The sequence below is a fragment of the Oryctolagus cuniculus genome, chromosome 6 (genome assembly GCF_964237555.1).
Source record: "Oryctolagus cuniculus chromosome 6, mOryCun1.1, whole genome shotgun sequence".
Lineage (NCBI taxonomy): Eukaryota > Metazoa > Chordata > Mammalia > Lagomorpha > Leporidae > Oryctolagus > Oryctolagus cuniculus.
Window position 1 is genome coordinate 82,290,434 of NC_091437.1, and position 72,089 is coordinate 82,362,522.

Here is a 72,089-nt window from a genome sequence, read left to right on the forward strand (position 1 = left end):
CTTGATCTGAATGGAATGGAAGAGGGAGCAGAAGATAGGAGGGTTGCGGGTGGGAGGGAAGTTGTGGGGGGGGAGCCATTGTAATCCATAGGCTGTACTTTGGAAATTCATATTTATTAAATAAAAGTGAAAAAAATTGTAAAAAAAAATGTTACCCTGAATCCTATAAATATGTACAATGATTTTTAATAAAAATGTTTAATGTTTAAAAGTAAAAAAATATTTTTTAAAATGGCCTTGATATGTACCATGATCTTCAATAAAAACTGTAGTGAGAAAAAAAAATTAGTCGTATGCTTCCTCCAGCATTCAAACAGGTCTTTTGTGCCTCTGTATGTACCAGCAGCCTAGAAAGGGAGGCTGTGTGTAGGAGTGCTAGTGAACTCCAGGCTAGCAACACACACACATTCCCAGCTGGCACAGGGATCCTCTCCCCATCCCACCACCTTCACACTCAGCTCTGTCAAGGGGCGAATGTCCATCTATAAAGCAGACAAATACTTTTTCTGGAAACACTGAGAAAATTTAACAGAATTGCAGAGAAACCATGTAGCCTCTGAAAAGATCAATTTATTTTGTGGCTTGAATATCTGTCCCCTGAATTCAAAGATTTAGCTCTCAACATCTTGAAGGGGTGGAAACTTAATCCAACTATCGTGTTGAGTTAGCACTGGGGCTTTTGCTAAGTGAGTAGATTGGATTGTTAGATTCCTGGTGGCCTTATGAGCCCACACAGCCATTCACACTGCCTGTCTCTTACTGTATAATGCTCTGTGCCACTTTGTGCCTCTTTGGAACTCTGACAGCAGGAGACTGAACCAATGGGACTGATGGGGCCTGCCTGGTCTTGGACTGTGCACCTCGGGAACCATAGATAAATAAACTTCTTTCCTTTATCCAGCCAGCCAGTCTCAGGTATTTCATTATAGTAATTAAAATTTAAGTAGGGAAACAGAAGAAAGATATTGTGGGCAACAAAGAGCAGTTGTCAACAGCAGTAGGGAGACAATTCATTTGCCAGTGTCAGAATGAAAGTGTCTTGCTATTCTGAAACTTGCTCTATTGATCCTCAGAGGAAACCAAAATAAAAACTATCTTGAGATTGTATGATGTCCATTATCTGCAAAACTTGATTATCATTCTCAGACATTTTATATTACTACCTCTCTACAATTTCTTTTCTTTTGCTCTCATTTCCCTATCTCCATCTTGCTTTTAGAAATCTAATAAAGGGCTCAAATAATAGTTGTACTATTTGTCATGTAGATATCTGTTCTCAGACTACTTATGTACATTGAGAAGCCCACAAAATTAAGAGTTCAAAGCAGATGCATCCACAGAGACACAACACAGGATACAGGGTACCAAGGGCTGGGAGTTGAGGAGAGAATGGGGAATCACTGTTTCAGATGTAGTTTCTGGGCTGGCATTGTGCCGTAGCAGGTAAATTTGCTGCCTGTGACATCAGCATCCTGTATTGGCACCAGTTCGAGTACTGGCTGCTCCACTTCTGATCCAGCTCCCTATGAAAGGCCTGGGAAAGCAGCAGAGAATAGCCCAAATGCCTGTATCCTTCTGAGAGACCTGGAGGGAGCTCGTGGCTCCTGGCTTCAGTCTGGTCCAGCCCTGGCCATTGCAGTTGTTTGAGTGAACTAGAGGATGGAAGATCCCTGTCTCTGGTCTCTTCCTCACTTTTTAACTCTGCCTTTCAAATACAATAAATCTTTTAGAAAAATAAATTTTAAAATGTTTCTTCTTGGAAAATGGGTAGTAGTAATGGTTATACATCATGAATGTACTTAATACCAGTGAATTGTACATTAGAAAATGTTTAGAATAGGGGATGCCATCATGGTGCAACAGGTTACACTCTGCTTCTTCTCTCCTTCCCACCCCCACTCCAGTGGCTCCGCTTACAATACAGCTTCCTGCTAACAATAACGTGCCTGGGAAGGCAGAAGATGGCCAAAATCCATGGGCCCTTGTCATCCATGTGGGAGACCAGGATGGAGTTCCCGGCTTCTGGCTTCCAACTGGCTCAACCTTGGCTGTTGCAGCTGTTTGGCAAGTGAACTGGAAACTGGATGATGTCTCTTGTCTTTCCCTCTCTGTTGTTCTGCCTTTCAAGTATAACTTTAAAAAAGAAAATGGTTATAGTAGTAATTTTTTGTGTCTTAACATAATAAAAGGAACAGGGAAAAAAACAGATGCAGCACACCACCTCTCTCAGACATGACCAATTTATTCATAGAATTCAAATTTCATTTGGCAAAGTTTAACCAGGGTAGAGTTCGGGACAATTATGTTATTGTAAGCAATCACAATTTCTACAGTTAATTGACCAAGGGGTAGTACCTGAAGGAAAACAGAAATGTATCAAAAAAAAAAAAAAGTGTACATGGTGATAATCACAAGATAAATATTTGCAAATGAAACAAAAGAAACCACCAGCTCCTATAACTGAGGCATGAATCAGGACACTGCTAGTAGTCAACCTTCATGCAATTTAGTTCCACACACACTAAGCACCTAAGAAAACCCGGTCTAAGTAAGTATCGGGAACAGGAAGGCTCTAGTTCTATCACTTTAAATGTGTGAAAAATGTATCCTGATTTCAATTTCTCCCATCTTTGCTGGCCTAAGAAAAGAACTCATAGGAAGTAGGGATAAGTTTGAAGAGGAAGGGACACAGGAAACACAATTTCATAGTTTTCTTTTAGAGTTTTGTTTATATACACGTGGAGCTGCTCAACATTGCCATAGGGGAACAATGAGGCCACATAGCGCCAGTGTTCATCATGGCAGAATAGGGCTCTTCTGTTAGGCTAAAAATACTAGTTTTGACTACTGCCAGTAGAGGGCATTAAAGAGTGGTTGGAAATTAAAAGTTTATGAGTGCTCCTTTAATACTACATAAAGGATGAAGAAGGCTATAACAGCTAATCTAGGGAAATAAGAGAAAATAGTTTTTGTAGGTTAATTGGTCTAACGATGCACTGGGCTTTTTTCCTATTTAAAAGAACACAGGGGGTGGAATTTATTCCTAGAGAAAAATTTACTATGTGTATATATAATATACACCTCAAAAATAATTTTAATGGACATACTAACCAAAAATCATTTTCTTTTTTATAATTCACACAAATTACATGAATTCTACCACTTCAGGAAATCCTTACAAACACAATACATAAAAAGTTTTAATATTATTCATCATTAACTTATAAAAGTTTGGCTTACATTATCTCAAAGAAAAACTTACAAATCTCATTTTCCAACAAAATTATTTCACCACCCAACTTTAAAAAGAAAAAAAAGTTAACCAATGGTCAATTGGAATGCATATTATCTGCCAGGCTTTGATGAAACAAAAAGACACAACTTACAAAATCATCACATCATAAAACCCAAACTTCATTTTGAAATATATAGCTTGATCTCCTTGCCCTTCCACACCCAGAATCCTCTACCCTCTTAGAAACCGTTGTACACAACATATTGTATTTTTAACAGTAATAAATAATTCATATAGTCATGAATAAATACCAATTTTTAAAATCAAAATGACTCTACATGACTAGGGGAAAAGGTACAGCATCACATACTGAAATTATTTATTTAAAAGTAAAATTTGTAAAGATGTGATCAATCCTAGTTTTATTCATTGAAATTAACAATCATGATATGGAGTATCATTTCAGACCTATTTACATCAAGACGCCAGTTCTTATAAAAATGTACTTTAGTTGAAAATGCTAGATTATGCAAAAATAATTTCATATCAATTTTATTTAATATTAATGAATTCCCAACTCTAATATTAAAAACATTAAAACAACTTAAATTTTAATGGCAAAAAGTTCCTATTTTCCCCACCTATTAAAAAAAGGTTTTGTTTTCCCTTATTAACATACAATGCCCTATTGTTAAGGCACAACTTTTTTTAAGATAAAAACAGAAATCATAGATTATGTTTACTTTACACAAGGGTTACAAGACAAACTTTCTGTGGGCATATAAATAAATACATCTTAAATTCAACCAAGATCTAAAGTAAAAAATGAAAATTCATTGTTTCTATCTAGAAGCAATCAACACACAGCCAAGACAGGTGGCTGCAGTTAGGATAACGCAGAGAGTTCCTGTTTTAACCTGTAAGACTGTCTTGCAAAGGACATCTTCAAGGTCTAATCCAAGACAGGAAAACTGGAGTTTCTTTTCTGCAGTGGCACTCCACCTTCTGCACTTGGGTTAATCAGAGATATGTCATCTTCAAAGCCTGAGTAAAATCCAGATTTTGAATTTATACTGAGACAAGAGCAGGGTGCTGATGCTAAGGGTTAGGTCAGATGCTTCTTCTCATCCTCCCTGCCCCCCTGCACCCAAGCTCCTCCATCTTCCTTCCCAACTCTTTCTTAGCCTTGGCCCAAGCAACCTTCCTGGAGTGCAATTTACAAAATACTCAAGGAAAGGACTCAGCAAATGAGAATCTGCACAACTGCTACTTTACACATGTAAATCAAGATGCTTTTATAACTTCATTATGCATTATAGACAATTCACTAGAATATTACTGGTTTAAGATTAAGATGGACTAAAATTGGGGTAAGGATACAATCACATACCAAAGACAAGTATGACCATCTTGTAGGCCCTTGTAAACTTAACTAAAATGGGGGATATAAATATGAAAACAAAAGAAAAAAACAAATTTCCTCAAGCAGGCTTACCTATCCAACTCTAGTTTTTATATTTACATTCGTGAGAGATGCGTTGGAAAAAAAGCTTTGTAAAGACCAAAGTACTGGATTAAACTTGAAATGTAAAGGGTCATTACTCTGAAGCCTATCTCCCTTCACAAGCTTTGAGAAGACAGTCAACTAGCCATTTGCCAGGAGCTTCATCAAGGCCTCAGTTCTACTTCAACATTTCAGCAGCCAATCACAAAGAAATGGTTACATGAAAGAATCTGGGGGTGAGCATATGGGCTGAGAAAGAGAAGAAATAAAAGAATATTAATGAGCAAGGGAGATGTTTGGACCAGGGTAGGGGGGATGAAAAGGGACTAAAGATGGGGCACTCAATGGATACCAAGGTTACTGATGGCACTGCTTTTACGAAATGTGATGCAAAAAACTCAATTTCAAAGGAAAATTAATCTTCCAAATAAGAGCAAAGATGAATGAAAGGAAAAGGGAAGAGCAGAAATTGGGGTGGTGGAAGTTATTAGTAAACTGTACCTATTCTGCAGCTTTAGAAATAGTTTTATATAATTTCAGGAGGTATTATATGCCTCACTCATGAAGGTGCTTTACTGGTATGTTCTGTCATAATGTCTCATATAAATAAATATAAATACTGTTTCTTGTACTTGAAATAATTCTGTAATGTTTACTGGCTCTTACAAATAAACAAAAATTTAAAAATGAAGTTTCTATAAAAGCACGGATAAATCATTAATAACTAGATTATCCTAACAAATTGTAAAAATAAGTTATTTAACTCTCAGGCCAATAGCTTAATTTTTGCACACAACACACATCCTTCACATATTTAGTTATATAGATTAATGAAATTAAAAATAAAACCAAAGCAACCATGCTTGCTCATATGAACTATTTTTACCTCCACTAAATCATAAAATTTAAATATAATATTAAAAAAACCCTTCCAATTAAATTCCATTTCCAACTTGCCAGTCTCATTTCCCTTTGATTGAACTACAATTAAAACAAATGCTTACACCACAGGACTTGGATAATGGAATTTGTCTTTTGCTCTCTCTCCTGGGAAAAGGATTTCCTCATCTTGCTGCAAAGTAGAAATGAGATTCTTGATATTCTTTTCAAAAAACCCCATGTCTGTTTAGATATCAAGTGTTCTAACTACCCAAACTGAATGTTCAAAGGCCTATTGTAACAAAGCCTCTGCCAATAACAAATTTGTGATCCTTTGCTAGAGACCAGAGGAAACCTTGGCATCATACTAACTTTAGTTCAATAATGGGGAACTGAAGGGCATTGGACAGTGTAACACACAAACGTAAAGTATGCACATGCTACCAAGCTAGAATGTGCACTCTTCAATCAATTTTATTTCCACAATAGAAAAACAAACGGAAAGTCGTTTTAGGGTTCAAATAAAAAACAAACAAACAAACAAAAAAAAGAAATCATTAGAAATCCCTCTCCTTATCGGTGTATTAAGGAATATAAAGCCATTAAAGTCATAGAAAATAATGGCATTGATTTTATATGAAGCTTTCAGATATCATATTGAGAGAAACCACACATCTCAATCAAAGATAGCTCATCAAGATAAGTTCTCATCACGGCAACACAGGAATATTTCATCATCTTTTTTTCCAGATTCTTCAGGCTTCACAGAAAAAAATTTCACAAGAAAGTAACTTTAATTTTCATTACTATAATCTAAAGGAAAACTATGGAGTATCAAAAGTTACTACTTTGAGAGTTTCACTGGGTCCTAAACATTTATTAGTAGTAAAAGCAACCATGGCAAAAGCAACTATACTCACTCCTGATAGACAATCTTCCACATACAAACCTGGCAATTTTTTAAAAAATTACTACAACAAATTTTCTGAAAATAATAAAAGCTAGTTCAGTCCACATTGTGTCAAATAACTTTCAATTATAATAGAATCATTTATAATCTTACAGTGTCTTATAGCATTATTTTACTCCTAATGAGAAATGTACCAAAATTATAACCCTGAAACTTTAAACCAAACCTTCCAAGTTAAATATTAAATGCTGGTTAGGAGGGGAAGGATAGAACCATGCATCTTCCATAGGGAAAACAAAAACCTATAGCAAGATGGCAGAAATGTTGAGCCCATGGGTACAAACACATTTTTTTCTTTATAAAACAAAACACATACATACACACATACATAGAAATTATGATTACAATGGAAATCATGTCTATATTTTCTACAAGCTGGTGAATTTGTTATTAAAATTTCAAAGAAAAAATGATTTAAGCTTTTTCTATTTTAATCCATAGAAATATTCAGTAACAGATACAGCATTTGTTGTATATTAATGAATGTGTGGTTTCTTGTGCTTTCTATCCAAATTAGGAATAAAATTCCCCAATTACCTTATTGTCAATGAGATATAATTGTAAGTTATATTAAACATCTACACAAAATCAATCCTTCCTTCAGCCCAATTCTGTATGAAAATACTGACAGAGTGAAGAATCATGATGTTGTGTGAAAATGGTGACTCAGAACAACGTAGACTCAGCTATAGATTTTAATTCACAAATATATATATATTTATATATATATGCGCCTTGTGTATGACAACTGTACGAAAATAGTCTCAAAAATAAAGACAATACTTGAGACACGAAGCAACCCATTTTCCCTGATCTTTCATCCTATTATAGGGAAAATAAGTCTCTGATGCTTCATAAATACTTTAAAAAGTCCGAGATGGCCTTAACCATGCATAGTCTCCACATATCCCTTGATGCTTCCAGTGTGTTTCAGGCTAGCCTTTTCCACTCTGGAAGAGTTGTACCCTGTAATCAGTTATGCTTATTTATGTCCTGTCTTTTCTAGATCTGGTAGTTTTCTGATCAGAGCCTGGTGGTTCATTCTGATGCTAGCAAGCAGTCCCCCTTCAATGCCGTCTGAACCGGTGTAACTAATTTCTTCACCATTCAGAGTGGTCATATGCCCCCCAAGGGCTTTTAAGATGGCATTGCCAGCACATATATCCCACTTTTTGATGTATGTCACATGGATATATAGATCGGCTTTTTCTTGATTCTGGTCAGGCACATCCAACAGTGCTAAAACTTTATAACCTGAAAGATAAACATAGGACTTGGGTTATTGCTCAAAAGAGCAGGAGCTCACTGCAACTGCTCCCTAAGTTTAAAATTATTTCCATTTAAAAGCATTTTTTTTACAAGTAACTGTAGAAACACTAAATTCAAAGAACAAAAATGTACTGCAAACTAACTTATTTAAGCAAGTCTCAAGCATAAGCTACTATATGCCTATAATTTTATTTTAAAAATATGTTATGGTTATTTTATATGGAATGCCACATTCAGTATGTGCCATTTCCTATGGAATGACATCTTATACAGAACTATGGAATGACATGTTATACAAAAGCTAGACATCAGTAAGTTTCACTAAAACCTCTAAGCAGGTCTGAGTTGAAATACGAGAGTAAAAATTAGTACTATCACCCTAATTACTTTTTATAATGAGGTAGGATTTAAACTTTTCCTTTTTTTTTTAAAAAAAAATAAGGAAGGTAGATACATGCAATTAGCAATTTAAACTGCTGGGGCTAAAAGTTAATCATCATTACTGCTCCCTTTTTTTACTGTGCTGAAAGATGTTCTAGCACAAGTGTTTTCTGATCATAATTTGGTATTTTCATGCAGTAAAACGCTTCTGACCACTTGAGTCAAACCCAGACCTTAGGTTGTTTTTGTATGGGCAGATCTTCTCTAGTATTTGAGTATGGGAAATTACTGTTGTGAGATTGCTGAGTGTTTTTACCTCTTTTTTTTTTTTTTTTTTTTCTGAAAAGATAATCAGTGTCACTGAAATCCCACCCCAGAGATTACCTACTTTGAAGTACACTATTTCTTTTCACTTTCTCCCAAAGCATGGGAAAAACAGAAGAGTCCCCTGACATAGCCCTGACCATGCCGGGAATATCATCTGGGAATCACCATGCAGTAGGAACATACCAGCACCACCAGCAGCGATAATTGTAGTCTGGTTTCCAAAAGTCTGAAGAGCAACTTGCTTGACCATCCCTGCATGGGAGCGAGACACAGCAATCCTTGGCGTCTTCTCATTGTAGGAAGACCGGGCTTTTACATTTGAACCACCATCTACCATTGCCCAGGCTGAAAAGGAAATATCATAGCCATTAATAGTACTGAAGGTCTAAAATACAAGTTGTTCTCTTTGGAATTCAAAGTACCAAGTGACTGAAAACATGTCCTCATTTATGGAATTATTTTTTTCCAAAACAGAGAGTATTCCCAAATAAATATCCTGCACGATAACCTCTATCTCGAAGTCTGATCCTTGGGGAACCCAACATGTGGCATAAGCACAATGAACTTACCTGGATAATTCAAACTTGAAATTTGTTTTTTCTCCTTTACTACCTCTACTTCAGATACACTCATGGCTTCCATTATGTGCCTACTGGCTCAATCTAAGTGGCTTTATAAACAACAACAACAAAAAAAGTTATATTTACATATCTTTTTTATTAAGGAATAGAAAAGGAAAAATAGAACAAAATTTTGCAAGGAAGGAGACCCCAGAGATGGCTTGAGATGTTTTCCTGGATTTGGAAGTTTTCTTCCCTATCAAACTAGACAACAAAACAAACAACTTAGAATTATCCCAATTAGATTGTTCTGCTAGCAGTCACTCACTATGGGACATAATATAATCCACTAATACTAGTCATGAAAGCAGGCACATCACCAGCTTATTCCTGGCTGCTGAAAAAAAGCTACGCACCATCTGGGTTTCTAAGTTCCCCAAGGATGAATCTCCTAGTCTCCTCTCCTATCTCCTGAAAATCATGTACAGCAATAAGGAGAGCCAGTGTACACACCCATGATCCATACCTACAGAGAAAGCAGGAGACAGAGGAAAACTAAACACAAATAGGTGAGAAAGGAGGGCAGGAAATACCACACTCCAAGAGAAAAGAACAGTGCTGACCCAGTGTGCGGATTACAGCATGGGCTTCACAGAGGTGCCCAGAGGTTGGAGAACTCTTAGCGGTGGGAAAACTCAGACAATATCGACCACGATTTCTTCCCAGAAGGAAAAGGTCCCATCTAAAATGGGAACTACTGAAAGTAGGCCCAAAACCTGGCAAAGCATTCAGAGGCTTGGAGAAGACCTGGGATCAGTAGTGTGGGCTAAGATTCAGGTGATGATACAGGCCATCCTTTGGGGTAAGGCAGCAACCAGAGCTGAAGAGAAGAACGGTTTGAAGCTTTGAGCCTTAGTGAAATGAGATTTGATGAAAGACAGAAGAAATCCGAAAGCAAAACAGGATGCCTGATAATCAGATAAAGTCTTCCCCACACTAATAGAAAAGAAAGCTCCTGAAAGGCGAATTATCCAAATCCCCTTCTTGCTCCCATGTAACAACCAATCCCCCAGTAATTGGCCCAAACACGAAAAAGAAGTAAAAAGCTACAATGTCCACTGAAAAATATAAACATAAAATGCAGATTAAAACACTTCAGGATAGTCAAAAATTTCCACGAAGCCGAGAAAAACTATGAATTGCTCAAACAAATAAGCAGGGAGGATATTTGGTGTAGCAGTTAGGACATCTCTTGGGATGCCTGCATTCTATACCAAAAGCCTGGGTTTGAGTTCTGGCTCCACTCCTGATTCCAGCTTCCAACTAAGGAACACCCTGGAAAGCAGAGAGCTGTGGTTCAAGTGGCTGGCCTTCTGTGATCCATGTGGGAATTCTGGATTGCGTTTCTGACTTGGCCCAGCTCAGGCTGTTTTGTATATCTGAGGAGTAAACCAGCAGATTAAGGATACTTGTTTTTCTTTCTCCCTGTCTTCCTACCCCTTTCTCTCTCCTCTTATTCTCTCCTCTCTATGTCCCTGCCTTTCAAATAAAATAAAATTTTTAAATAAAAAAAAAAAAAACAAGCAATATGAAAGAAAGCAGCAAGACTTAGAAAAGTTGGCCAAATTTGATAGGAAGATGTGAAACAGGAATTGATATAACACACACACACACACACACACAAAAAAAGAATTAAAAAAAAAGGACAAAATCACTGTAGACTTAGCACTAAATTACAGGATAAATAAAGGACAAAAGACCTGTTCAGAAGTAAAGCAAAGAGAAAAGTAAAAAGTGAAACAATTAAGCAGATAAAAGAAATCAGACAGAAAGTGATGGATACGCAAGCCAGTGAAAGGGTCAACATATGTATGTAAGCAGTTCCTGAAAAAGAAAATGAAATTTATACACGGAACTAATCTTTACAATTACAGCTCCAGGAAATGTCCCTGTAATAAAAGAGGACCTAAATGTTTACACTGAGAGATGTACTGGGTATCTAGGAATCTGCCCAAAATGTCAATTCTTGTATTCTTGACAGAAAAATTCTGATGTATCTCATAGTTTTCGCTATTTAAATTCTTTGCCATTTTTTCTGTGCAAAAAAACTAGCCATTCAGGTTGATATTAGCCCTTTTGCCAACAAGATTCAACACACACCCATATATGCAAATGCACACACCAGCTCAACAGTTTCTACAAGTTAATTAAGATAAAGGAGTGTACAGTGGGTTGAAGAGTGTTCTACTGAAATTCATGTCCACAAAGGACCTTCGCAGTTGACCTCATTCAAAAATAGGGTTGTTGCATATGTAATTAGTTAAGTTGAAGTCACACTGAATTAGGGTGGACCCGAAATCCAATGACTGATATCCTTATAAAAACAGTATAAGAGATGAATATGTGAAGACAGAGGCACAAGAAACTGGAATAATGTGACTACAGACCAAGGAATGACAAGCATGTCTGGGGTGCTTTCTTTTCCTCTGTCTCCCTACCACTCTGCCTTCCAAATAAATAAATAGTCTAGAGCCACCACAAACTGAGAGGAAAGGTTCTTCCCCTAAGCCTACAGAAAGATCCTCTGGATACCAGATTAAAATTCTGTTGTTTATGTCACGCACTAAGACACTAATACATGCATGCCAAAGACTATGTAATGAGCCAAGTTGTCTTTCAAGACTCTCGAAAACAATTTTTAACATGTACTCAGGTAGTATTTATGCCCATAAGCTAGGTCTCCTGAAATGACTGATTAATCAGTTGGAGGGCAAGCTTTCGCTAACCAAGTGATAACTGAGAGAGCCTTAGTAAAAGCAGTTATTTACATTGAATAAATCTGTGGATCTAAATGGAAATCAAAGATGGGAACTAAATGGAAGAATGAAATGTGATGTCATCTCATGGTTGATTGCTATGAGCAAGAAGATACCATTTAATTGTTGCTTATAGTAAAGAATCAACAGATAATGTCAAAAGGAAAGGATTATACAACAGTATCAAAAGAAAGGATATAAAAAGTTAATGTGTTAATAAAAGTGAGCAATAAAAAGAACAAATTTAACTTCAAAATAATAACTGTATGCTGTTTGAATATATAAAAACCTTTAATTCATATGGATATTTTTAAAAAAAGTCTTCAGGGCTGGCGCTGTGGAGTAGCGGGTAAAGATGTCACCTGCAGTGCTGTACTCCATATGTGTGCTGATTCTAGTCCTGGCTGCTCCTCTTTCAATACAGCTCTCTGCTACGGCCTGTGAAAGCAGCAGAAGACAGCCCAAGTCTTTGGGCCCCTGCACCCGCGTGGGAGACTCAGAAGAAGCTCCTGGCTCCTGGCTTTGGATGGGCGCAGCTCTGGCCATTGCAGCCAATTGGTCAGTGAACCAGTGGATGGAAGACCTCTTTCTTTCTTTCTCTCTCTCTCTCTCTCTCTCTCCCTTTGCCTCTGCCTCTGCCTCTGCCTTCACATAAATAAATCTTAAAAAAAAAAAGGCAAACTCTTCTCTGAAAAAACATTTGTTTCCCCTAGAGGTGGTTTACACCCCATCTTCTTACTTTGAAAACTGGTAAATAATGGAAAAATTAAGCATTTATACTGCCTTTTTAGAAGAAATAACATTTCAAAATAAATTCATAACTCCATCTGATGCAGAAATTTTTCTACAGAACTTCATCTAATATACATAGAAAACACAACAGAATTAGAAAAATCTCATTATACAACATCTTTAATAGATATTAGCACTATCTCATGAAAGGTTTTATAGAAAAAAGACTTCAAATGACACCAAAATATTTCTCCAGATTGCCTGCTGATAACAAGAAATCAAACAACTTATTCACTTGAAAGATTTGGTCATGACCACATTAACCATCTGAGTACCATTAATGAATGGTGAGACAAAGATATTCTTGTATGTCACATAACACACTGCAGCAGGAAGTACATAATGCACACCTACAACGTATTCTTGACAGAAAAATTCATAAACTCAATCCAATCAAAGCTTCAAATCTAATTTGCATATTTTAGGAAAAAGAGGATATAAAACAAATTAAATGATACCCTGAGGAAACAATCACACAAATCTAAAAGGCAGAACATTCCACAGGAGAAACAACCTGTTCTCAAAACGTGAATCTCATGAGAGGAAAAGTGGTCCTGGAGGATGTTCTAGATTAAGAAATTTAAAATAATCAAACAACTATAAGAAATGTTTGTGTCTTGGCAGCTCATGACAAGAGCCTCGGGTGATTACTGACATCATAAATAAGTGTGTCAATTGTTAACAACAGGAATCACTGTGCATGTATTCCCCATGTACGATCTCTGTCCTTAATGTGTTGTACTATGCTAATTAATGGTAAATCTAGTCTTCAAACAGTACTTTATACTTTGTGTGTCTGTGTGGGTGTAAACTGTTCAAATCTTTACTTGATGTATACTAAGTTGATAACTAAAAATGAATCTTGATGTGAATGGGATGGGAGAAGAAGTAAGAGATGGGATGGTTTGCGGGTGGGAGGGTGGTTATGGGGGGGAAAACCACTATAATCCAAAAGTTGTAGTTTCAAAATTTATATGTATTAAATAAAAGTTCTTAAAAAAATAAATTCTCTTTTAAAAAAAAGGGGGGGGGGCCAGCGCTGTGGCTCACAAGGCTAATCCTCCACCTTGCGGCACAGGCACACGGGGTTCTAGTCCCGGTCGGGCGCCGGATTCTGTCCCGGTTGCCCCTCTTCCAGGCCAGCTCTCTGCTGTGGCCAGGGAGTGCAGTGGAGGATGGCCCAAGTCCTTGGGCCCTGCACCCCATGGGAGACCAGGAGAAGCACCTGGCTCCTGCCTTCGGATCAGTGTGGTACGCCAGCTGTAGCGCACTGACCGCGGCAGTCAGTGGAGGGTGAACCAAGGGCGAAGAAAGACCTTTCTCTCTGTCTCTCACTGCCCACTCTGCCTGTCAAAAAAAGGGGGGGCCGGCACCATGGCGCAGGTTAATCCTCCCCCTGCAGCGCCAGCATCCCATATGGGCGCTGGTTCTAGTTCCGGCTGCCCCTCTTCCAATCCAGCTCTCCGCTGTGGCCTGGGAAAGCAGTGGAAGATGGCCCGGGTGCTTGGGCCCCTGTTCCCGTGTAGGAGACCCGGAGGAAGCTCGCAGCTCCTGGCTTCGGATTGGCGCAGCTCCGGTTGTTGCGGCCCTTTGGGGAGTGAACCATTGGATGGAAGACCTTTCTGTCTCTCCCTCTCACTGTCTGTGGCTCTACCTCTCAAATAAATAAAATCTTTAAAAAAAAAAAAAGAAGAAATGTTTGTGTCTTAACTGAGTCTTAGTAGTAACTAACAGCTAAAAAATGCACTTTAGCAACAACTGGGAAATTCTGAGTATCAAGTGCCTTAGGGAATAATTTTTAATTCTTATGTTAACAATACTATTATTATGTAGAAATATTTCCTTAATTTTTAGAGATGAATATTCAGTATATAGGAATAAAATTTTATGAGCCTTGTTAATTGTCTTATAAGTACATGGGCATTTAAAAAAGCAGCACAAATATAAAAACATCATCATCTGTTACAGCTAAAGAAATGTGAGATTATTCGTAAAAGGTTTTTTTTTCTTTTGGAATGAGGAAGACAAAAAACCCAGAAACCCTAACATTGTTTATATATGTTCAAAATACAAGGTTTTACTAAGAAGTGAATTTACAATGCTTTATCTGTAGAGGTCAGTCTTGTGCAAGAAAATGAGTACTTAGATACTACTAGAATAATTTTTAGATAAGAATTACTAACTTAATGTTTTTGAAAATGTACTTCTTGTTATATAAATTCAATGCATTCATCTGTAACATCTGGATGGACAAAGTTATTTCAAGTGCCTAAAATAAAACTGCCAATAGTATGCACTTAAATGACTACTGATGATGAGGTAAAAGTGGTAAGGTCAACAGCAGCCATACAATGTGTTTATTTTATTGGTAAGATATGCTAAAAAAGCCAAGTGGAAAATAAAAAGTAGTTGGCACACTGCTGCACAGACTTGACACCATAATTTATTTTTAATAGCTATAAATTTCCACTAATACATTATACTTACTTTATACATTGTTTCTTAAACAGTACTGTTACTGTATAGAAAATGTCTTGAATTTATATACTACTTCATTAAAATACTAATTGAGTATCTCTTGCTTCCAAGAATTTTAACTCAAGCAATTCATTCTAATTAAGTCTGAAGAGAATTTTGATCAGCTTTACTCCAATCACTGCCAACAACAATACTATTTAGTTCCTATTGTAGTCAAGCATAGCTAAGTTCTGGTAAATATGCAATACTGTTCCACTGGTACTCTGCCAGCATCAATACAGAGTCTGAATCTGCAAACAGTCCAAAAGGAGGGCACAAGGCAAACAAGTCTTCGATTCAGGGATGGAAGGTCCACCCACACAAACATTTATGGACCTACTTACTCTTTTAGAATGTTTGCTGACTAGCAAGCATTTGTATGTTCCAGCATACTAAGCAAGCAAGCTGCATCATAGAAAAATGGGCACTTTATTACCAACTTGGAAAGACATTTTTGGAAACAACTTGTTCCTAAGTGCTTATTTTAAAGTGTGTAGCCTAGAGGTACTGGGCACATATTATTACAGAATAAGGTATTTTAAAAATGGGCATTTTATTATCCTTATTCTGCCCCCTTCATATGATTAGATGTGGAAAAAAAGACTTAAATGATGTGAAATCTATTTGCCTGCCTAATATCAATTTCTTCTTTATTTTCTTCATCAAGTTTCTCAATTACCTTTGGAGTAGCAGGCTCCATTTGCCACGTGACATCCAGTCAATGAGATGATATAGAGATTCAATGGGTGAGCTTAAACTTACTCTTTTACTTTGGGAAAAAGTCATGATGGCTCTCTACCACTCACATGGTAGACCAGGATATGAGTCCTTGGCTCCTGGCTGACACAGTCTTTTGGGAAGTAAACCAGTATATGGGAGGGCACACATTTGTTCTCTCTCTCTCTCTTTCAAATACTTAAATAAAGTTAAAAAAAAATTATCTGCTGGACCCATCTGCTGATCTAAAAAAAAAGGATAACATCTCTTCCTGTCATGTAGCTATCAAATTCAAATAAGAAAACATTAAATATTGCAAATTGTTGAATACGACACAAAAACTAAGAATTATGGAATTCTTAAGTAGTGTGATACACTAATCTGCATAAAAATCTTGGGGCTGATTCCGCCACTAATTTACCTGGATGACTTTGAGGAATGCACTAAGTTCTTCCGTATCATTTTCTCATCTGTAAAGTGGACGTACTAATTTTAAGTATGAGTTCCTCCCTCATAAGTGACACTGAGTTTACAAGCAAAGCCATACTTCAATATCAACTTTACCCATTTTTCTTGAGTGACAGAAATCCTGAAGTTTAGTCTGCATGAGCCACTATTTCAACAAAGTCTACATTTCCTAGTGTCACTTGTGACTGAGTTCTACCTATGTTTTGATCAATGGGATGTGAAGTGAAGTGATGCATATAAATTACAATTCGAATCCTTAGTGGACATGACCCCCATGTCTCCCTTTCTACCCTCTCAATTGGTGGAATACAGAGGATGTGCCGAGCCATCCTTAATAGTACAGAGAGGGAAGAAAGAGCACAGCAAAGAACCTGCATGCCCAGGGGTCAGGGAGCTGACCTGGGCGGCTCACATACAGGACAGAGAAATAAACCATTTTGTTCAACTTCTTATACATTGATATACATTACAATCAGCTTAAATTACCAGCCTAACCTGTACCCTAACCCTGTCAAGATCAAAGGAAAACATGTGAAAATCACCCATAAGTCATAAAAGGAATTATATGCATATAATTATTTTATTTTTTTAAAGATTTCATTTATTTATTTGAGAGATAGAGCTACAGACAGTGAGAGGGACAGACATAAAGGTCTTCCATCCGCTGCTTCACTCCCCAAATGGCTGCAATGGCCAGAGCTGCGCCTATTCAAAGCCAGGAGCCAGGAGCTTCTTCTGAGTCTCCCACGTGGGTGCAGGGGCCCAAGGACTTGGGCCATCTTCTACTGCTTTCCCAGGCCATAGCAGAGAGCTGGATCAGAAGTGGAGCAGCCAGGACTAGAACTGGCACACACCTACTGTGCCACAGCACTGGCCCCTACAATTAATCTTAGGGCACAGTATCATAGCAATGTTATAAGCCCTTCACAGCTTTATCAAACTGTCAGCTTCAGAAACTATCTGAGGGGCAGATGTTTGGCATGGTGGTTAAGATGCTTATATCCCACACTGGAGTGTCTGGGTTCCATTTCTGTTTCAGATTCCTGACTCAAGCCTCCTGCCAGTAGACCCTGGGAGGCAGTAATGATGGCTCAAGTAGTTGGGTCCCTACCATTCACACAGGAGATCAGAATTGGGTTCCTGACTTGCAGCTTCAGCCTTGGACACTCCCTGGTTGTCACAGGCATTTGGGGAATGAAACAGCAGATGGTATCTCTATTTGTCTCTCCATCTCTCTGCCTATCAAATAAATATTTTTTTTAAAAAACAGCCATCTGAATTATGAAAAGGAGATACAGGTCAATTAGCAGATATGAGTCTGAAATGCAGAGTCAATACTTAAGTATATATTTAGCCCATCTCAGAGCAGCCTGCATTTGGGATCCACAATTATTTGGCAGAGCAAATAATCTTACAGCATTCAAAACTTAACCTTGTCCCTCTGTTTCTTTCCAACTTGACCACTGGTCTTTTGGTGCAGTGTTGGTCACACCTGAGAAACAATGGGGATGGCTGGAATAAATGACAGCTGAACAGGATGCCAGGTGTGTTAGTTTCCTAGGGCTGCCACAGTAAGTTACCACAAATGTGGCAGCTAACAACAAGAGAAATTGTTTTCTCACAGTTCTGAAGGCCAGAAGTCTGAAAGCCAGGTGCTGGCAGGGTTGGTTCCTTCCAGAGGCTCTGAGAGAGAAGAAATTCTTTTTATTTATTTATTTATTTTATTTTTGACAGGCAGAGTGGACAGTGAGAGAGAGAGAGACAGAGAGAAAGGTCTTCCTTTTGCCATTGGTTCACCCTCCAATGGCTGCCGCACCACGCTGATCCGAAGCCAGGAGCCAGGTGCTTTTTCCTGGTCTCCCATAGGGTGCAGGGCCCAAGGACTTGGGCCATCCTCCACTGCACTCCCTGGCCACAGCAGAGAGCTGGCCTGGAAGAGGGGCAACTGGACAGAATCCGGCGCCCTGACCAGGACTAGAACCCGGTGTGCTGGAGCCGCTAGGCGGAGGATTAGCCTATTGAGCCGTGGCACCGGCCAAGAGAGAAGATATTCTAATACTTCATGCCTAGTTTCTGGAGGCTGCTAACAATCCTTGGTTTATTAAAGGCACTAATTCAATCCCTGCTTCTACCCTCATACTGTCTTATCCCACCTATGTATATCTGTGTTTTTCCTGTTTAAGAAACAGGACACTCATTGGTTTAAGGGCCTACTTAAATCCAGTGTGATTTCATTTTGAAACTTACCTAGCTTTCTGTGTTTTGTTCTACAGAAAGATACGCTGAAGTATTAACCCAGAACCTCGGAATCTGACATTAATTAGAAACAGGATCATCGCAGATGTAATTGGTTAAGATGAAGTTATACTGGAGTAGGGTGAACCCTTAATCCAAACATGACTGGTGTCATTATAGTGAGAGAAGAAACATAGATGAACAAAGACACACAACACAGAAAGAAAGCCATGTGGTAAAAGAGGCAGAGAAGCGATATGTTCAAAAGTCAAGGAACTCTATGGGCTGCTGGTCAATTAACAGATGCTAAAAGAAACACACAGAAGGATTATCCTTTAGAGTTTCAGAAAAAACATGGCTTGGCCAACACCTTGATTTTAGACACCTACCCTCCACTGTGAGAGCCTACACTACTGCAGTTAAAGATACAGAGTTGGGGCTGGCATTGTGGTACAGTGGGATTAAGCTGCTGACTGTGATGCCAGCATCCCAAATGAGCTATGATTCCAGTCCCATCTGCTCCACCTCCAATCCAGCTCCATACTAAAGTGTCTGAGGAAGCAGTGGAAGATGGCCCACATGTGGGAGTCCTGGATGGAGTTCCAGGCTCCTGGTTTTGGCCAAGCCCAGCTGTGGCAGCCATTTGAGGAGTGAACCAGGGATGGAAGATCTCTCTCTCTCACTAACTCTGCCTTTCAAATAAATAAATAAATCTTTAAAAAAGTGTAGTTTGAGGATTTTGTTTTTGATTTTTGGTTTTTGTTTTTTAAATTATGATGGCAGCCATAGGAAATCAATACAGGGATGGACGTGAATTTGGAGAGGCATTACTCAATCAACTATAACGGGTCTTTAGAGCTGTTTTCAACACTGGCAAAGTGGATATTATTATTTTGTCATCTCAGAAAAGAGTGGAGCCAAGGGCCACATAATCTTTACCCTCTATTACTGATGGGAGTTACCACTTAAAAGTATAACAATTCCCTTCAGATTGTCAGCAATGCTGCTTACACCGCTGTTTCCCTCTCCCTCACAATCCGAATGGAGTGAACTCTTGGCCAGAACTGATCCTATCACTGCTATCTGAAAACCATAGCTGTCCTCTCTGCCAAACTGCAATGTAACAGCTGCAGTGATACCAAAATGGTGTCCCTGTATCTGCTGACATGGGCAAGGCTGTGGGCAAAGCTGCTCCTGAGCTGAATGGGAAGCTCCTTGGCATGGCTTTCCATACCTTCACTCCCAGTGTGACCACCCTGGATCTGAAATGCTACCTGGAGAAAGCTATCGAACATAACTGCATCAAGGAGTCTGGAAAAAAGGGTCTGAAGAAGCTCTGGAGGACGTCTAGGCCTATCCGACGAGTAAGCAGACTCCTGAGGCTTTTTTAGTGAAACCCACTTCTCCAATTTTGATACTAACACCCTTAACTATAATAAAATCAAGCTCATTTCCCCATGACAACAATTTGGCTAGGGCAACTCAAGAGTGGCTCTCAGCAGCCACAAAGAATCCAAAGTACAAGAGCCCTGAACCTCATCCCCAGCAAAAACATTAGATAAACAGGAATTCAGCTATAGGGCAGTTTGTGCCCACTGGTGCCCTCCCACACACTACGAATGTCTCACTTCTTTCAACAATATCTGTTCCCTAAACAGAGTTCAGAAAGCTCTGCTTTGTCATGTATTATCAGTACACATCAGAAAATCTTCACTGTATCTTGGGAAGAGGTGGGGTTAAGGTAATGGAACGACTTCAATAATTAACAAGTTACGCATGTGACTCTGATATGATAGCAAATTGTATCAATAAAATTCAATAACATTAACTTCTGAACACTATTGCCTATGTCATACCTGTATATTCAGAAAAGGGTTTATGTATGACTCCTAGAACAGGTTTACCATTTACAGCTACGCACACCATAGTAGTGACATACTTTCGCAGATCCTCTGTAAGTAAAACAAAACAACACACAGACAAATGTCAAGTAATGTGCATAAATTCAAGATACAATGTTATACCTTATTTCATTCAAATTTTAAGTGCAGGAAGTTTCAGGAAAACAATATCCTCAAGCAAACAATGTTTAGGCATAATAGCCAGTTTAAGGGAGTAGCTAGCAGGTCTCATTCTATAGGCAGATTACCTACATTATTAGCAGCATGTCTTTGGGAAAATGACTTAAATTCAATTTCCTCATCTGTATAATATAAACAATAATTAAGTATTCATCTTTAGGTATAAATTAATTTTTAGTTTCAGTAGTAAGTTTAAAAATCAGATTAGGCAGCTAAAACAGTCCCACTTCACTAAATGTTATAATATGACCAGGCCAGTCTAATTTAGGGAAAAACTTTTTATAAACAAACTCCTTAATATTCCATATTTTTATTATACACTTCTGTAATGCATTACTTATAATTTCAGTTACTTTAAGATATATATCTCTTACATATATATACAAATATATTTCTTACAAATATATGTATATATGTACATACAAATACAAATGTATATATATCTTACATATATATGTATATACAAATACACACACACACACACACACATACTACTTGTGCCTTCTCCCTGATTTCCAGATAGTTGACTACTGATGAGTATTTATGATGGTTCAAGTTCAGTGCATAAACACTAGAAAGTAGGGAGCTTACCATACAGTAGAACAAACAAACAGGTAACTTTTACATATTTACCATGAGAAAAGAGAAAACACAAGAATTAGATATCTCAGGGTAAGTAACAACAACAGAGAACTCACAGAAATTAAAACTGAACTAGGACTAGCTAACAAGAATGGAGAGGGGAGGTAGAGAATGTAATACTATTTTCTACCTACTTGCTTTCTGAATACCCAGGATTTACTACTGTGAATTTCAAGGCCATACAGACATGCGATAACCTAAATTCTCCATACCTGAGGTAAATATTATATTCTGGCTGAATAAATTTTCTCAGTAACAGGTATCTAATAGAAAAACCATTTAGTTGCTACTAATAAAAATGTTCCTTCATTTAAGAATCAGTGAGCCAGAAATACCCACAGGAGTATGCCATAACAGAGTGGTCTGAGGCTTAAAAAGGTTGCATTTATCAAGGTTTCTGTCGCAAAAATCTAAGTGGAAAAATTTTCTGATACTTGCAAGTATCTACTACCATGTACATACTCTGCTTCAGTTCTAATTTTCTAACATGAAATGGCACTCTAAAGTCTGAGATTTCTTTTAAAATCACCTGTATATTCCTGTGTGGCATCCAGTGGGTCAATCCAGACAGTAACACTTTCTGCAGGTACCTCTTTAGAGGTAGTTATTTCCTTCAGTATATCCTCAGGAATCTTACGATCCCACAAGATAACCTCCTGATCAGTTGCATCCACATGTTCTTCAGTATTTATCTGCATCGAAAAAAAATCAGTACTTGATAAAACATTAAAGAGAAAACATTTCAGATAAAATCACATAAATGGAAAGTAATTTCTCATTTTTGTTTATTTAGAGGTACTTTATGGTCATCTAAATTCTACTTTTGTTCCATAAGGAAAAAGAAACCTGGAAACGACCAAACAGTAATCAACACTAGCAGATCATCAAATCTAAATACAGATGAAAGAAGAAATCAAAAGGGATGAAAGAAGAAATCAAAAAGTACACAATGTACTCAATCTTCTTTTTTCCTATACTCCAAAAATGTGTCACAGGATCAGGCGGTGAGGTCACATTGTCTACTTTTCACTTAGTAATGAACAAAATTAAAAGCATACACAATCTGACTTACCATAAAGATGAGTACTTTTTATTAGCATCCTGTCTACAAAAGAATAAACTGTATATTCCTTTAAACCAGAGATTTCTCAGCCTGGACACTAATGACAGCTTGGACAGTACAGGTCCTCATTGTAGGGCTGTTCTGTGCACTGCATGATGTTTAACAGTATCTTCAGCTACATGCCACTAGATGCTAGCAGCACCACTCTTTAGAAGTGACAACCACAAGCATCTAGACTGCCAAATATGCCCCTGCTCCATGGAAAATCACCACTTTAAACAGTAGGCTTCTTAATGCATACTTTAAAATGGCAGCTTTTACTTTGAAACCTCAGAAAAAAACAGCATATCTCAGAATGGACTTCAGTTTCTTTTTTTTTTTTTTAGATTTGATTTTTTTTTTAAAGATTTATTTATTTATTTGAAAGACAGAGTTACAGAGAGAGAGGAAAAAAAGAAAAATCTTCCATCCACTGGTTCACTCCCCAAATTGTCACAATGGCCAGAGCTGGGCCAATCTGAGGCCAGGAGCCAGAAGCCTCTTTCGTGCCTCCCACATGGGTGCAGGGGCCCAAGTACTCCGGCCATCTTCTGCTGCTTTCCCAAGGACTTTAGCAGGGAGCTAAGCAGCCAGGACTCAAACCAGTGCCCATACAGGATGCCAGCACTGCAAGTACCCACTATGCCACAGCTCTGGCTCCAGATTTTTTGATTTGAAAGGCTGAGAGAGAGATCTTCCAACTGCTGGTTCATTTCCCAAATGGCTTCAATAGCCAGAGCTAATCCAGGCCAAAATCAGAGGCCAGACCTCCATCTGGGTCTCACACATGGGTAGCAGGGGGCCCAAGTACTTGACCCATCCTCAATTGCTTTCCAAGGCACATAGCATGGAGCTGGACTGGAAGTGGAGCAGCCAAGCCTATGAGATGCCAGCACCACAAATGGCATCATAGTGCACTGCACCACAATACCAGTCCCGATGGCACTTTATTACCTTATTTGGACACTGCCTCATCAGAAAACTTCATTTATCAGATCACAACACATACACACAAGAAAAATGTCCCTGAAATGTAGGCTTCACTTAGGAACTGACAGCCTAAGCAGGACAAGCCTCCTTCCAGGACAAGTCATCATATCGTATGCCAAGTGATGCCATGCCTAGACCATATGATGCTGAGCCAGAGTAATCACTGCACTGACAGTGAATGAGGAAGCTGCCACCAACAGGACAAAACCCCTACAACTTACAGTAATCTCTGGAATGCTCCCTGAAACATCCCGAATTCTCACAGAGAAGGTTATATCAAACCATTTAAATCATAAACTATTTCTTAGCACAGAGCACAGTAAATACCCAATTCATCAAATGCTGCCTTTATTAATTCAACAAATGTTTATTGATTGCCTACTATATACAGACACAGTCCGAGGATCTGAAGTTTGAAACAAAAGTATCTGCTGTTGTGGAACTTAGATTCTGGTGGAGACAAACAATACACAAGATACCTAAGTAATACCCAGTATGCTGGATAGCAGTAGAGAGAAAAAATAAAGCAGGGAGGGACTTGGAAGTATATCACTGGAGAGGAGAGGAAGAGTAACTCTTTATGACACGTGGCTAGGATTATTCATAACAAAAAATTGCAAACTACCTAATATCCATCAATTGATGCATGGATTAAATATATTCTAGTACATCCATATGATGGAAAGTTACTCAGTCATAAATAGCACTGAAGTATCGATTCATGGTCGAGCATAGTTGAGGCCCTTGCTTTGTGAAATCAGTAAGACATGACATAAACAGTATGAGTCTATTAATGCACAATACCCAAATAGGCAAATCTATGGACACAAATTAATGGTTGCCTGGGTTAGGTGGTGGGGACGAGATGAATAGCAAGTAGGTAAAGGTATATCACCAGAGTGATGAAAATGTTCTAAGGAAAGCCATCACTGCAAAGGTGGTATCTGAGTGAAGACCTAAAAGAAGGGAACCTGGCAAGAATCTAGAAGAAGTGCCCTCCTACTCACCAATAAACAAATGCAAAGACTGAGGTGAGAGTATACCTGGTGTGTTAGAAGGCCTCAAGGACAGGATGAGCCAAGGTGAAAGGCACTGGAGGTGAGGACCTTGTAGGCCAACAGACAGGTGCCATCCATCATCACCTCTACTGACAATGTGCAGCGGTGCTAGTCATTGCAATAAGCTAAAGGGGAATGGAGGGTGTGTCTGAGGAATATGAAGATCTGAAAGGAAAAAACGAAGCCATAATATGCAAGTTGGTGGACTGAGCACTGAGAAAATCCAAAAGAACTCACAGATAAATCATAGAATTAAAAACAAAGTTGCTGGATAGAAGATAAATATTTATCAATCAACTGATTATAGATTAGCAACCAGTAGTTATTTAATTCTCTAAAAAATAGGAAACCATTTAAAGGGCGAGCATTGTGGCTCGAGGGTTAAGCTACCACTTGTGATACTAGCCATCTCATATCTTTCTCTCCCTCTCCCCTTCCCCCCTCTTTTTCTTTCTTTCTCTGTTGCTCTTTCAAATAAATCTTAAAAATAAAAGAAAACCATTTGAAATAACAGAAAGAAAGTACTTGGGAAAAGATTATGCAACATGTAATACATAGAGAAAAATTAAACTATTAATAGACACAGGGGCCAGAGCTGGAACAGAGTGGGTTAAGCCCATATCTGCAGCACCAGCATCCCATATGGGCACCAATTCAAGTCCTGGCTGCTCTATTTCTGATCCAGCACCCTGCTAATGTGCAAGAAAGCAGCACAAGATGGCCCCAGTGTTTGGGCCCCTGCCACCCACGTGGGAGACCCAGAAGAAGCTTCAGTCTCCTGGCTTCAGCCTGGCCCATCCCTGGCCATTGTGGTCATTTGGAGGGTGAACCAATGGATGGAAGATCTCTGTCTCCTTCTCTCTGTAACTCTGACTTTCCAAAAATAATTTTTTAAAGGTATGAACAAAAGCCTTAACAAAAATCCCATTTTAATGGATAGAAAGACAAAAAACAGTAAAGGGGTTGATGATGTGGCATATGTGCTTATTATAGTACTGATATCCTATATCAGAGTTCCAGTTAGAGTCCTGGTTGCTCTGCTTCTGATTTAGCTTCCTGGTAATGTGCCTGAGAAGGAAGCAGAATATAGTCCAAGTACTTGGAGTTCCTGACTTCCGGTTTTAGCCTGGCCTAAACCTGGCTCTTGCAGTTACCTGGAAAAGATTCTCAGTGCCTCTCGCTCCCTTCTCTCTGTCACTCTGCCTTTCAATAATAATAATAATAATCTTTTTAAAAAGTAAAAATGCCAGTTTTATGATCAATAAAAATGTCAATTTTATCATCAGTAAACTATATTTAATCCAAATCAACCTAAATTCTTAATTTTTTTTTCCTTTTTTTCGGAATTTGGACAAGCTATTTCTTGTGTTTTTTTTTTAACTATTTCTGAAATTTACATGGTAGAGTAAAAGCCAGAAGACCCATCTTTTGGAGGAAAGGAAAAAGGGAGAGAATATCATGGTGTGGTGATTATCTCTACCATATTATTAACACATTTTAAAATTTTTACTTATTTATTTGAGAAGCAGAGACAAGAACACAATCCAGGTCCTCCTGAATAGATGGCAGAGACTCAAGCACTTGAGCTGTCAACGTGTGCCTCCCAGGGTGAGCATTAGCAAGAAATTAGAACCTGGAGAGGAACTGAGACTTGAACCTAGGCACTCTCATATAGGATGCAGGCATTCCAAAGGCAGCCTGCTTATCCAAACATCCTCCTCTAGTGTGACTTATTTTAATATAGAATAATTAAAACCATGGCACTGATGAAGCATTTTGGCTTCAGAGGTCACACTTTCAGTGATAACACTAGACTACCTCTGAAAAATGAAAGAAGCCGTGAACCTGCAGATGGAAGACCTTTCTGTCTCTCCCTCTCCTTGCAATTCTACCTCTCAAATAAATAAATAAATCTTTAAAAAAAAAAAAAAGAATCTCAGAAAGACAATACAGTTCATGTTGGGCCTTGATAACTTCATTTTACAAAAATGATAGTGCCAAGTCTGACTGGCAACTACTGAGCCTTATTATTAGATTTTTGCTTATAATTCAAATCAACTTCACCATTTACTCTCAAGTGAAAAATAACTAACATGTTATAAACTTATTATTTGAAAAATATGCACTGGGAATGAGGTGAGGGAGAAACAAACAAACAAACAAGAACATTACATAAATACTCAGTCTGCTTTTGCATACTGCTAGTTACAACCTGCCACTACCAAAAGACATCTGTAAATTTAATAAATCCACTACCCACCAATGTAAATGCCCCTCCACCAGCTGCTGAGGTCAAAACTAGGGTATCTTTCTCAGTCCTTTTCCATATTCCACATCAGACCAATAAGTCCTGGATTCTACCTCCAAGTTTTAAATATGCATCTATCAGGGCCTGCACTGTGGCATAGCAGATAAAGCCGTCACCTGTAGTGCCAGCATCCTATATGGACACTGGTTTGAGTCCCAAACGCTCCACTTCCAATCCAGCTCTCTGCTATGGCTGGGAAAGCAGTAGAAGATGGCCCAAGTCCTTGGGCCCCTGTACCTGCATGGGAGACCTGGAAGAAACTCCTGGCTCCTGGCTTCAGATTGGCGCAGCTTCAGCTGTTGTAGCCATCTGGGAAGTAAAACAGCAGATGGAAGACCTCTCTTTCTCTCTCTGCCTCTCCTTCTCTCTCTGTGTAATTCTGACTTTCAAATAAATAAATATTTTAAATAAATAAATATGTATCTTCCAAGAAAATCCTACTTTAAGCCTCCATCTCTCACTTGGGTTTCTACATAAAACCTCAGATTTTTCTTGCCTTCTATAGGGCACTCACCCATTCAACAACTATTGGATTACTACATACTTCATAAACAGCTTTGTGGACCTGCTTCAACAATGAACAAAACAGACAATATCACTACCCTTACTAAAGCTTCCCTTCTCAACTCAGTAAACTGTCATCTTTGTAAATCAGATCAGTTTAAAACTCCCAGTTTAAAACCTTCCCATAGTTTTTCATTATACAAAGACAAAATCCACATTCCTTACCATCACCATCATCTACAAGGCCAATCCTAAAAGATCTGACCCCAGGAACTGTTATCCAGGGAACTCTATTTATTTCTTCAAAAAAAAGAAGAAAAAAAAAAGGATATATTTACATTACTTGAAAGGTAGAAAGAGGGCAAGAATGAGAGCAAGAAAGAGAGAGAGTTCTTCCATCTGCTGGTTCACTCCACAAATGGCCATATTGAAGCCAAGATCTTTAACTAGGTCTCCCACGTTAGCAAGGGCCTAGGAACTTGGGCTATCTTCTGTTGCTTTCCCAGGCACATTGGCAGGGAGCTGGATCAGAAACAGAGCAGCTGGGACCCTAACAGGTGTCTATATGGAATGCTGGCATCACAGGCTGCAGCTTTACCTGCTGCACCACAATGCTAGCCCCTATTTGTTTCCTTTACTCTGCATCCTGGACTTAGTAGTTTTCTTATGGTTCCTTGGCCTGTCTAGCTGTACATTTGCCCAGATCTCTACATTTTAACCTGTTTCTTATCATTCAGGTCTCAGCTCAAATGTCATAGCCTCAGTGTGGCCTTTTCTGTTTACTACAGATAAACCAAGATCATAGTTACTTTCTCCACATGATTCTTTTTGGCTTCTTCAAATCCCTGATCAGTATTTGAACCACCTTCTGTTACATGTTTGCTGTCTATCTTGACTACCTAGAACACCAGCTCTGTGAGAGTACAAGGACACAGACACAGTTTTTTTTTTTTTTTCTTTCATTTTTGTAGCTCCAGCCCCATAAAGGGGTGGGGAACATTTGGCCCACAGGCTGTAAAAGGACCACCCAATCATTTGGTCTGGACCCTGCCAAGGCAACCACAGGCAGGACTAAAGTTAGTAAATCTACAGCAGGCTAATTTTAAGTTGGTAATTTTGTATGGCCCACAAATGAGGTTATAAATATCCAAATGGCCCTTGGCAGAAAAAAGGTTGACCACCCCTGGAAGTAGGTGCTCAATAAATTCTTCTAGAGTGAAATACTATTTTTAGCCAGTGCAGTTTTCCATTTCTTCCACCATAATCACGTTCCACTCAATCTACCACCCTCCCTGCTCTCATCCCTCATCCCGACTGCCTGTTACAGACCTCAATAGGGAATTTAAGAATAACAAATGAGCTTCCAGCTCACATAGAGCCCATACCTATCCAAATAGCCTCAGTCAACCAATCCTCCTGAAGAAGCCCTCTGTGGTATAAATGGGGGGAAAAATACAGCTTTTTTTTTTTTTTAAAAGAAAAAAGCATTTATTTTAAAGGCAGAGTTAGAGAGAAAGAAAGAGATCTTCCATCCGCTGGCTTACTCCCCAAATGGCCGCCAAGAGCTGGGGCTAGGAGCTTCATCTGTGTCTGTCTTGTGGATGCAGGGCCCCAAGGACTTGGGCCATCCTCTGCTGCTTTCCCATCAGCAAGGAACTGGATTGGGGGTAGAACAGCCAAGACTCGAACTAGTGCCCATATGGAGGCTGGCATCGAAGGCGGTGGCTTAACCCATCATACCATGATGCCAGCCCAAAAATGCAGCTTTCAGAGAACCTATGATTTTAGCAGGATAAGCCTAGAAGGTTTCTGGAAATCTGAAAACAGACCTTGGGCTATGGTCTGACCTTAGGCTATGGTCACGCTTAATAACTCATCTTGCAGTTTTAACACATACCTAGCAACTATCTAAACATTCTCATATTCTGTGTTAGCCTGTATATGTAGCAAATATGGATTTCTTTATGTTAATTTGCCTCCTAAGCATTTCTACTGCTCACTTTCCAGTTATCATTAGTCTTTTCCTGGGTATATGGAAGACTTTACGTCCCATTTCCCTTGCAGTCAGAGGCACATGGCAGAGTTCTGGCCAATGAAATATGGACAAAGATGTAGACATATGAAACATGGACAAAAATGTGGCTGCATATCACTTCCTGGCTGAGCATGAAACCAGCGACCCTGCTCAGGTCTCCAATTTCTTCTCCTCCTCTTCCATGTTGACAGTAAGAACCACACATCAACAAACACAAATGGGTCACAGAGTGACTACATGGAAGACAACAGCGTGGGAGAACCAGGCTTCTGAGATTTGGGGTTGTTACCATAGCACTGCCTACTCAGTTCTTCCCAACTAATGCTTTTTCTCTTTTATAGCAAAGTAAATATTCCCAAGCAGTATAAGAGGCAGAAAAAATTTACATGTTTGATTCAATTTAGTTGATTCTCTTTCTCTATACTTGAACCTTGCACCAGCAACTCTGAGGAATAAAAATTATAACAGGGAGGGAGTTAGGGGAAACACAAGCAATAATTTGCAGCATAAAACAGTAGGAATGATACATACATATCTGAAGGGGAAGCACAGCTTAAAGGCGGTATTAGCAATGAGAACAGAATCTAGAATAAGAGGGATGGTCCATAATTCAAAAGCATAAATTGTTCAGTCTCTATGTCAAATAATGCCTGATTTAGCATAGTCATGTTAGGACTCATACTTTGCAAATTCAAATATTTTTAGAACAAGCCTGTCTATTTAAAGATTATATTTGATTATATTTATATAATATATGTACATATAAGCATATACATGTATTGGGGCTCACTTGTACCTCAGGCAAAAGAAAGGGGAAAGAAACTATTTTTCATCGGTATTGTCCAAACTCAAGGTCCCAAAACATAACTACTGGTTTTAGTATGGTAGCTCAGCTACTTTAGGGTTTGAAGGGATTTTGGGTTAACTCATTAAGGAGGAATCAAACATTTACTGAATCTCTCCATAAATCATTATGTACTAGTAAGTTTTTGAATATAATATCTCAAATAGTGCCAACCTCACACTAAGGGTGATGGTTAATTTTATGTCAACTTGACTGGATCAAGAGGTACCTAGATATTTAGCTAAACATCATTTCTAGGTGTGTTCATGGCACTGTTTCTGGTGAGTTTTGTGTTTGAACCAGTGGACACAGTAAAGTAGACTGCCCTCCTAAATGTGCATGGGCATCACATAATCCTTTTAGGGCCTGATTAGAACAAAATGGGGAGGGAGAGAGAGAACTCATCCCTTCTTCTGCCTCACCGACACATCAGTCTTCTCCTGCCACTGGACTGAGACTTCACATCACTGGCTCCCTGGTTCTTATGACTTTAGACCTGGACAAAATCATTGCACTAGCTTTCCTGGGTCTCAGCCTCCATAATCAAGAGAGAAATTCTTTGTTAGAAATCCCTATCGGTTGCTTCTCTGGATTATCCTGACCAATACAGTAGGCATGCAATCACTACTTTCCAAAGGTACAAAGAAGCATCCCTCGGGGCTGGCCTTGGGGCATAATGGGTTAGGCTATCTCCTGTGATGCTGGCATCTCATATAGGCACCAGTTCGAGATCTGGCCACTCCACTTCCCATCCAGGTCTCTGTTAATGCACCCGAGGAAGCAGCAGAACATGGTCCAAGTCCTTGATAGCCGGTATTGATGTGGGAAACTGAAAAGAAGATCCTGGCTTTGGTCTGGCCCATCTCTAGCTATTGCAGCCAGTTGGGGAGTGAACCAGCAGATGGAAAGTATCTGTATCTCTCTCTCTCTCCCCCTCCCTCCCTCCACTTCTCTCTCTGTATAACCCTTTCAAATTAAAGAAAAAAAGGCACTAAAATGTTTAATTCAGTGTCTGCTACTAGTTAGAAGCAAAGCAAAATAAGCTGAGCATAAATGTCCCAATGCCTGAGTTTCTAGTCCTCATTTTCACATGCCCTATTCTAACACTCTCCTAACTAATCTCATTTACCTCCAAATGCCAAAAACCCAAACTAGGTCATATCACAGACCTCAAGAAAAGTCAGTTAAGTTTGGCCACCTTTGGGTACTCCAGTATTAGCCTTAAGATGAGGTCCAAACTCTTCTGAGCTTGGAATATAATCTTGCCCATGCCTACCTTTTTTTTGTTGTTTACATTTTTATTTAATGAATGCATTTTTTCATAGATACAACTTTAGGAATATGGCAATTCTTTCCCCCATACTCACCCTTCCACCCCTACTCCCATCCCATCTTCTTCTCCCTTTCCCATCTCCTTCTTCATTATGGTTCATTTTTAGTTCGATTTTATATACAAAGGACCAACTCCATGTTAAGCACAGATTTCAAGTTTGCACCCACATGCCTACCTTTCTAATCTTCCACAGTAATTCCCTGAAGTTTATCTTACCCAAACTCATCAGGTTACTTGGATTTGCTATGCTATAGTTTTTCTTGGGCCTTCTCTTTTGACTACTGCTTTTCTCTGCCTGCAGTGCTTGTATCTGCACCTCTCACAAGTTACCCTGATCTTATAGAACAAACTGTGGCCCAAAGAAGATAAAGACTGGCCAGGACCACCTAAGCTGGTTACTGGGTAAGATGTCAAAGAAAGTATTCTTGGTACCAGATAAGCACATCTCAAACATTTCCAATGAGTTCTTCCATTAAAAGAAATGAGCTTAATTCTCATCCTACAGGTCAAGGAAGGCAACCACCGAAGTTATTGCTGTCAGACTGAAGTACTATACTTTATCTTCAAATAACTCATCGTCAAAACTTCTAACAATTCAAGGACAGGAGTTCCTCAAACGGAGTCTTCTGTACATTAAATCAAAACCATAGGGGCCAGCACTGTGGCATAGCAGGTAGAGCTGCTGCCTGCAGTGCCAGCATCCCATATGGGAGCCGGTTTGAGTCCTGGTTGCTCCACTTCTGATCCAGCTCTCTGCTGTGGCCTGGGAGAGTAGTGGAAGATGTCCCAAATCTTTGGGCCCCTGCACCCGCGTAGAGACCTGAAAGAAGCTCCTGGCTCCAGATTGGCGCAGCTCCAGCCATTGTAGCCAATTGGGGAGTGAACCAGTGGATGGAAGACCTCTCTCTCTCTCTCTCTCTCTGTAACTCTTTCAAATAAATAAATAAATCTTTTTTTAAAAAATCAAAACCATAAGTCCGGGCAGGCATTTAGCCTAGCAGTTAAGATGCCTGTATTCTGTATCAGAGTGCCCAGTTTGAGGCCTGCTCTCTGCTGCCAATCCAGTTTCTTACTAATGAACACCCCACAAGGCAGCAGGTGGTGGTTCAAATAATAACAACAACAACAATAATAAAACAATAAAACCATTTACATCTAAGTTTATTCTGAGGTGGAAAACTCGCTCCACAAGTCTTCACACTTCACTGCCACCATTATCCACAAGGATATAACTGGAACCATGTCCCACAAATGGCTGCAGTTACTATTACTCTGACACAATGATATCAAACATTGCTAACATTTATGAAGAAGCAATCAGCTGCCCTGGGACTCTTCCAAGATCCCCGAGAAAAATTTAAAGACAAAAGGAAATCCAAAGACCCCAGACCAAACTTCACTTTTGTTAGGACCTCATTAATTTCTCTGGAGTATAAGTTTCTCAACCTGGGCACCAACTGAAAAATTGGACCAGATTAGTCCCTGGTTATAGGGGACTATTGTGTGCGTTATTTGAAAAATATTCAATAGATGCTAACAGCAGTCCACCCCTGGTTGTGACAACTAAAAATGTCTCCAGACATTGCCAAAAGTCCTTTGAGGGAGAAGGGGTCACGCTGATCTTGGATGGGTGCTCTAACATGACTCCTGGTATATCCTTTTACTGATGAAAGGTAGATGGGAAAACTCAGGCCTCAGATGCCAAACAGGAAAGTTAGGGAGAAAAGAAAATACACCTTTCTCATTTGCACAGGGCACTAGGTTAAAATAAAGGAGTATTTGCAGTTGCTCAAAGGTCACTTTCCATCAGGAAGTACACTGAGTGTGATATGATTTAAGTTTCTTATCAAAAAGTTTTGGGTGAGGTTTCAAAAACAACCAGGCATTTAAATACTCTGCTTCCAGGCACTGGGGGAGGGCAGGGTAGAGGGAAGAAATGCAGAGTTGAGTCTACTTTCTAGATGACGAGAACATCTACCATCCAGCCTAAACAACAGAGGAGTGAAAGGAGATGGCAACATGATACCACCCCAACTTTGACAGTACATAAATGAACATAATTTTTGTATTCCACCAATCAACACCCAGCCTGAACACTAAAGATGTACACATAAACATTCAAAGTCTCAGAAGACGACAGTCACTTCACATTAAGGCAGAGACTTCAACATCTACAATTCCAGAAGCATGGCTTTTGTGTTAATGAAACAGCTCACAATCTTTGGCAGTTATTCCCTTATTGTTTGCTAATAAGTGAGAAAAAGCACACACACACACAGATTGTTCTCAGTACTTCAGATATTTTTGTCTTTATCTCTCAAATAAGTTTTTGGTTTTTTTTTTTTTTTTGGACAGGCAGAGTGGACAGTGAGAGAGACAGAGAGAAAGGTCTTCCTTCTTCGTTGGTTCACCCTCCAATGGCCGTCGCGGCCGGTGCGCTGCGGCTGGCGCACCGCACTGATCCGATGGCAGGAACCAGGTGCTTCTCCTGGTCTCCCATGCGGGTGCAGGGCCCAAGCACTTGGGCCATCCTCCACTGCACTCGCTGGCCACAGCAGAGAGCTGGCCTGGAAGAGGGGCAACCGGGACAGAATCCGGCTCCCCGACCGGGACTAGAACCCGGTGTGCTGGCGCCGCAAGGCAGAGGATTAGCCTGTTGAGCCACGGCGCTGGCCCTCTCAAATAAGTTTTTCAACTCTGCTTGCTATATTTCACTGTTGTTAAGTGTCTACAATCGTATGTTTTTCTCAGGAGGACACACTATTAAATTTTATGTAGTCTCCCACAGATGCAGCTAAAATCAAAAGCTAAGATAATTTATATAAGCCATGGAATGTCATGAGCCTCAGATTTCCCATCTATGAAGTGGGCATTAACAAAGTTTACTTCTTAGTGTTGCTTATGTGTGGCCTGTATATGAGCATCCGGGATACACTGAATAAATGCTTACTATTAGCACGGATATAAACATTGTACATCAACTTCACTGAAACTCCTGCTTGTTTTATTAACTGGTGGGAAACATCCACCTTTGGGAGAAGACAAAGCAGTTATTCACAAGCACACCTTACATCTAGACACAAAGGAGGATAAGCATTATTCATGGTAACGGAGCAAGTGAGGTGAAAAGAAAAAGGCAAAAATATTATTTTGAGTACACATCTGAAAAAAATGCACTGATGTCAATTACATCTGATATCCACCAGCTCATGATAGAAAGCTGATATTCCTTTCTACTGTAACAAAAAAAAAGGAGGAGGAGGTGGTGGAAGTGGAGGAAGAAGAGGGAAGGGAAGGAGAGGCTAGGAGAGAGGAGGGAAGGGAAGAGAAATGAGAATAAAGCAATATGATAGATTGGAAGGAGACTTACACAAGATACATAATTGTACAATGACAACACTATTAACTTTTCCAAAAACAATACTAAAATGTCAAACACCTTGCAAAGAAGCCTGTGATATCACCATTAAATATTGAAATTTCACTAGAAACAAATTTTCTTCCCAATATCCAAAACTCACTGTTAGGTGAGAAAAGACACAGAAAGTATTGCTACACTACGCTGAACTCTTCCCTGGAACTGCAATACATGTTATTTATTTATTTATTTATTTATTTATTTATTTATTTATTTTTGACAGAGTTAGACCGTGAGAGAGAGACAGAGAGAAAGGTCTTCCTTTTTCCCTTGCTTTACCCCCCAAGTGGCCGCTATGGCCAGCCAGCACATTACCGCCAGCGCGCTGTGCCGATCTGAAGCCAGGAGCCAGGTGCTTCCTCCTGGTCTCCTATGCGGGTGCAGGGCCCAAGGACCTGGGCCATTCTCCACTGCCCTCCCAGACCACAGAAGAGAACTGGACTGGAAGAGGAGCAACCGGGACAGAATCCAGTGCCCCGACCGGGACTAGAACCCGAGTGCGGGTGCCGCAGGCAGAGGATTAGCCTAGTGAGCCGCGGCGCTGGCCATGCAATACATTTTAAAAGCTTTGTAGGCCATTCAACAGCAGCGCCACTGAAGTGATGGATTCAAAAAATATTAACAAATCGACAACGTCTGGATTTTCCTAAGATAATGTCAACTCCTGGGGCAAGCACTGTGGCGTGGCAGGTAAAGCTGCCACCTGCAGTGCTGGCATCCTATGTGGGTGCAGATTCGAGTCCTGGCTGCTCCACTTCTGCTCCAGCTCTCTGCTACGGCCTGGGAAAGCAGTGGAAGACAGCCCAAGTCCTTGGGCCCCTGCAACCACGTGGGAGATCAGGAGGAAGCTCCTGGCTCCTGGCTTCAGATAGGCCCAGCTCCACCCATTGTGGCCATATGAGGACTGAACCAAGGGAAGACCTTTCCTTCTTCCTTTCCCTTTTTTTTCTTCCTTCCTTCCTTCCTCTCTTTCTTCTCTGTCTCTCTGTAACTCTGCCTTTCAAATAAATAAATCTTAAAAAAAAAGAAAGAAAGAAAAGAAAAGAAAATATCAACTCCAGAAAACGACCCATGAAAAGGTAAAAGTCAGTCCGCTCTTATTTCCTTGGAGGAAAAAGGGATCTCTAAGCGAGCGCCAGGTGACAGCGACTGAAATGAAGTTGCTGGGTGCACCCTCCCGACGCTTTCCAGAAGGGCCCCCAGATTCTGTGCCACGGAGAGAACTACAGGCAAACTATTTCACGAGCATAACCCTCCCGAAATGCCCTGCACACCGCCACCTCTGCAACAGGACTTTCACGGCTCTGGGCCTTCTGGTTGGCTCCTGGAAGTTCTGCCAGAAACCATGTACTCCAGTCCCACTAAGGAAAATCAGCTGGGAGAGAGGGGCTGCACGGGACGTTTCTAGTCCACATCCCCTTTACAGAGGAGCCTGTACCAGCGAGGCAACTCATTTTCTCAGCCTTTTGTCAGCAAAGCCCACCCAGAACCCAGGGCTCCTGACCCCCGGTACAAACAGCGCGCGCACACAACCCAGGGCAGCGTGGGCCCGGAGTCTGACAGCCTGCGACCTCACCCAGCTTTTCCAGGAACTGCCTGCGACCTCGCGCACCTTCACTCCGGCCTCTTTATATATGCACACATCTGCAAAATGGGAGCCAGAGGCCCCACCGCCCGGGGCTGTTAGAGCAGCCAGCGCCCGGAGCCAAGTTCCCAAGGCCCGGGTGGGGGCGCGCCGCCCTCCCGCCGCCTCCCGCCGCTCGCGGCCCCCCACCTGCACGCTGGGGAAGGCGGTCTTGAGCAGGTAGAACATCTTGCGGTTGGACAGCACGTCGCCGCTGGTCATCTTGTCCTCGGCTCCCTCGCGCGTCTTCCCCTTGGACTTCTCGTGGAGGACGTTGCTCTCGCGGACGCGCCTCACCTCGTCGCCGCCGCGCATCGCGGCCAGCACCGACACCGCCAGCATCTCGCGCAAGTCCACGGTGCCCCCGTCCGCCGCGGCCGCGGGCCCCGCCGCGCCGCCAGCGGGCTCGCCGCCCATGCCGAAGACGCTAAAGCGGCCGGCCAGGAAGCCCGAGTAGAGGTGGTAGAGCACGCCGAGCCCCAGCAGGCAGAACACGGCCACCCCCAGCGGGGACAGGCGGATGCCCATGGGGGCCATGGCGCGCGAGGCCGGGCGCTCGGGGCGGCGGCCCTCACAGGCCTCCCCGTGCCCGCCGCTGCTGCCGTAGCCGCCGCGCTCGGGACCGGCCGCCGGGAGGGCTACACAGGCGTCGGCTCTCCGGCGTCCGCGCGCCCCATCATTCCTTCCCGGGAAACGTCGAGCCGCGCAGCGAAGACCCTCGTCGCCGCCTCGCGAGCTAGATTCTCCCCTCCCCGGGCAGCGCCGCTCGGTCTCTTCGGCCGGCCGGTGGCTCTGACTTCCACGTTAGCCACGGGCCGCGAGGTGAAAGGGGAGCGTGGGTGTGTATCCGGGTTACGCCGGGGGCGTGGCGGATGGGCGTGGCGAGGCAGGCTCCTCCCCCAGGCGGGGCGGCTGGCTCGGCTCCTCCTCCCGAGTCCCGGGGCTGAGCTGCCTTGTTTTGTTGATTTTGGTTTTCAAAGCGCTGCTGGGGCAAGCAAGTGGCTTTCTGCTTTGAGTTAAGTCTCCCTTTCTGCGGCCACGTATGGCTGAAGTGAAGCCACACTGGCGGTCTAGCGTTTCCCATCACTCTCAGATTAGTGAGAAACCGGGTAAAAACCGTTTTTTAAAGCGAAGTCCGTAAGCTTTTCTCTCTGGTGCTTGTGTACACGGAGTCTAGTTTTAAATGGTCTTTCAGGGGCTGGGCAGAAAGGGGAGAACCTGCACCAGGCTGTTAATTCTGCGATCTGAAAGTTCATTGTCTGTATTTATAGATTTTCCCTTTTACTCCACATGCCAGAAGAAATATCCTCTAAGCACGCCTTGCTCTCTGGCTGTGCTACTGAGAGAAAACACAGTAAGCTGCCCGGCTTCTAGGTTTACTTTAGCCCTGCCTTGATCCCAGAAGCACAGGAGGGAGAGGTAGTTTTTTAACAGAATCCACTTGCTGTAAAGGTTGTCCATCTAGAATAGGTAATCTCTGACTCAGTATAAGCCCTCCAAAAGGCCTATAACAGAAGCATTTAACAGAAATAACTGCCTTCTCCCGTGCAATCATAACAGTGCTTACTAAATTTTAACAAATATTATAATATGTATTCTTAAGTTTATCTTTAATCCTTTTTTTTAAACTTTTATTTAGTAGATATAAATTTCCAAAGTACAGTTTATGGATTACAATGTTTTTTTTCCCCCGTAATTTCCCACCCACCCACAACCCTCCCATGTCCCCCTCCCCCTCCCATTCCATTCACATCAAGATTCATTTTCGATTATCTTTATATACAGAAGATCAATTTAGTATATATTAAGTAAAGATTTCAACAGTTTGCCCCCACACGGAACACAAATTGCCAAATACTGTTTGAGCACTAGTCATATCATTAATTCACATTGAACTAATTAATCCTAAAAGTCAATAAGATGGGGGCCAGTGCTGTGGGATAACGGGCAAAACTGATGCCTGCAGTGCCTACATCCCATATGGGCACCAGTTTAACTACCTGCTGCTCTCTACTATGGCCTGGGTAAACAGCAGAAGGTGGCCCATGTCCTTGGGCCCCTGCACCCATGTGGAAGACCTGGAGGAAGCTCTTCTGGCTTCAGCTATTGCTGCCGTCTGGGGAATGAATGAGTGTATAGAAGACCTCTCTCTTTCTCTCTGCCTCTGCCTCCCTGTAACTCTGCCTTTCAAATAAATAAATAAATAAATTGTTTTTAAAAATAGATAATAAAATTTTAAAAATTGATTAAGATGTACACTATGATTCTTAAATATTAAAGTATTTTTAGGAAATCAACTTAGGGTGCAGCCTGTGTTACTGCTAATAGATAAAATGCATTGGTTTTAAGTGGGTTTTGGTAGTAATCACCCTAAAAACTGCAAGTTCATGGAACATCTGAACCTCCATTGCTAAGCAAGTCAAATGAAGCCTGACCTTTACCTGTTTCCTTAGAGTCTGGGCCTCTGCAGATAAAATAAACACTGACTATTATTGCTTGCCTAGTCTCCCTGCCAGCAATCCATAACTAGACTGAAACTAATCACTGCATAAAATCAAGTACAAATATGAATCAATGAAAGAACGGTCCCTGGAGTTTTGAAAGCACCAGAGTTTAAGGAACTGGCACTGTCTTCCTTTGGGTAGCAACTTCCTAATTGAGCCAAGTGGCTTTGAAAAGAAAGGTCTCGAGTTACTATGGATAGCCGTCCCAGGGATATAGAGCAGAATTGGAAAACAGACACATTACTTGGGCAGAACCACAATGAGATCAACGAAAAGATTTAATTGCAGGAATCCATGAGCGTCAGCTCGGCCCTACAAGAAATGCATGATTACAGAAATGCTGCGTTAGAAGTGAGAGGATGATAGCTGCCGTCATGAAAATGCACGAAAGTTAGGGCTTAAGAGCAGAGTAGGTGTACCAGAGAGAAAAGAAGAAAAATCCAATGATGCACATTTTATTTCCGCTTTTTTTAGTATATAATTTGATGTATATTTAGTTAAGGTTTTTTTCTAACCCATATTAAATAGGAATATAATTCCATTGTGTCTTTCTTGTATTCATTATTTAGTGCTGTCAGAATTATGCTTTTTTTTTTTGAGATATTTATTTGAAAGTTAGAGTTATACAGAGAGAGAAGGAGAGGCAGAGAGAGAAAGAGAGAAAAAAAGGTCTTCCAACTGCTGGTTCACTCCCCAGTTGGCCACAATGGCTGGAGCTGCGCTGATCCAAAGCCAGGAGCTTCTCCCTGGTCTCCCACGCGGGTGCAGGGACCCAAGGATTTGGGCCATCTTCCACTGCTTTCCCAGGCCAAAGCAGAGAGCTGATCAGAAGTGGAACAACCGGGACTCAAACCAGCGCCGATATGGGATGCCAGCACTGCAGGCAGCAGCTTTACTCGCTATGCCACAGCACTAGCCCCTATGTTGGTTACTTAAAATGAGTGGGAAAGCATTTGATTCTCCATTGTATGAAAGAGCATATTATCATGCTGCTATTCTTTAAACATGTAGTAGAATTTGCCGGTGAAACTATCTAGGTGTTTAGTTATCTCTGAGAGAAGACATTAAAAATGAATTCCATTTCTTAAATAGATGAGATTGCTTAAATAAATTTTCTTTCAGAAAGTCACTGGCAATCTAGCCTCTCCATTGCAGACTTCCCATTCAGCAGGTTTTCTTCCTATTTCTTTTCTAAATTCACGTTTTTGAAGAAATCTTGTATGTATATTTCACTTAGGTTGCCCCCAACTTGCCAGTATTGTTTAACAAACTTTAAGAAAAATAGAGATATTCATTATTCAGCGATCCTACTACTGGGTAAACACCCAAAGGAAATGAAACCAGTCTACCGGAGAGACACCTGCACACCCGTGTTTATTGCAATGGGATCTACAGAAGCCAAGATATGGAGTCAGCCTGAGTGTCCATCAGTAGAAGAATGGATAAAAAAGATGTGGTATGTATACAGAGATACCACTCAACCAGAGAAATGTTCAAAAGTCTGTCATTTGCATTCTCTCTGTCTCTTCCTCTCTGTCTTTCTGCCTTTCAAATAAATAAATAAATAACAAAATGCAGACTTTTTCAGAGACGACTTGTAATTTTTATTTTATAAATAAAATCAAACAATAAGAGAATAATGTAAATTTTTCCACATGTCATTTTGTATACTTTTTAAAAAAAGATTTATGTAAGAGGTAGAGTTATAGACAGTGAGAGGGAGAGACAGTGAGAGAGGTCTTCCATCTGCTGGTTCACTCTAAATGGCCACAATGGCAGGAGCTGAACAGATCTGAAACTAAGACCAGGAGCTTCTTCTGGGTCTCCCACGTGGGTGCAAGAACTTGAACCATCTTCCACTGCTTTCCCAGGCCAGAGCAGAAAGCTGGATCAGAAGAAGAGCAGCTGGGACACAAACCAGCACCCATGGGAGATGGGCGTAGAAACTTAGCCTACTATGCCACAGCACCGGGCCCCTTTTTTGTATACTTTTTTAAAAAAGATTTATTTATTTATTTATTTGAAAGGCAGAGTTACAGAGAGAAAGGCAGAGAAAGAGAGATCTTCCATCTGCTGGTTCAATCCCCAAATGGCCACAAGACCAGGGCTGGACCAGAAGGAAGCCAGGAGCCTGGAGCTGCTTACTGGGCTCCCATGTGGGTGCAGGGGCCCAAAGACTTGGACCATCCTCGACTGCTTTCCCAGGCACATTAGCAGGGAGCTGGATTGGAAATGGAACAGATGGAACTTGAATAGGTGCCCATATGGGATGCTGAAGCTACCAGCCGTAGTTCAACCAGCTGAGCCACAGCACTGGCCCCCATTTCATGTATTTAATATTAGCAGGCTCACATGCTGACCTAAAAAGGATCAATAACAAAGCTAGTATTTTCAATTGCAAGACTCAATCTTTTTTTTTTTAGCTTGTGTATGTTTGAAGAAAATTCTAACAATTCATTTGTAAAAAAAAACACATCCCAAGTGAATTATACATAAAGCCAACTTTCCCAATTTATTTCTTCATCTTGGTCCCAAAAGGAATAGAAAATATGTAGAGTTAGTCTTCCAGATCCATGGACAGTTGGTTCCAGGACTCCATAGCAAATGCTGTGGAAACAGTTGGTATACTGAATGGCTTAAGGAATGTCAAGAGAAAGAGTAGGTACATGTTCTGTACAGATGCAACCATCATAGGCTCAACTACACAGTTCATGGAGAAGCAAGGTGAGTAATGTTCAAATAAAGGATGCTGGAGAGGGATTGAGACCTGTGCATAGCAGAAGCCCACAACAGGGTGTGCCTACACATCCCTTGCGTTTGCACAGTTTCATTGTCATTCTGAGCAAGCAGCAGATGTTGGCACTTCTGATTTATTTTTTCAGGCACCTGTGCTGTGGTTGGTTGGAATGTGTGAATGAAAGAGCATGGGAGCCTTACTCTAATTCTGCAGCATCAGTTTGCGTATGCTGTGTGAGGGTACATGGTTTCTTCCTAAATAACCAGTTCTTTTAGCCAAACAACTTTTCACTCTTTTGTCTTCATCCATGAACCTCATTCAGACAGAGACAGCCTGCTGCCTACCCCCAAGGTTTCCATAGTTAGAAAGATGGGAAACTCACAGATCCCTCCACATGATGAGGGTTTATGTAAAAATGTTTTCATTATCGGGGAATGCCAGGAACATACTCAGCAAATACAGTTATTCTGTGTCTCAGCACTTCCCAAACTGTGATGTTCTGCAGGTCATGAAGTGTTTCACCAATGACTCATAGTCATGTAGAACACAAAAGCATCCCACTGACCTACTTTTTTATTTCATGTATTATGTTCACACCAGCACAAAGAGCTCTAATTGGGTCATTCATATGGCCTGGTTTCAGGCCAGTTTCCTTGCCATTGGAACTGCAAGGTTATTTCAGCAAGAGTGGCAGGATTTTTTCCTTTGATATCCACACACATGGGAAAAGACATAGCAACTTGCAGAAAAAATAATTGCCTGATGTTGTTTTCCTTTGCAAAGGGCTGTGGCAGATATGGCCATCCTAATCCATCTATTTAAATGCCCTGTGGAGCATCTTAGCATCTTCATACTTCATAGTGAAGTTACCAACACATGCTAGTTGAACATTGAATCAAGAAATCTTAGCGAATAGAGAACTAGACAGAAAATTTAGCTCTACTTCTGGATTTTACAGGTGAGTAAATCAAGTTCCTCAAAAGCTAAGCCAGATGCAGAATCCTGATCTTGCACTTCCTATGTAGTGTGATTTCCAATGAATGCCTGGGTTTGGATGGCATAACCCTCCTGGGGAAGTCATCAAGTGTGTTAGCTTCTGAAATGCAAAGCCTGGTGTTTCAGGCCTGCCACCATGCCTGCTTCATGATGAAGGCATGTCTCTCTCTCTCTCTTTCTGTTATTCTCTTTCTTTCCCTCTTCTTTTTAAAAATACAGTTGAGTCACTTAAACTTGCATATGGTGTATTTCAGATTGCATTTTAAATTTTCTACTTGAGTGCTTCTGAATGATATCATTTATTATTAAACGTTCTTTTTCTACTTTGAGAATCACATATGACCAAGAACAATCCTGGCAAACAGATCCTCAGGTTTCATTCTCCTGATGGCTTTGAAATCGGTTTTAGATATTATAATCTCCAGGAAGGTTTCATGGCCACAAAACTGGGCTTCATGCTCTGTGTTTGCTCCTAGAGCAAACAGTGTGGCTGTTGCCATTGTGTGGATCACATATCTTTGCCTGATTACCCGGCTATATCCCCTCCTGGACTCAGCTTGTGGGTAAGAGCCACTGTTGGGACTTGCTAGGCCATTGGAGCACTTATAGTTCATCTCCAACCTAACAGTTTTACTGCCCGGTAACCTGTTGCCCCAGCTTTAACGGCTGTGAATGCCTCTTCCTGGACATACTGAACTGACACGCTCGTATATTGTGCATCAGGGGTCTTCTGCCCATTCAAACCCACCTTACTGCAGTGGATGTGGGTCTTTGCTCACCCACATGGCCCCCTCCTAGCAAACAGCATAAATAAGCTCTTAGCCACTGCCTGGAGGGCTAGATCTCTTCTCATCCCCAAAAGTAAATCTTACTTTCCCCCTACCATGCTGTCCTGTCTTCCAGAAATCTTCTCTACTTTAGCTAGTTACATTCTTGTCTCTTTGAACCCTAAAAAATTCTAAACGTAACACCTGTATCTTATTCTAGTTTTGTATCTCAGAGCCCAACACAGTGGTTGGCATATGCTCAATAAGTGATTTATGATGCATTTTTTCTCATTTCACCATCATTGTACTGCCATTGTACTCTGGATTCCTTACTGCAGCCTCATTCAATATTTTCTATCTCTTCTTGTTTCCAAAGGTCAGTAGAGTAAGGGTGACAACCTCTCAGACACAAAATCTTATCAAAATCTATCCAAAAGTAGTAAGAAAAGTCAAAGGAAGAGTTCACTATGTTCAGTTGCAATTGTTCATCTCTTTCTCTTTATATTCAGAGTGCTCTCTTTCAACCTCCAGGGCAATGTCAATTAACATGACATATCTTTGGAAACATGAAGCAGAGCAAATGTGTCTGTGATATACATGGAGGAAATCAACAAAGATGATGAGTTTGCTGGTAGCTCCTACTAAATGGGTAAAAGATAGATTTGAACAATTTTTGATTCTTTGGGATGCCAATTAGGAAATGGCCAGTGAAGTGTAGATTAAAAGCAAAAAATCTTAGGGTATATTTATGTGACTGTACTCTTTTAGACTGGGAACAGAACCCATCATATTTAAGACAGGAGTCAAGCTTACCAGGACAGGAATAGACAAAGGAGATTGATTACAAAATCACTTAGAGTTACAGAAGTTTCTGTACTGGAATTGCAGAGTGGTCACCTGACTCTATACATTTGTCAAAATTTATCAGATTAAACACTTAAAAATGTCAGGTTATAAATTATACCTCCTAACAGATTTTTTAAAGGAAGAAAGCAATACTAAAAGAAAAATTCTGAGATGTTCTAAGTTTAATGACAAAGGCCAGAGGGTGGAGTCAGGAAGAGATAAGGGAAGTTATAACATTTATAGGTGAAACTTAACAAAAGACTGTTTCATATTTTTGAATAAATATTGAAAGCTTGACCTACATCCTCTCACAGTGACCCCAGGACCACCTGGCATAAACTTTCCAGACTGTTAGTCCCACTCTATTACTATGCTTGTGGACTGCCCTCCTACCCCAAAGCTTTCCTAGCTTCCTCTTATCTTGTCTCTCTTGTTTATATCTAAGATGGGCTCAGTGTAAACACCTGATGCTTTCATTCTCCCCAATTTTCCTCATAAAAATTCCTAGCTCTAGCTCTAGAAGACATTTTTCCTAATGCTCTCCTGTTGGAAGCTGCAAAACTTATCCCAGGAACTGGTCTTTTTTTCAGATTAGTATCAGTAATGGCTCCATAAACATGTTTTTCAGAAATTTCTTATTTTCAAGACGTTTGGTTTACAGGAGACATAGAGAGACAGGCAGAGGAACAGGAAGAAGAAGAAGGAAAAGAGAAGGAGGCGGGGTGGGAGGGAGAGAGAAAGAAAGGAGAAAAGAGGGCTGAATTGAAGAACAGATCTTGCATGTGATGTTAACATAACTCTTTTTTTTTTTTTTTTTTTTTTGACAGACAGAGTGGACAGAGAGAGAGAGACAGAGAGAAAGGTCTTCCTTTGCCGTTGGTTCACCCTCCAATGGCCGACGTGGCCGCTGCGGCTGGCGCATCGCGCTGATCCGAAGCCAGGAGCCAGGTGCTTTTCCTGGTCTCCCATGCGGGTGTAGAGCCCAGGGACTTGGGCCATCCTCCACTGCACTCCCTGGCCATAGCAGAGAGCTGGCCTGGAAGAGGGGCAACCGGGACAGAATCCAGTGCCCCAACCGGGACTAGAACCCTGTGTGCCGGTGCCGCAAGGTGGAGGATTAGCCTATTGAGCCACGGCGCCAGCCAACATAACTCTTTAGAGATGAAACAGAGGAGGAGGTGTGGAGTTGACATCTTCATTTCTGCCACAATCATGCTATAATTGCGTGTCCCAAAAAGATTGTCCAAGTACAAAAATTTTTAAAAAGATTTATGTCATTAGTTGAAAGGCAGAGTTACAGATAAAGAGAGAGAGAGAGAGAGAGAGAAACAGGGAGAGGTCTTCCATCCACTGGATCACTCCTCAAATGGCTTCAATGGCCGGAGCTGGGCCCACCTGAAGCCAGGAGCCAGGAGCCAGGAGCCAGGAGCTTCTTCCGGGTCTCCTATGTGGGTGCAGGGACCCATGGACTTGGGACATTCTCTATTGTTTCCCAGGCCATTAGCCGGGAGCTGGGTCAGAAGTAGAGCAGCTTGGACTGGAACCAGCACTCATATGAAATGGCAACTTTACCTGCCGTGCCACAATGCCGGCCCCAAAGTGCAATGCTTTAAGAAGGTATGAAATACTTTGTATTCCTGCCTAACACAATCTGCAAGCACATTCTTCCCATTGACTCTGGAAGGTGGAAATAAATAGTAAAATGAAGGCAAAAACATGACCCTTTCACTCAAAAAGCTAGAACATAGATGACTAGGGAATGGGAGAATCAGTATTCCTTTAGCAGAGGCACATGGTGAATGGATAGACATCTTGAGAGTGAATCAACTCCCAGGTCAGCAAGACTTACCTGGATAAGAAAACCTACAGCCATATTTAAAATGGAAGTCTCAGATCTCCATCAGTTCTGGCAAGGCTACAGCCAAATAGAAGGAGGAGATAAATGCACATGAAGGAATTTGGAAAGACTCTCTGCTTGCTTTCTCATTGGAGCATTAAGGTGGATTTAAGTCATGCTTGGGAAAGGCCCTTCTGAGACCAAGTCTACAGAGAGAACAAGGATACAAAAGAAATGTGGTTTTATTTTTTTCTTAACTGGTATAGGATTCTTAACTCTTTGGCTGTTCACCTTGGCTGCTTTTCTCTTCCTCTGTGTGCTCTCCCTGCCTTTCTTTGCTTTGTCAAATGTAAACTGTTCTCCAAGACCCAGGAATTTGGCTCCCTTCCTGTTCCAGGCTACTCTTACCAGCCTGTTGTCTGAGCTCCAACTAGCTTTCTCATCTTTATTGTTCAGTCGAATAATGCATCATTTTCCTAATTATTTACACATAACGTCCATAAGTCAAAGATGTTAACAAATGCCGCATCAAAGAAGCGACACAAATGGCAAATAAGTATACGATGCTCCATGTCCTATGTCATCAGGGAATTGCAAATCACAATGAGATACCACTATACCCCATTAGAATAACCCAAATCCAGAACACTGACAGCACCAAAAGCTGGCAAGGATGTGGAGCGACAGGAACTCTCATTCTTTGCTGGTGGGAATGCTAAATGGCACAGCCTCTTTGAAATATGATTGAGAAGTTTCTTACAAAATTAAAAACAGTCTCTCCATACAATCTGGCAATCAATTTCCTTAGGATTTACTCAAAGGAGTTGAAAACATATATGTCCATGCAAAAACCTGCATGTGGATGTTTATAGCAGCTTTTTTCTAATTGCCTGAACTTGGAAGCAATCAAGATATCCTTCAGTAAGTGAATGGATATATGAACTGTGGTACCTCCAGACAAAGGAATATATTCAGTGCTGAAAATATGGGAAGACACATTGATCAAAACTTCATGGGGCCGGCGCCACGGCTCACTAGCTAATCCTCCGCCTTGCGGCGCCGGCACACCGGGTTCTAGTCCCGGTCGGGGCGCCGGATTCTGTCCCGGTTGCCCCTCTTCCAGGCCAGCTCTCTGCTGTGGCCAGCGAGTGCAGCGAATGATGGCCCAAGTGTTTGGGCCCTGCACCCTATGGGAGACCAGGAGAAGCACCTGGTTCCTGCCATCGGATCAGCCCGGTGCGCCGGCTGCAGCGCGCCGGCTGCATCGGCCATTGGAGGGTGAACCAACAACAAAGGAAGACCTTTCTCGCTGTCTCTCTCTCTCACTGTCCACTCTGCCTGTCAAAAAATTTAAAAAAAAAATGCAGAAAATCTAAGTTTATTTTTAAAAAAATTTTAAAAATACTGCTCAGAAGAATAATAAATACAAAAGAAAATGGTGAGTTTAAGAATGGTTGAAGCAGGGGCCGGCGCTGTGGCTTAGCAGGTAAAGCCGCCGCCTGCAGTGCCTGCATCCCATATGGGCACCAGTTCAAGTCCCGGCTGCTCCACTTCCGATTCAGCTCTCTGCTACGGCATGGGAAAACAGTACAGATGGCCCAAGTCCTTGGGCCCCTGCACCCACGTGGGAGACCCAGAAGAAGCTCCTGGCTCCTAGCTTCGGATCAGCGCAGCTCTGGCCGTTGCAGTCATCTGGGGAGTGAACCAATGGATGGAAGACCTCTCTCTCTCTCTCTGCCTCTCCTTCTCTTTCTGTGTAACTCTGACTTTCAAGTAAATAATAAATAAATCTTTAAAAAAAAAGAATGGTTGAAGCAAAACACCCAGTTAGCATGTAAACCTCCTACATCAAGAAAATCCACTCCCTCCTTGGCAGGCAGACATGTTCTTTTGATCTTTCTGTCATCATCTTTTTTACTTACGGATATTTATGCAAATATTTCTTTCAAAGAAATGTCTAAAATTTTCAGTTGTCTTTTCCTATTTTTACCATGCATTTATTCTTAAATAGGAACATTTGCTTGCCTTTGCTCTTGGTCTAGTAAATTGGCTTCTAGTAAAATTAGCACTTGCCTGGCTTAGTATAGGCACGGCAAGTCTATTCTGTCAGCACTAACAAGAAGCATCAGGAACTTCTGAACTTGGAAAATAAGAATGATTTTTTTTTTTTTGGTCTGGTCACTGATGCAGAGAGTTGTCCTTCAAACAAGTCACATTACTGACATTTCATGAGACTAAAAGTCTAAGAGAATAGTATTACTTTTTGCAGAATCCTTCATGTTTTGGGTGGCAAAAGCTACTTCCATGTGTCTTCTTGGCTACCCCTAGGGTAGTTGGACTTGGGAAATTCTACAACATTTCCCTTTGATTATAAGACCGTAATTGCCCTTCACACTTTTGGACTTGTCTTGGTCCCTGTACTTGGAACAAGAATGTTTCAGAAATAAAAGATTTTTATTTTGTTTTTTGATTGTTTAAAAATTTATTTTATTTATTTGAAAGCCAGAGTTACACAAAGAGAGGGACAAATAGAGAGAAAGAGACAGAGAGAGAGAGATCTTCCATCCACTGGTTCACTTCTCAAATGGCTGCAACAGCCAGGCCTGTGCCAGACCAAAGCCAGGAGCTAGGAGCTTCTTGTGAATTTCCCAAGCAGGCACGCAAGACCTTGGGTCATCTGCTGCTGCTTTCCCAGGCACATCCGCAGGGAGCTGGATTGGAAGTGGAGCACTAGGACTTGATGCCTTATGGGATGCCCGCATCGCAGACGGCAGCTTATCTGCCTCACCAGAACACTAGCCCCAAAAGGTTATTTTTCAAAACTTCTTTCTGAAAAGAACCTTATGAGTGGAGGCCCTGGTGAAAGAGTTAGACGTAAATTCCAGTTTGCCATTTATTAGAACAAGAACATGAACATGCAGCTCAGTCTCTTGGAGTCTCAATATTCATATGTAGAATCACAAGGAAACTGTTGGGTTTTCTTTAGATTTAAATGAGATAATTAGATAATTGAGATATAGCTTAATATGATGTTTGGCTGGTTTGTTAATTGTTAGCTGCTGTTGCAAATTGGATTCGAGTTGCATTTCTTACCTCTGAGTCAGTAAAACCAGTCTTACCAGTAGCTCTGCACACATGGAACTAGAGACAGTCTTCAGAGATTACTTGGAGAGATCAGTTATAATCCATTTCATGAAAAGGGTCATAGGAATTTCTTGCCTCATGAACATTCTACATGGGAGGTATTCTCTCTCTCTAGTGCTGTCTCCTCTCTGGGTAGTCAACTCATCACCCTCAGAAAGTATTCAACCTGAATTTTTTCCCCTCCCCTTTCTCTTTCTCTCTGGGGCAACACTTTATCACTACCCAGCACATTGCTTCCTTCATCCTTACTAACACACCCCTCTTCTTTGGAGAGAGTTGACATATGCCTAGCCCCAAGTGGAACCCCATGCTCCTGGCTTCAGGATGACTGAGCTCCAGCTGCTGTGGGCATTTAGGGAGTAAACTAACAGATGGAAGTTCTCTCTCAGCTTCTCCTTCTCTCTGTCTCACTCTGCCTTTCAAATAAATAAATGCATCTTTTTAAAAAGCAGGCAGTGGAGGATGGCCCAGATCCTTGGGCCCTGTACCCACATGGGAGACCAGAAGAAACACCTGGCTCCTGGCTTTGGATCAGCGCAGCACTCTGGCCACAACGCGTAGGCTGTAGTGGCCACTTGGGAGGTGAACCAACGGAAAAAGGAAGACCTTTCTCTCTCTCTCTCTCTCTCTCTCTCTCTCTCTCCTCTCTCGCTGTCTAACTCTGCCTGTCAAAAAAAAAAAAGATTCATTTTCAATTATCTTTATATACAGAAGATCAATTTAGTATATACTAAGTAAAGATTTCAACAATTTGCACCCACACATTATTAAGTAAAAGAGTCCTTGTGAGAACACTACTGCAAGCATATAGTATAGTGAACATAGAGACATTAAAACTTCATATACACATATGCAATAACCTTCTAATAAGCACAAAATGTAAGCAGAGACTTTATGTACAATGGCAAAATTAACAATAGTAATAATAAAAGAATACCTAGACAAAACAAGAATATGTAATGCCTATAAGAGGAAAACTACAAACTATTCCTGAAAGACACAAAAATAGACTTTAGTAAATGAAATGAGGCATAACTTGTTTGGAATAGGAAAACTCAATTATAGGTATTTCAATTCTTCCTAAATGAATTTATAAATACAATGCACTCAAATACAAAAATAGTATTATGTTTTTTTCTAAACCAGGATAAGTTGATTATAACAAAGAGTCAAACCAACCAATCAATCTTGAAAAGCAGAAAACTTTAAGGGGATAAGAAATTTGGCAATATATCTTTCAAATTCCATCACGGCATTAGGTAAAGGTATTATCTACTATAAACACATTTTTTAAAGATTATTTATTTATTTATTTGAAAGTCAGAGTTACACAGAGAGAGGAGAGGCAGAGAGGTCTTCCATCCATTGGATCACTCTCCAGTTCTCTGCAAGGGCCAGAGCCAGGCTGATCTGAAGCCAGGAGCCAGAAGCCAGGAGCTTCTTCCAGGTCTCCCACACAGGTACAGGAGCCCAAGGACTTGGGCCATCTTCTACTCTTTCCCAGGCCATAACAGAGAGCTGGATTGGAAATGGAGCAGCTTGGACTCGAACCAGAACCCATATGGGATGCCTGCACTGCAGGTGGTGATTTTACCCATTATGCCACAGTGCTGGCCCCTAGTATAAACACATTTTATTAAAACATTACATCATTCTATAAATGTAATTCTGCATTTTAAGAGAGCAAATAGCCTAATAAATATAGAAATAGAATTAATAGCATCTGGGAATTCAATGGGTGACAAACATGACATCTCAAGTCAATGGAAAAAATGGATTCTTTTTGGGGGGACTACATATTAGCCTTTTTCAAAAAGGTTTATTTATTGATTTGAAAGGCACTTAGAGACAGAAGGAAGGAGAGAAAGAGGGAGAGAGAAATATCTTCCATCTGCTGGTTCACTCCACAAATGGCCACAAGAGTCACGGTGGGCCAGGATAGCCTGAGGAGCCAGGAGCTCCAGCCAGATCTCCCACAAGGGTGGCAAGGTCTCAATTACTTGAGTCACCATGTGCTGCCTTCCCAGGTGCATTAATAAGAAGCTGGATCATAAGTGCAGTAGCTGGGACTTGAAACAACTCTCTAATATGTGATACATACATGTGGCAATTTAATCCACTGTACCACAAGGTCTACCCCTGGTCGCTTTTTAATCATAGTGGGGAATCCTTAATGTTCCCTCGTTCAGAACAGTGAGCCACAGGTATTTTTATTCATACCATTTCCTTCCCACCTTGCAGGGATTAGAACTAGCTCCCCTTTCTCATGTTGGTCCCGATGGCAGCTATCTCTAGGCTTCTGGAAGATGGGTTTGGGGAGAAATGCCCTCCTCACCCTCTCCACTAGAAAGAGCTGAAATTGGGGATCTTAACACCACCAACCACTGGGGGAAAGAGTACCAGTGCCCACATGCTCCTACAGAAGCACAACCACTCATCTGTCCTTGTGCTACTTACCGTCCCCCTGGCTCTTCCAAAACCAAACTTTTCAAAATTGTGTGTTAGACCGCTCTGTTCTAGTATGTTTTTTTAAGGCAACTTTTACAATTTTTATTTATTTATTGAGAGGGAGGAGAGAGAGAGAGAGAGAGAATCCCATCCACTGGTTCACTTGTCAAATACCTCAGCTGGGAACTGAGGAGATGAGTATAGGACGTAGTACTTGGATACAGGGTGTAGGTATCTTTTTTTTTTTTTTTTTTTGACAGGCAGAGTGGACAGTGACAGTGAGAGAGAGAGAGAAAGGTCTTCCTTTGCCGTTGGTTCTAGGGTGTAGGTATCTTAACAACTTGACCAAATGCCTACCCCCGCTCACATGTTCTTTTGCTTCATCTTTCTTAAGTTGGGTCTAGTTACACAAAATATTGTTACCTGAAATATTTAACATCCTCTCTGGATTCATTCTGTCTGCATCTTCAGCCTGATGAGCAGTCAGGGGACACAGGAACCCAAACATATTAAAACAATGAAAGTAAGCCTTTAACCTCAGTTTTCTCATGAACATGAATCCTGTTGTGTGAAAACCTCCGAGTTCTGGTGATGAGTATCATGGGTAGAACTCGGCAGCATCAACAACATGAGTCTAAAAGTAAATAGAGGCTAGCATTGTGGCGTAGCAGTTAAGCTGCCACTGGGACCCACATCCCTTATCAAAGTGTTGAGTTGAAGTCCTGCCTCTGATTGCTAGTGATATTGAGTGTGTTTTCATACATTTGTTGACCATTTGTATTTCTTCTTTTGAAAACTGTCTATTGAAGTCCTTTGTTCATTTCTCAACTGGATTTGCTGTTTTTGTTGTTGAGGTTTTTTAAGTTGTTGATGTATTCCAGATATTAATCCTTTGTTACATTGGTGATTTGCAAATATTTTTCCCATTTTGTTGGATGTCTCTTCACTCTGTTGATCATTTCCTTTGCTGTGCAAAAGCTTCTGAGTTTTATATAATCATATTTGTTTAGTTTTGCTTTTGTTGCTTGTGCTTTGGGGGTCTTGTCCAAGAAATCTTCCCCTACAGTGTTTTGGAGGGTTTCCCCTACATTTTCTTCCAGCAACTTCATTGTCTCAGATCTTAAATTTATATTTCGATCCTTCTTGAGTTGATTTTTGAACAATTGAGAGATGTATGGATTTAATTCAATTCTATATATATACAATCCAGTTTTCTCAACACCATTTGTTAAAGAAATTATCCTTACCCTACTGTATAGACTGAACTTTTTTGTCAAAAATTAGTTGACTGCATGCATGTGGATTAATTTCTGGAATTCCTATTCTGCTCTGTTTATCTATATATCAATTTTTATGCCAATATTATGCTGTTTTAATTATTACAGCTTTGTAGTATGCTTTGAAGTCAGGTATTATGATACCTCCAATTTGGTTTTTCTTGCTCAGGATTTCTTTGGCTATTCATGGTCTTTTGTGATTCCATATGAATTTTAAGATTGCTTTTTCTAACTCTGTAAATAATGAATTTTTTAAGCTTTGTTTTATTTATTTGAAAGACAGAGTGACAGAATTACATGGAGAAGTAGAGACAGAGAGAGAGAGAGGTCTTCTAACCACTGGTTCACTCCCCAAATAACTGCAATGGCTAGAGCTGAGCTGATCTGAAACCAAGAGCCAGGAGATTCTCCCGGGTATCCCATGTGGGTGCTGGGGCCCAAGAACTTGGGCCATCCTCTGCTGCTTTCTCAGGTCATAGCAGAGAGCTGGGTTGGAAGTGGAGCAGCCGGGACTCTAACCGGTGCCCATATGGGATACCAGCACTGCAGGTCAGGGCCTTAACCCACTGCACCACAGCACCGGCCCCAACGTTGCTATTTTGATTGAGATTACATTCAATCTGTAAATTGCTTTAGGGAGTATAGGCTTTTGATGATATTGATTTCATTAATCTGATTCATGAGCAAGGAATATCTTTCCATTATTTTGTGTCCTTGATGATTTCTTTCATTGAGATGATAATTTTTCATTGTGGAGATCTTTGGTTAAATTTATTGCCAAATATTTGATTTTTTGGAGGCTATTGTGAATGGAATTTCTTGATTTCTCTGTGAGTTAATCATTAGTATACAAAATAGCTACTGTTTTTTGTATGTTTACTTTCTAACTACAATTTTACTAAATTGGTTTATCAATTCTAACAGCTTTTTGGTGGAGTGTTTAGGTTTTTCCACATATAACATCATGTCTTCTGCAAACATGGATTATTTGAGTAGGTATATACCCAAAAAACTTGAACACAATGTATCAAAAGAGATACCTGCACCACCGTGTTTATAGTAGCACTGTTCACAATAGCCAAAATTTGGAACCAACCAAGGTGTCCATGATCAGATGAATGGTTAAAGAAAATATGGTGTGTATACATGATGGAATACTGTTCAGCTATATTTAAAAAAAGAATGAAATTTTACCATTTGCAACAAAATGGATGCAAGTGGAGGATCATGTTGAGTGAAGTCAGACTTGGGGCTGCTGCTGTGGCAAAGCAGGTAAAGCAACCACCTACAGTGCCGACATCTCATCGGGTACTGGTTTGAGTCCCAGCTGCTTCACTTCTGATCCAGCTCTGTGCTATGGCTGGGAAAGCAACAGAGGATGGCCCAAGTGCTTGGGCCCCTGCACCCATGTAAGAGACCTGCAAGAAGCTCCTGGCTCCTGGCTTAGGATCTGTGCAGCTCCGGCCATTGCGGTGATTTGGGGAGTGAACCAGCAGATGGAAAACACATCTCTCTCTCTCGCTCTCTCTCTCTCTCTTTCTCTCTCTCTGCCTCTCTGTAAATCTGTCTTTCAAATAAATAAAAAAATTTAAAAAATAAAAGAAGTAAGCCAGATCCAACAAGACAAATACTGCATGTTCTCCCTTATATATGGGAGCTAAAATTTAAGAAGCAAACGAAAAAGAGAGAAAAAAGAAAAAAAAAAAAAAGAAATGCCAATCTGTATCAGTATTGCTGCAAATATAGTTTTGTAAAACTTGCTTTATATCTTTGTCAAACTGATAGGTAAGAATGTTATACTACTACAGTTCTAATGATCTGTGGTTATTTTAAAATTTACGATATATGGGTGAAATGGTCATTTTTCCTTTGAATTATTGTTTAAAGCTGTTGTCTATATTTCCACTAAATCAGAGTGTTTTTCTTTTATGCTTGTTAAAACTTCTTATTCAGTGAAGTATTAAACCATTTTACTGTAATGTAATTTTAAAGAGTGTTATCTCAAAAACTAAAAAGAAAGAATGAAAGAAAGAGGAAAAGGGAGAAGGAAAGAGGGTGGGAGGGAGGGAGAGGAAGAGAATATCATTGTATTCTTAGAATTTTATGTACAAATCACATTGAATCTGTTAAAAGGTAATTAAAATTAAAATATTAATTAAAAAAAGAGTTTAAATTCAGTGACAATTTTTAATAGCATTTTTACTTTTATGCCAGTTTGCATATGGTCCTTTTGAGATTATTTAGCTCTTGAAGTACGTTCTCTAGTTTCTAATACAGTGCTTTATCTACCATGTTTCTTTCTACCGGAGTGCTTTGTGTTTAATTCTATGCCCTGAGATAATTTGGGCTAATTTTATGGTGTTTTTATGTTGTTTTTGTGTTGTTATTTATTTATATATTTTTAATGAGGGGAAATTGCAACTTAATTTAGAGCTGTTTAAAATTTACATAGATAAGACTTTCTAAAATTGTATATGGCAAAGAATTAATAAAAGTTAGTTGGAAATAAAAAAAGATACATCATAATAACTATTTTCAGAAATCTGGTCCAAAAAAAGAAATTAAGCCAGAAGATTTCTTTTGCCTTGCTTCCTCTATGGAGGAATCTCCTTTTACATAAAGTAGCAGCTTCTATCAAAGAAACACTTTTTTTTTAATTTATTTATTTTTAATTTTTTTTTAATTTTTTGACAGACAGAGTAGACAGTGGGAGAGAGAGACAGAGAGAAAGGTCTTCCTTTTGCCGATGGTTCACCCTCCAATGGCTGCCACGGCCGGCCCGCTGCGGCCGGCGCACCGCGCTGATCCGATGGCAGGAGCCAGGTGCTTCTCCTGGTCTCCCATGGGGTGCAGGGCCCAAGCACTTGGGCCATCCTTCACTGCACTCCCGGGCCACAGCAGAGAGCTGGCCTGGAAGAGGGGCAACCGGGACAGAATCTGGCGCCCCGACCGGGACTAGAACCCGGTGTGCCAGCGCCGCTAGGCGGAAGATTAGCCTAGTGAGCCGCGGCGCCAGCCCAAAGAAACACTTTTAGGTTAAATTTCAAGGGAAAGGGCTCAGGGTGCTCTCGGGTGGCTAGACATCAGCTCGTTTGTTTTCACATGTCGGGGAGGCATTAAACTGTTCCACATTCTTCATATGGCTTTAAGTTCCATAAAATTTTGTGTTTAAGAAATATTTGGTTTCTAAATATCTGAGGTTGTATTTTTTTATTCTAAGATTTGCTTATTTATTTGAAAGGCCGAATGACAAAGAGAGAAAGATAGAGACAGAGATGTTCCGTCCACTGGTTTATTCCCCAAATGGCCACAATGGCTGGGGCTGGGCCACGCTGAAGCCAAGAGACTGGAACTCCATCTGGGTCTTCTACGTGGGGCCCAAGTACTCGGACCATCTTCTGTTGCCTTCCCAGCACATTAGCAGGAAGCTGGCTTGGAAGCAGAGAAGTCAGGACTCAAACTGGCCCTGCAAAATGGGATGCTGGAGTCACTAGTTGTGGCTTAACCTGCTGCACCACACTGTTAGCCCTGTGGTCTTATTCCCCCACCTCCCCACCCCGACTTTCCAGAGTCCTTGATCATAAGCTGCTTGGACTTGAGGGGAGGTGTAAAATGCCATTGTGAGGAACATCTCAAGATCTAAGCACCGAAGCATTTTCCCCACAGTTAGTGTGAGTTGGATCCACTTGTGCAATGCAATGCAAGTTCTGGCATGAAACACCTGACAGTCACATTCCACTTGCAGCAACAATGACCTTATTGGTGTGCAAAGTATTGGAGCTGGTGACTTACTGGGGTAAGGCAGAGTTCAAATTGGTGTGAGATTTTTATTATATGGTTGGAGAATACCTTTCAGGACATTAGGAGGAACCTGGGTGCTTAAGTAGTCAGAAAAATTGCCTTACTCCAACACTTCACTTCCACTTGTTTTGAATGCACAGCTTTCATTTTCCTGATAAGTGCACTTTACCCTGAGATTCAATGGGCAGATCCTGATCACAACATTGAACTTAATCGCCACACAAAGTGAGCTTTGGGGTTCCGAGTTCTGTGAATTAACAGCCAATGAAGACAATTGTCATCCAGCACTGTCATGTAGGTTGCTAGGAACTTGAGACAGAACAAACAAAAGTCATTGTGCTAAATAATTAGATTTTCTGTTATCTTATTGCACAACACTTTGTGATTATTTACACAATTATACAGTAATGCATCATTTGAGGGACTTGGAAATCTTTGCAAATTACTTAACCCCTCACCTGTGGTTTTTGCTTTGCAAAGTTGAGACACTGTTCACTTGACAGAATGTGGGATCCAAATGATGGCTTATACTTGAAAAAGCCAGCACTATATCTAATTGTGGTTTTATTTTTGTGTTGGTTTCTATTGTTCTTCTGGTGAAATTCCAAGAAATACATGGCCTGTGTCTGTGGGCTAGGAATCAGGAGACAATGATCAAGAGAAATCACATAGGTGGAAAATCATTAAAATTTGTATTTTTACTATCTTTAAGGAAGTGTATATACTTACAGGTTCTTAAGGCTTAAGAAACTCAAGTGATAACAGTTTTATTACCAGCAAAAACTTAATTATATGGGAGATAATAGTTTCATTAACTTTTTTAATTATCAACCCACAGCTGAAGTTCTTTTTTAAACTTTTATATTTATATAGACAAAAATCATAAATTTTATATACACGGTTTTAAGAGCATAATTATACCTCCCATCTTACCCTCCTTTTCTCACTCACTCTCACCTTTTCTCTTCCTTTTCTTATTTTTCTTTTAATTTTTATAATTTTCTTTATAATCACAAGCTTAATCCCCCACTAAATAAAAAATTCAGTAAGTAGAAAAACCACTATTCCTCAAGAATATAGGCAAGGGTTATAAATAATAATCAAATATTTCAAAATGTCAGTTTCACTCATATGCATTACTTTTTTGTACTCTGAGTTACCACAAAGCAGGGAAAATATATTTGTGTTTTTGGGATTCATTTATTTCACTTAGCATCCATCTTGCTGCAAAAGACAGAATTCCATTCTATCCTATAGCTAAGTAGTATTCCATAGTGTATCAATTTTATTTTTTCGAAAAAAGCACAGCTCTTCTTTTCACTGATATTTTGCATTTTTTGTTTCAATTTTATTTATTTTTCTATAATTTTTACTACTTCTTCCTACTAATTCAGGATTTGTTTTGTGCTCATTTTTCTAGATCCTCGAGATACATTGCTAGATCATTTATTTGATGCCTTTCCAATTTCTTGATGTAGGTACTAATAGCTATAAACTTTCTTCTTAGCACTACTTTTGCTGTTAAGTTTTGATATGATGTGCTGCCATCTTCATTTGTTTCAAAGATTATTTTGTTTCCCCTTGGATTTCTTCTATGACCTCCTGTTCTTCCAAGAGCATTTTTTCAGTCTCCATGTTTGCATATATTCTAGAGCTTCTTAAATCATTAATGTTCAGCTTCATTCCATGTGGTCAGAAAATATAGAAGGTATGATTTCAATTTTTTTTCATTTTGTTGAGACAAATTACTTTATTGCCTAGTATAAAGAAAAACCTAGAGAAGGTTCCATGCAATGATGAACAGACTGTGTATTCTGTAGTTGTGGAATAAAATGTTCTGTAGATATCAGTTAAGTCCATTTGGTCAATAATGTAGATTAGCTCTGTTATTTTTTTATTTTTTTTTGTCTAGTTGATCTGTCCATTGAAGAAAGTGGGGCGTCACTATTATTTTACTGGAGCCTATGTCTCCCTTTAGATTCATTAATGTTTGCTTTAAATAGCCAGGTACCCAGGCACTGGGGGCATCTACCTCTATTTTATTCACATCTTCCAGTTGAATTGATCCCTTTATCACTGAATAATGCCCTTCTTTGTCTTTTTTTTTTTTTTTTTTGACAGGCAGAGTGGACAGTGAGAGAGAGAGACAGAGAGAAAGGTCTTCCTCCCGTTGGTTCACCCTCCAATGGCCGCCCCAGCCGGCGCTCTGCGGCCGGCGCACCGCACTGATCTGAAGGCAGGAGCCAGGTGCTTCTCCTGGTCTCCCATGGGGTGCAGGGCCCAAACACTTGGGCCATCCTCCACTGCACTCCTGGGCCATAGCAGAGAGCTGGCCTGGAAGAGGGGCAACCGGGACAGAATCCGGCTCCCTGACCGGGACTAGAACCCAGTGTGCCAGCGCCGCAAGGTGGAGGATTAGCCTAGTGAGCTGCGGCGCCGGCCCCCTTCTTTGTATTTTTTAAGTTTTTGTTTTAAAGTCTATTTTGTCTGATATTGGGATGCATACTGTTGCTCATTTTTAAATTTCTATTAGCATGGAATATCTTTTTTCCATCATTTAGCTTTCAGTATGTTGTTAAGCTGTGTTTCTTGTGGACAGCAAATAGATGGGTCTTGATTTTAAGCCTTTCAGCTAGTCTGTATCTTTAAATTGGAGAATTCATGCCAGTTACATTAAATGTTATTATTAATAAGTAGTGACTTACTTCTGCCATTTTCCCATAAATATTCCTATTATTTATTTTGGATTTCTTTTGTATTTTTACTCAAAGATTTTCTATCTTCACATTCTCTCATGATGCTGTTTTCCTCTGTCTCTGTGTGTAACACATCCTTAAGTATCATTTGTAAAGCAGGATAAGTAGTCACAGATTTTTACATTTCTGTTTGTTGTGGAAGGTCTTTATTTCACCTTCATTCATAAATGAGAGCTTCACATGGTACAGTATTCTGGATTGACAGTTTTGTTTTGTTTTGTTTTGTTTTGTTTTGTTTTATTTTAGGACTTAAGCAATGTCTCTCTATTCTCTCCTAGCCTGTGGGGTTTCTGATGAGAAGTTAGTTATGAATCTAATTGGAAATTCTTTGAAGGTAATCTGTCATTTAGGATCTTTTCTTTGTTTTACTCTTGTATGCTTGACTATAATGTGTTGCAGAGAAGGTCTTTTTTGATCATCTCTATTTGGAGTGCTATGTGCTTCCTGTATTGGATGTCTCTATATTTGTCCAAGTTTTTGCTATTATTTCACTGAGTAACTCTTGTAACCCTTTCTCTCTTTTCACACCTTCAAGAACTTCTAAGATACATATGTTTGGTTATTTGATAGTATCCGATAACTCTTTTTTTTTTTTTTTTGACAGGCAGAATGGACAGTGAGAGAGAGAGAGACAGAGAGAAAGGTCTTCCTTTTGCCGTTGGTTCAACCTCCAATGGCCGCTGCGGCCTGCGCACTGCGGCTGGCACACCACACTGATCCGATGGCAGCAGCCAGGTACTTCTCTTGGTCTCCCATGGGGTGCAGGGCCCAAGTACTTGGGCCATCCTCCACTGCACTCCTGGGCCGTAGCAGAAAGCTGGCCTGGAAGAGGAGCAACCGGGACAGAATCCGGCGCCCCGACCAGGACTAGAACCCGGTGTGCTGGTGCCGCAAGGCGGGTATCCTATAACTCTTGGACATTATTTAATTTTCTAATTCTTTCTTCTTTTGTCTGATTCAGATATTTCCAAGGATTTGTCTTCTAGCTCAGATATTCTTCCTTCTCCCTCACAAAGTCTGTTTTTTAAGGCTTTCCACTATATTTTTATTTGATATATTGAATTTTTAATTTCTAATATTTCAGTTTGATTTTCTTCAATATCTCTATCTTCCAGCAGAATTTCTCATCCTTTCACATATGGATTTATTTAACTAATGTATTTGCTTCTCTTTGTTTTTGAGTAATCTTATGATCATTCATTTGAATTCCTTTTCAGGCATTTAATCAGTCTCTTCCTCTTTGTGTTCTAATATTGAAGTGCTGTGTGTTCCTCTTTGTTCTTGTATTTCTACATTTATTTTTAGGCAACTGTGAAAACACTTGTTGGTTTTCTCTTCTGTTGGCTTTTATCTTTGAAACATGCCTCTGTGGCTTAGTGGAGCATCCGATCCTTCAATGGTTATCCAGAGGCATGTGCTGCATGGGGCCAGGAAGCTCTGGCCAGTGTTCAAGGATGGGGCAAGAGTCCAGTGTGCCACACCCTACTTGGAAATGGCAGATCGCTTCTGTCAACAAGAGGTAGGATATGACTTCATCAGCTGGCATGATCACAGCCTCACCCCCTCTCTACTAAGGTGAACCATTTGCTCAGGGTGAATCCACAGTGGATACACATCCTACCCACTCAGGCACAAGAACCACACAAAGGATACATGGTGCTCCTCTGTGTGAGCACGGAATCCTCCGTGATGAGCTTCCCCAGGCTCCCAGGGAATTCTGAAGCCAGAAACAGTGATTCTCAGAGACCCAGGAACACCCCATGCCCTATGGCACAGCCACAGAATTCTCACAGTCATAGCATGCAGACCTCCCACAGTGACAGGGAGCAGGGGATCCACCATCAGCCCCACAAACCTCCCCTGTCCACAGGCAGCTTGCAGCCTTCTCAGAGCCAGCTGCCTGCCCGACAGAAGTTGATCAGTGCTCTGCCTTGGCAAATTGAGTCCGGGCACCTTGATGGAATGAGGGTAGGGGAGCACTTGGCAGGCTTAAGTGGACACTCCAAACCCTATTAACACTCCAGGCCAAACTAAGTTGATGGGAACCTTGGATCTATCCCTGACAAAATCCACCAGCCACACATGGGCCACAGCAGCCTCTATTTAACCTTATTAAGCTGATTCTTCCTCCTTACTAGTCTCCAGGTACCATTGTGGATGGAGGAGGAAAGCAATATGCTCTCTTCACGGGGTTGGATTGGCACCCTGCCCCCTGCTAGCACTTTAGGCTGGACTCAAGACAATGGGGGCCTGAAGATTCTCCCTCAGACGATGTCACCAGTGGCACAGGCTGCCACAGGTTCTTTCTCACCTTGCTCCAAGAGGGTGGCGTCCTTCCCAGCTACTGCTGCAGGAGTCCCTGGTCATGTCCTGCTTGCTGCTGCATGATTTCACTGTCGCAGCTACTCAACAGTATCTCTCTTCTTTCTGTAGAATTTCCTTTGCTAACTTCTCTCCAACTATCCCCTAGGAGTACAGTTCCTCCCCTTTTCTTCTGTTTCCTTCTCATAGTCAGAATTAGCACATCTTTTCCCTACCTACTGATCTCTGTCTTAAAATCAAGACATCATGTTGAAGAGTATGTGAACACATTGCAGCAAATGTGTTGAGCAGATGTTGTACAAATCTGTCAACTACAGGGATCACTCCAGTCTTCCTCAGACTGGACAAGAAAATTCCTCCTTGAGAAGCATCTTAGAACCTCAGGGTGGAGGTGGGCTTTGTGGCACAGTGGCTTAAGCCGCTGCTTGTAATAATACCCAAGTCCCATGTTGGAGTACAAGTTCCACTTTTAAATGAGCTTCCTGCCAATGGGATCCTAGGAGGTAGCAAGAGATTGCTCAAGTGCTTGAGCCCCTGCCACTCATGTAAAAGACCCAGGTGGAGCTCCTGGCTCTTGAATTTTGCCAGGCCAAAGCTGTTATGGGCATTAGGGAGGTATACCAGCACATAGAAGATTTCTCTGTCCCTTGTCTCTGTCACTCTGCCTTTCACGTAGATGAAAATAAACAAACATTAACAAGAATCTCATGGAAAGGAGAACAGCATGGGAAAACTTGCTTGTCCCTCTGGACAAACTCAGTTTCTTCCCTGAGTAGTGTGTATCCTCATCCTGCTTAGAGTGACCAGTCCAGAGTATGATCAATGCAGTCAGCAGTCTCTGGATCATCTCACTGTTAGTGGTTGAGGGATTTGAGCTGCATAAAGATTAAAGGCAGACATTATAGCTGTCAGCAGGGAGAGAAATTGCATTACTATGTATGGGTTCAATTAAAATCATTGGAGAGAAGTTATCCAGAGACATGTCTTTGTTCCAAATAAAATAGATTATGTCCAACAATGAAGTTTAACATTCTAATCATCTGGAAATACTGTAGACCCTTGTTCATCACAAATATTCCAGGAGCAGCCATATGGTACCCCAACAGTGATATAGTAGAAGGAATTACACAGTAACTTGGAGACCGCTGCAACTCCAGGAAAGTGTGATTTTTATATTTTATATTTTATTTATTTATTTATTGACAGGCAGAGTTAGACAGTGAGAGAGAGAGAGAAAGGTCTTTCTTTTCCGTTGATTCACCCACCAAGTGGCCGCTACAGCCGGTGCGTTGCAGCTGCACGCTGTGCTGATCCGAAGCCAGGAGCCAGGTGCTTCTTCCCGGTCTCCCATGCAGGTGCAGGGACCCAAGCACTTGGGCCATCCTCCACTGCACTCCCGGGCCACAGCAGAGAGCTGGACTGGAAAAGGAGCAATTGGGACAGAATCCAGCGCCCCAACCTGGATTAGAACCTGGTGTGCCGGTGCCGCAGGCGGAGGATTAGCCTAGTGAGCCGTGGCGCTAGCCCGAGAGTGCGATTTTTAAAACTAAGTTTATTAATGCTATTACTCTTCTTATAGACACTAAACTACGGCTTTCCAGTCAAAATGTCATTAAATGTGCTTGAGAAATAATGCAGCACTTCACAACTACACCTTTGTGTAGTAAACATGATCTTATTGCAGGGTTTAAAGCTTCTGTCTTAAATTTCAGCAGACTAACTGCCCTTGAAGTGCAGATGGGGAAGCACTGACAAAGAAAAGAAGGCAAGTAAGAGTTAATCGTATCACTTCCTGGCATCCTAATTTATGATCATATCGACTTACTGCTGTTTAAGGGTCACTGACTTACATTCTCAATTTGACCTGAAAGCAGACCAAGTAATTTTTCCTGAAAACTTATCATCTCCTTTATGAACCACATACATCCTTAAATTATCAAAATATGATTAAATATGACTTGATTAGTGAACTCCATGAATCTTCTCTCTGAATTCTTAAATAATCAAAAAGCATAGTGTTACAATGAAAGAGGCAGTCCAGAGAGATGATTCATGCATTTCTCATGCAATGTGGTGCTTTCAAAACATCATATTAAGGCTACAGTTGTGGTTCAAGTGGATTTTTAATTAAATCTAACAGGAAAAAACAAGGATGTTGGATGGAAGAAACTATCAATTAATAGTGCAATTTGTGATAGAAATACTATAAAGCCCACTTTCTGCTTGAGCTGAACTGAAAACATTAGGAAATACCATACATCATAATCAGGTTTGATACAAAGCATAAAAGAATTTAGGAAAATCAATGAACTTTATCCTCTATAATGAGAGATGTAAATGAACATATTGAGTTTATAAAGCAGATGTCAAAAAGCAACAATTTAGCTATTTACTTGTGAACAGCTATTTTTTTTTCCTTGTCCCTGAATAGTCCAGCATTGCATAAAATATAAGGGTTGCATATCCAAGTCTAATTTTACTAACTTTAATGCTGCCATTGGAGAGTTCTTCTCCCAGCTTTCTCTAACCTAGAGAAGGCTTACAGCAGAGGCATTCAATGCTCCTCACACACTCTAGTGCTGCCCTCCGTTTCCCAGTCTGCTTCACAGATAGGTTGGCACCATATGACTGGCGCTGGCCAATTGAGTGGGAGAACAGTGGTTTATGCCTGGCCTTGGACTTGGAGATGCCATAGGCCATGATGTGGCCTCCAGCTTTTACTTTGCCTGCTTTGTTGTTGGTGTGGTTTTTTTTTTTTTTTTTTTTTTTTTTTGACAGGCAGAGTGGACAGTGAGAGAGAGAGACAGAGAGAAAGGTCTTCCTTTTTGCCGTTGGTTCACCCTCCAATGGCCACCACGGCTGGCACATCGCGCTGATCCGAAGCCAGGAGCCAGGTGCTTCTCCTGGTCTTCCATGTGGGTGCAGGGCCCAAGCACCTGGGCCATCCTCCACTGCACTCCCGGGCCACAGCAGAGAGCTGGCCTGGAAGAGGGGCAACCGGGACAGAATCCGGCAGCCCAACCGGGACTAGAACCCGGTGTGCCAGCGCCGCAAGGCAGAGGATTAGCCTATTGAGCCACGGCGCCGGCCTGTTGTTTGTGTTTTCTACCATGGAGAAGATATGTCTGCAAGTGAAGTCAGCTTGTTATTACTAGTGGAAAATAAGCTACCCTACAACTAGTAGAATCCTAGCGGATTTTGAAAGAAAACTTTCCATTTCATAGGTTAAACTCCTGAGTAACTGTTTTACAGGTTAAACTTGGCTTGCTAGTGTAGCACAGACTAGGCATTCTGCAGGCCCACATCAACAGGGGCATTGAGGCCAGGTGATAGGGTGTTCATGTTCCTGAATGCCAGGTTACAATATTTCAAGGACAATTTGTATTCAGTAATACATGGACCTGCTTTCCACCAAGAAATGTGACTACTGCTCAGTTATACTTAGGGAGAATCAAACACTCAATGTGCTTGTGGCAAATTCCTGAGGCTCCCTGGAATACTTCTGCCATAAAAACAGCAAGCAGGCAACAGGGTTTTCCTGCTTTATATTGCCCTTTGAAAAAAGAGTGGATCCAGGTGGCAGCTTTATCATTGCTTCCTGCTGTGGGAACTGTTGTCTCGGAGAATCAGGGTGGGCTTGGTTCAGAGAGTTGTCAACCCTAGGAAAGGCTCTGAAGTGGAAAACAATGTAAACTGAGAATGGCAGAAAGAGCCTGGACTTGGAAGCATTTCCAGCCTTTGTCAACAATACCAGTGGAAATATTAGAATGCCCAGAATAAGAGAAAAAAAACCATCCTAACAAACTCTAGGCTCCCAGTGAAACAACAGACCCAAATCTGCTCTCTCCCCAAGACAAGAGATCTGGGTGATGTTTTTGGGATTCTTATCTGCACCTTATCTTTTAAGGAATGTATTGGTCTTCGATAACCACTTTATCTCTTATAAGACATCACATTCACACGGTAACATAACATAGACACCTAAATGGAAGGCCCTGACTTCCAGGAATGAAGCTAGAGTCTCAATAAAACTGTCCCATTTTATGTAGAGATTCTTAGTGCTGTCTTCTCTGATCACAAATGTGAACCTTATTTTCCAGTATCACTAGTGCAAAAATGGGTCAGGTAGATTTTATTGGTCAGTTTAGAAAACTCTTTCTGCCACTAAGAAGCCAAAAATAACTCCCCTCTCCTTGCATCAACTGCCTTGATGTAAACACCTTATAATTAACATAAGCAATTTCTTAATTCTGCTGTTGAATATACTCACTCAGAAGGGTTTAATTCTCCTTCTACACATTGTCACACTTCTGTTCATACTTGTTCCCAAAATGACCTTAGTTGATATGCTGCTTAGTGAAAAGCTTCAGGTCTAAGTGATTGAACTGCTCCGGTTACCTCTGGAAGTTGCATGGGAAGATATGCAAACAATTTTTTTCTCTTCTTGAGCATCCTTATGGCTCAAAGGAGTTTACAGACTACAAGGGATGGAATTACAAGGAATATTACATCCTTCAACTTTCCTTTGATGCTGGCTCCACCTCCTGGGCTTCCATGATTTATGGGCATAAGCCAATCTCACAACCCCTACTGGGTGACTTCCTTCCATCCCCACTGGAAATGTCTCCAGCTTCCCTCACCATTGTAGAGCAGTGGTTATTGTGGGTTTTGTGGTTTCCAAAGTTTCATAACCAAGACAAGCTGTGTTTGCCTCAAGTAGGGCACCAGCTGTGGATTTTAGTGGAAACAAAAAACAATATCACATGTTACAAGGGAACTCAGTTGGAGAAATATTTGCACATATGTGGGTATCCTAAGAACTCATAAAGTTATGGAAAGGACACAGCTGCCAAGGCATAGCTGGATGCATCATGAGTGGGTCAGAATTGGACAACAGGTCCTGGGAAACCCCTAGTATAGCCCCACAATAAAACTTCAAAATCCTTTCTTCCACACCCATCAACTTGGTTGAACACACTTTAAAATTGCCTACCTTCATTGAGGTACCCTCAGGTACCCTGAGTCATCTAAATTGGGAGAGTGTAAAAAATGATAAAAAGCCTCAGCTTCCTGTCACTCCTGTAGGCCATTACCAGCTCTTTACAACAAACACCCACTGGGATGTTTGGAGTATATGCCATGGTCATAGCTGTTTAAAATTTTAAATATCATCTCTACTTAGAATGTTCTTTTATAAAACCCATCTGTTCTAATTCTCTTTAAAGCATAAAAAGCCAATTTAATTCTCTAACCTGACTTATATACGTGGAGTCCACTTAAATATTTAAAGAAAGGTATTTGGGGAGATCACTTTAAAGCTCTATTTTATGCAGAACTTCCAAAATAATGTTACAGATTCATTAAGTAATTAAATGCAAAATGAAATGAACAAACCACATAACATAACAACAACAAAAGTACTCCTAAAAAGCTGGAAGGAAATATCAATGTGTATTTATTTACCCTCTGAATTGGGACAAACATTTGAGATTAAAAATACAATGGAGGAAAATAGCAGCAATTAAATTAAAAACTAAAATTTCTAGAGAAATAATGAAGAATGATAAGAACAAAGACAAAGAAATTGGAAAAATAAACTTAACAAATACACTGAATGGCTGGAGTAATTACATCATACAAATCAATAAGAAAAACACTAGGACTCTGATTAGACAGTGGTCAAACTATAAAACATAGAGGTGGGCATTTAGTGTAACAGTTGAACCTCTACTTGGGAGTGGCTGCCTCTTGGTGCCTAGGTTAGAGTCCTGCCTCTGTGCTGCACTCCAGTTTCCTGCTAATGGCACTCTTGGAGGCACCAGGTGATGGTTGAAGTAGGTGAGTCCTTGCCACCCATGTGGGAGACCCAGACTCAGTTCCTGGCTCCTGGGTTTGGCCTGGCCCAGCCCAGGCTGTTGCAAACATTTGGAAAATGAAACAGCAGATAGGCAATTCCATCACCACCAATCCCCCTTCTCCTCCTCTGCCTTTCATATAAATAAAAGTAAGTGAATAAACTTTAAAAAAATTCCCATGTTCACCAGTGTGAACATGGAAATGAACTTGGAAAACTGTTCAACCTCACTAAAAATCAAAGAAATGATGATTAAACAAAGAAATGAATTTTCTCTCTCATTCTATTAGGAAATATTTTTTTAAAGTAATACCAAATGCTATAAAGAAAGTTTGGTGAAACATAAATTCTTATCCATTAACCACTGGGGGAACATAAAGCTTCATGGAAAAATGTACACTTATGACTAAACTGCATAGCTTTCAACATTTTTTTCATCAAAGTAAACATCTTTTAATTCTATTTTCCTATGAACTTTTTGAAGTATATTGTATTGGAAAGCAAGTTAGTGGATCTTATGAAGAGACTTTATGCATGTCAACAATACTTTGATTAAGAGAATTGGAAAAAGACTTCATTCTACAAACAAATCTGCATTCCAGGGATATTTATAACTGGGAAAACTTGGGAACAAGCGAAGTGTTCAGCAGTGAGTAGCTATGATGTATCGTCGCAGTGAATCAGTGAGTGCTGTTAAGAAATGGGTTTATGAAGAAATGGGTTTATGTTGAGGTTTGTTAAAGCATGAGTATATGCTCGTGTCCTTCTAAGTAATCAACAGCACAAGGCAAATGAGAAAGGTCAATAAAATACAAGAATATGCTCAAATATTTGTCATGGATAATTATGGAGGAAATAGTTTAAAAAGTGATAACACTACTTATATTTGGGTGGTGGAAATACAGATAAAATGTATGTTTTCCCTTTGTAGTCAGAAAAATCTTTTTTAAAAATGTGTGTTTACAGACAGTGATGGTCTGTCTATTGATTTTTCTTGGCTCTCACCTGACTAACCTCCTATTCTGTTAGCTCCTATTTGTGTGGTTCTGCCTCCTGCTGTTATCTGTTTGTAAGTGTAATTCTCCACTCTTCCAAGGAGGGACGTTTGAGTGGCGGCTTTGCCAACAACTACCACAGAAATGTATTTGCCACTAATAGTATATCTACATTCCTAAAGAATAAGAGGTAACATGTGGAAGTGCAGATCCGTTAAATGACACTGAACTGGTGGAGGTTGAAGGACTAGCTGTACCAGAAAACCTGGGCCAAGAGGAGTTAAAATAGCTGAGCATAAACTTGGCTTTCAGCTGTCTGTTAGCCAGGGGCCAAGGGAGCAAGGGGAATCGAGTCCTTGCCGGGTTCTAATTGGAATCCAGCCCTTTGACATGGCTTTCACAGTAGCAGGCCACACTCCTCAATCTCCATATTCTCTGCTCCCCTCCTTTCCTTTCCTTGACGCTCAGCTCTGAGACAGGTACTCCATGATAGGGAGAACCTTGGCAAGAGAACACGGGGAGAGAAACAGAGAATCCGGGACTATAAAGAACAAAAAGCAAGGAAAATAGCAGGTATACGTGTCTTGAGAAAGTGCACACGGAAACATTTTCCACACAAAGCGCATGCGTGCCTTGTGGCCTTGACCCATTCATAGCGTCCCCCTCTCCAGGAATGCTGCTTTTGCAGAGCCCAGCCTAACTCTTTCCCTTGCAATCCTGTTACCGTTGTCTTTTATCCTGAAGTTCATTTCCTCCATAGCTACTCTCAGTTAACGAACTCACCCATTCACTCTCTTGCTCATCCGCTGGCTCACATACTAGAACATGCCTAAGGATGAAGGCTGCAGCTCTCTGGCTGGAGCACCTAGATTCAATACTTGCCCCCACTCAGTATTTTCTCTCTAACCTTTTCTCAGTTGCTTCATATGTAAAATAAAGTGAAAATATTTCTGCCACAGATATGTTGTGACTTAGAAATGTGTCAGTGCCTATTAAGCAGTTAGCCCGGTGCTTGGCACATGGTGAAACATTAGTGAGGATCAGTAATTGTTATTGTATTTGTTGTTGTATTTTCAGCCCCTAGAAAATTGCCTAGCTCCCAGTAGATTCTAAGTCAATTTATTTTAGTAATGATGCTACTTAAATGTTGAATTAATAGATGTAATAATAACAATGAACATACATTGAGTACTATCCTTTGCAGATATCATACTGAGCAGCAAAACTGTGCACAAGCTTGCTTTCCTTCCTCCTATTTTACTTCTGAGGGGTCTGAGGTCAAATAATTATGCAAGGTCACAAAGCTGGTACTTAGCAAAACCGGGGCACAGGTGTGTGATGCAAACATTTTCTCCACCATTGTCCTCTGTTGCTCCTTATTATGCTACATATTTAATAAAGAACACATAACTAATGCTTTAATTCTTGAAAGAACAAAATGCAAAAATACATTATTATATTTTATTTGTTATTTATTATATTTTCTGTTTGTTCATTACAAGCAATTTAAGCCAAAAGAGAACGAATAAGGCTGGAAGTGTAAGATAAATAGCAACAGCATTTCAACCTGGTATAGCCTTTTATTCTTAGGTAGACTACTTGACCAGAGTTACCCCATCAGTATGCTTCATGAACTTCATGGAAAATGGAATTTAAAGATGTTTGTTTCAGTGCAAAATTTTGAAATTGACTTGCATCTTAAAAAATATTTATTTATCTATTTGAGAGTCCGACATGGAAAAATAAAAAAGAGAGAATGCTCTCACCCACTGGTTCACTTTCCAAATACTAGAAATGGCTGGGGCCTTGCCAAGAACTAGGAATGCAATCTAGATCTTCCATAGGAGTGCAGGAACCTAATCACTTGAGCCATAACTGCTGCCTGCCAGGATCCACATTACCAGGAAGCTGGAATTGGGTGCTGATTCCATGATATGTGACATGGGCATCTTAACTAGGCTGAGGGCCTGCCCCATATCCTATATTTCAGATTCTTAATTTTAGACACCTTATGTACATATATGGTCTCATTTAACGCTACCAAATGACTTTTCAGTTGATGTCGCTTTAAACAATAATTTGTGGGGAACCCAGATGAAGTTCTAGACTCTTGGCTTCTGGCTCAAACAGTCCCGGATGTTGCAGGCATCTGGGGAGTGAACTGGCACATGGAAGGAAGATCCTTCTCATGTTCCCTGTGTGTGTGTGTGTGTGTGTGTGTGTTTATGTCTATCACTCTACCTTTCAAGTAGAGTGGGTAATAAACATCCAGAAAGTAAAAATCATGACTCTTTTGTAAAATGAGCATGCATCAAATATTTTATTTAGCCCATTAATTAATAAGAGAACAGCTAATATGTAAAAACTTGTTCACGTTTGGATTTAACTTCTAGAGACATATATTCTCAAGCATAAGAGTTGATTTCTAATGCTCTAAGTAAGAATAAGATGCACATCTACGGACAGAGCACACTCCTTCTGCATTACTCAGCAGTCCATGTTGGAGGGGAGAAGGAGAACTTTTTCTATTGGCTTCCATCTGTACTGGCCATATTTGCTTCTCCTATGGCCCCTTGGTGACCTGGCCAGGAAATCTGAATCCTAAAGACACTGTGGTGTTACTCAGGGCTGTGAATGTAGCAAGGATGACCAGCAGCACACCAACACCAAGAGTTCCATGGGTGGTCCTCAACAAGAGTGGGAGAACTGCAGGAGCATGGATGTGCATGGGGGGCTTGGGGGATGGGTGTCAGCCATAGGAAATACAGGAACTACAGGAGAAGACACGATGGCCTCCCCCCATGACAGAATTTGATAACTCTCATGAGAATCTGAGGGTTATGTTCAGAGCTTACAAGAATGATGGTGAGAATGGGGTTGGAGCCGGGCCACTAGCTCATATGTTCTAGCGTCTAGATGTTCATCTTCCACATACAGCCAGAAACCAAATCTGATGGACTCCAGGGAGGCAGACTGGAGCTGGCACCCTTGGGGCTTGGTCTTCCTGGGCTGTCCTTGGACTGCACATTCATCTGAATATAAGCCCTCCCCACCTTCACTTTCCTTTCATCTCCCACTCCCGTGAGTGCCACATGCTCTCCCATCATCTGATTTCCCTCTCCTGCATTCTACCTTTTTTTTCCCAAAGATTTACTTATTTATTTGAAATGTAGAGTTACAGAGAGTGAGGTCTTCT

General features: G+C 40.8%; 1 protein-coding gene across 1 annotated transcript; it reads right to left on the reverse strand.

The window, feature by feature from the left end:
* Positions 1-2,224: 2,224 nt before the first annotated feature.
* On the reverse strand, positions 2,225-37,413 carry BPNT2 (3'(2'), 5'-bisphosphate nucleotidase 2). Its single transcript, XM_002710504.5, has 5 exons — positions 36,760-37,413; positions 21,923-22,085; positions 20,527-20,622; positions 8,749-8,910; positions 2,225-7,842 (listed from the first exon to the last, which is right to left on the reverse strand). The coding sequence occupies exons 1-5, from the start codon at positions 37,144-37,146 to the stop codon at positions 7,571-7,573; spliced, it is 1,080 nt and encodes a 359-aa protein (XP_002710550.2). The 5' UTR covers positions 37,147-37,413; the 3' UTR covers positions 2,225-7,570.
* Positions 37,414-72,089: the final 34,676 nt, after the last annotated feature.

What these genes read in the sequence shown, in the direction of transcription:
- BPNT2 (XM_002710504.5), bottom strand. Translation starts at nt 37,146, where the DNA reads ATGGCCCCCATGGGCATCCGCCTGTCCCCGCTGGGGGTGGCCGTGTTC. An exon ending in TGCCACACAGGAATATACAG is followed by an intron (nt 20,623 to 21,922) that starts GTGATTTTAAAA and finishes TTTTACTTACAG; the next exon opens with AGGATCTGCGAAAGTATGTC. An exon ending in TATCGCTGCTGGTGGTGCTG is followed by an intron (nt 7,843 to 8,748) that starts GTATGTTCCTAC and finishes TTTATCTTTCAG; the next exon opens with GTTATAAAGTTTTAGCACTG.